Source organism: Callorhinchus milii, unplaced genomic scaffold (genome assembly GCF_018977255.1).
Source record: "Callorhinchus milii isolate IMCB2004 unplaced genomic scaffold, IMCB_Cmil_1.0 Scaffold1, whole genome shotgun sequence".
NCBI classification, from domain to species: Eukaryota; Metazoa; Chordata; class Chondrichthyes; order Chimaeriformes; family Callorhinchidae; genus Callorhinchus; species Callorhinchus milii.
Window position 1 is genome coordinate 112,461,624 of NW_024704742.1, and position 72,089 is coordinate 112,533,712.

Below are 72,089 nucleotides of genomic sequence, written 5' to 3' on the forward strand. Positions count from 1 at the left end.
TTTCACGTCAGGAGGACGTCCCAAAGCGCTTCACAGAACACACTGTAAAGTGAATTGACTGTATATTTGTGGGCAAACGCGGCAGCCAATTGCGCACAGCAATGTCCCACAAACAGTATATGACCACAATAATAATAATAATAATACATGACCACAGCAGACACAACATCGCTGGTTTCAGCTGATCATGGTTTCCTCCTGCACTGTCCCAAATACACTTTTGGAGTCGGATTTCTCCAGTTCTCGGTGAATTCCACTATCAAAGGTGTACCTTGTGTGTGTGTGTGTGTGTGTTTGGGGGGAGGAGGGGGGGGTTCAATATAAAAAAAAGTCAAGTGCAACTGGATCCAAGATCAGCCGCCACCTCTGCTCATTATAAAGGAAAGGGACTTATTCCCGATATATATATATATACATATACGCACACACACACACACACACACCACCAGGAGTGGGAGCAGGAAAATTCCTTCAACTCCTGGGGTATCTATCGCGGAATACGAACGAAGGAGAAACCTCCCCCGATGCCGACAACTGCTGAGCGTTGCGATCTTTCCTAATGTACATTCCCCCCCCAACCCCCCCACCAAAAAAAAAAGTGGGTTTTAAACGAACGAACGAGTGCGCGTTTCTCTGCTCTTTCCGTAAAACGGGGGGAAGCTTGAGGTGGGAATGGGATTGGGACGGGGCTTGAGATGCGATGAAAGAAAAAGGGGCGAAGGCCGCGGGACTCGCTCTTTGTTCTCGCCAACCCCTCCCCTCCCCTCCCCTCGACACCGGTGACCGGCCGAGCCGAGCCGAGCCGCCCTCCCTCGGCGCTTGTACTCACTGGTTAGTCGGCGGCGCGGTGAGCGGGATCTCCACCTCTTCTTCTTCGTACTCGTGACCGTCGAAGGAGTCCACCTCGTCCGGGAGTAAAGGCAGGGCGGCGGCGGCGGCGGCGGGGCGGCGGCGGCTGTTGTTGACGCCGCCGCCGCCACCGCCACAGGCACAAGGGTGGGGAAGGCCGGGGCCGCACAGGAGGAGTCGGTGTCCGGGCCTAACTCCGACACTCTGGGCAGCGGCGGCGGGTGAAAAGAAACCCTCTCTCCAGCTCCGCCGTGGTCACCGGCGGCAGCAGCAACAACGGCCGCCGACAGGCACTCGCTGCCGACTTCCGCCGCCATCACGATTTTTCAACACAACCGACACACACACACACACACACACACACACACAAAAACCCCCCTCGACAGAGCGAAACGAAGTAAATGGCGGTGGGGAGTCGTGGGGGGAAATAAAACCGCGAGCTCAGCGAGGAGCCGGGAGAGAGGAGCTCATGACTTGACGGAGCCGCTCTCTGCGGCCGGGGAGGGGGAGGGGGGGAGAGGAGGGGAGAGGGGAGGGCGCCGCAAACTTCAGTCCAATCTCTCGCTTCGATCGTTTTTTTTCCTCTCCCTCTCTCTCCTCTTCCAACTGCCGCGCGTCCGCACGCAAGCACGCGCGCGCGCGCGCACTCGCTCCTCTCTCTCTATCTCGCGCGCGCACGCTCGCGCCCCCCCGCTTCCCCGAGCGCGCATGCGCCCTCTCGCCCGCCCGGTGGTGGGGTGGTCGACTTGTCAAGACAAGCGCGCGGCGCGTGCGCTGCTTCCTCCCGCGCTCAAAGCGGCTCGAGCCGCCCAGCGAGCGGTCGCGCGCTGCCAGTCCCGGACGCACAATGGGTTCCGCCCCCCCCCCCCCCCGCACGCGCGCCTCTGCCTCGCCTGTCACTCACAAACCCCAGAGAAAGCAATAACTCTGGCATTTGATACAGCGCCTTCGTCACGCCTTCGAGACGTCTCAGAGCGCTCCGCAGGAGCATACCGTGAAATGGACCGACTGCATGTTCTGCGGGAGAATCGCGGCAGCCGATCGAAGGCAATTCCCTCTCTCCCACACCCACCCCCACCCCACCCACATCTCACCCACGGCCATCGCCGCCGGCCCCGCCCGGCTCTCGATTCCAACTGCTTTGTGGAGCAAACCCTCGGTGCTTCCCGTTCAGGCTTTGGAAATTGGTTGCGAATTCAAAGGGCATTCCCTCACTGGCCGGCAATCCGCTCAGTCAGACACAGATATGTAATTTCACTTTGTGGGACACCGCCAATGCGCAAATCGGCTGCCACATTCCCCCGTAAATGTGGGCACAGTCGAAGAGGAAGGTCTTCAGATGAACTTGAAGGAGGCAACGGGTTGAGTTGTAGGGATTGCAGGATAGAGTTCCAGAGTGTGGGGGGAGAGATGCTGAATGCCCGACCACCAATGGTGGGTTGGGAAGTGCCCGGGATGTTTACCCCTCTCTACACTTTTAACCCCTGCTGTAAGATCTTTAGGTTATTCCCCCTTTCCTGCAGACCACTGAGAACTTCCATCTATCCAAATTCCCTATCCCATTACCATACTCCTCAATTCCCTTGGCAAGACTCACAATTAGCTGTGTGTGACACTTTGAATCATCCTCCCAATGTGAAAGGTGCTATATAAATCTAAGTTATTGTTGCCTAAAACAGAATCAGGGAGAGGTAATATCAGGGTAGCTGAGAGCTCACCTGAGAAACCTGCTGCCTAGGATGGACTGTAAACGAGTTACGTACAGCACCAAAACATGTTATTCAGCCCAATCTAGCTTCTGTTAATACCCCACATCCATCTATCCAAATTCCCAACCCTATTACCATACTCCTCAATTCCCTTGTCAAGGCTCACAACTCGTTTTGAGTGACACTGTATCCTTTTCAAATTTTTAAATAAAAATAATTTATTTTTGACGCCTGTCTCAATAGTAATAAATGCAAGGCACAGATCATTTCCAGCCTGTCATTTTTTATGTTTGTGAATCTCACTAGTTCTTCGTTGTCAGCAGCCCTTCGGTACTTTAACAAGTTTCATAAGTGAATTGTAAGTATTGGCTAATGCAATAAACCTCAACATCCTCATTTATTTTTACCTCGCTCCTCATGCTAATCACCGGCAGCCTGCTGATAATATGGAAAACATTTTCAATTTATGTAAATTTGTGCTAAACGTTTGAAGTTATAAAAGACACTTTATTTGGGGACTCATATCATGCAATCACTGAACTTTAATTTCTAAGTAATATAATCAATACAAAACTGTAGAGTCTAGCATGCTATCGTCCCTAATTTAGTATTCTCTGAAAAAAGGAAACTGGGCTATTTTCAGGTAGATTGTGAAAATTACTCATAATAAGACAAACCACAAATGAATGACACAATACTAGGCTTATCTGGAAAGGTGGATATATGATTTATAAAACTATTTTTAAATTGTGTGTCAGCCTGGTTCAGTTGATAGCACTTGCACAGAAGGTTTGGGGGTAAGCACTTATGGATAAAAATCAACAGAATAAATAATAACAACAATAAATTGATCACTTCAATCCACGACTGTTTGTGGGGCACTGCTGTGTGCAATTGGCTGCCATTTGTTGCCCACAAAATATACAGTCAGTTCACTTTACAGTATATTCTGTGAAGAGCTTTGAGACGTCTTGAAGATGTGATAAGGCGCTATATCAAATGCAAGGACTATTATTATAACAATTGGGACTGATGTCCCTTGTGGATAAAGAGAGGTTGACAATGTCAGTCAGCAGAGGGCCACCAAGGTGATATGTTTGGCAACGGAATGTGAGAATAAAGCACACCCTCTGCGGCAGTCTTGGTTAGTCCAGTTCCTGAGCCAGGTGGGTCCGCAGTATTCCAGGGCACTGCTGATCATAGCACAACCAGGCTGGGTCATCGGCAGGACTTGGAAGGCAGACCAGCCACTGGAGCAGCAACTCTTCCCACTCAGCTTCCATTAACCATTCAAGCCAAAGCCCTAATGGTTAGGATATCCTAGCTGGACAAGCAACAGGAAAGCTTGCCACCCAGTACTGCCAATGGCAAGCTATGGGGTTTTAGTTGGTTTGACTCCAGCAGTACTCCAACTCACACTCTGAGGTCTCCAAGCCTTGGCTTTTGCAATTTGCACCTGATACTTTGGAATTGAAAGGATTAGTTGAGGTACAGATCAGCCATGATCTAATTAAATGGCGGAACAGGCTTAAAGGGCTGACAGGCCTCCCCCATTTCCCTTAAATAATATATATATATTATTTACGTATTACTAAGGATTGCAAAAACAGGCTAACCGTGACACCAGAATTTCCATTCTTGTGCTGGTGGGAAAAAAATTCTCATTGGAAAATATGCACTAGCAAACATAAGGCTTTATTTTGCACATTATGCTCTCAACAACAACAACAAGATTACATTTGTATAGCACCTTTCACGTCAGGCGGACGTCCCAAGGTGCTGGACAGTGTACAGCGTTCCAGACCCGAGCTGGGGTCGGATGGGGAGAAGGGAGGGGAGGGAAAGGAGGGTGGCCGATGGCAGGGTCAAAGAGGAGGGTTTTGAGGAGGGACTTGAAGGAAGCTAAGGAGGGGGTGAGGTGGAGTGATTGGGGGATGGAATTACAGAGGTTGGGGGTAGAGTGGCTGAAGACGTGGAGCAGCCAGAGTCGGCTGAGCGGAGGGAACGGGCAGGTTGGTGGGAGGTTAGAAGGTTGCAGAGGTAGGGTGGGGTGAGGCCATGGAAGGCTTTGTAGGTGAGGACCAGGATCTTGAACTGGATCCTCTGAAGGATAGGGAGTCAATGGAGTCAGGCGAGAACGGGGGAGATGGGGTCACGGGGTTTGGTGCGGGAGAGGACACGGGCTGCAGTGTTCTGGATTATCTGCAGCCTGTGGAGGGAGGAGTTGGGAAGGCCGACAAGCAGGGCATTTGCATAGTCGGGCCTGGAGGTGATGAAGGCATGAACAAGAGTTTCAGCGGCCTGAGGGGTGAGGTAGTGGCAGAGTCGGGCGATGTTACGGAGGTGAGGGAAGGCAGAGCGGGTCATGGCTTGGATGTGGGGAAGAAAAGACAGTTGAGGGTCGAACAAGACACCTAGGCTCCTGACTGGCTTGGGGAGTTGTAGTGTGCAACCATGGAGGTTGATGCTACCAGAGCCTGAGGTGCAGAGGCGCTGACGTGAGCCAATCAGGAGGGCCTCAGTCTTGTTCACATTCAACTGTAGGAAATTTGTCCTCATCCAGGACTTGATGTCCGACAGGCAGTCTGTCAGGACAGCAGTGGTCCTGGAGTTGAGGGTGGAGGCAGAAAGATAGAGTTGGGTGTCATCCACATACATGTGGAAGTTGACCCATGTCTGCGGATGATGTCACCGAGGGGGAGTATGTAGATATTAAAGAGGAGAGGGCCAAGGACAGAGCCCTGGGGGACGCCAGATGTGACAGTGCGGGGGCTGGAGGAGAAACCGTTGGAGGCAACAAAGTGGAGACAGTGAGAGAGATAGGATTCGATCCAGGCAAGGGCAGGTCCGCGAAGGTTAAGTGAAGGGGAGAGGTGCTGTATGAGGATGGAGTGGTCAACATTGTCGAAGGCGACAGAGAGGTCGAGGAGGACAAGGAGGCAGAGGGAGCCCTGATCACAGATGTTCAGAATGTCAGTATACATACAGAGAGCAAACAGTATGACATATTTTTCCATTTGTGGAAAAATGTAGGATCATAGAAGAAACAAAATAACATTACACCTATAATAGTCCAGGTTTGATTTAATTCACAATTGTGAAAGAAAAAAGTAGCTAACCTGTGGTGCTTATGAATCTCATTTCCATTTCACACTACAGTAAAACCATTTTAAAGCCATTTGATTTCCTATAACATTGTGGATAAATGCAAAGTTGGCAATAATAACATTGACTTTCATTGTAAAATAGCCAAATGTAAATGTGAAATGTAAAAGCAGGAGAATGGCTATGGCGTGATTATAGATTTCTTTATTGTTACAAAAGTCCCCCTGGTGTGACATGGTTGTAAACATGGTGAACACATGTTGAGAACAATTTACCAGCAACACAAATTCCAAGGCTAAAAAGATGACATTGAGTCTATATATTTCCCAGGGACTCAGTGGTTTTGTGTCTTTCCCTTCTGAGTCCCATGTTTTAATCCACTGTAAAATAATGGGATAAAAGCTTTCTCTTTCTGCTGACTACGGACTCTTAGATACGAACAATTTCAATTCAGTTCCAAGTGGGCATTGATCCACAACAGAAAACCGCCAACAATTTGGCAACATTAAATTATAAATCTTGCTTCAAGCTGGCTGATATGAGAAGTGGGAAATATCCCACTGGTGTAGTGGTGTTCTTCTGTGGTAAGAGTTAAAGCATATTATTATTATTAGCAGGACCATTAGTGTCTGATGCCAGGACTTCTAAATTTAATGCTGTTATTTTTATGCACATTTTTAATATGAACATTTTTGGCAGGACCAATTAATTATAAAAATATAACAAAGCCTGCTATTTTTCTGATAATTTTCAAATGTTCCCACTCCTTATTGTAGCTGAAAACGGGACAATGTTGGACAGTTAATTCCTGAACATAAATCTCTACCGAATGTCAAATTCTGTTTATAGCATCACAGTTTTCTCCCTCAATCAGATTGTATTTACCTATCATCAGATTGTGCATTCATGGCAGAATAGCCTCAGCATTACAGTGGTACACTGTAGCTGTACTATATACTAGAAAGGGCATAGTCATTGCTCTGAGTCAGCCACACCCTGTATGCTTGTCGGGATCTGCTAATAGAATAGCATTAGGCATGGCCTGACAGGATGTTGCCTACACACCTTTATTGGCCAGGGGATGGACTGTGTGTGAGAGAAAGCGAATAACAATACATATATACTGTGTACTATTAGATCGATATGCAGTTAATTCACTTTACAGTATATTCTATGATTGCTTTGAGACATCTGGAAGACGTGATAAGGCGCTATATCAAATGCAAATATCATTATTATTTCACTACGAAAATGCTAACATTATAATAATAATCCTTGCATTTGATATTGCGTTTTATCATGTTTTCGAGACGTCTCAAAGCGCTGCATAGAATATAATGTAAAGTGAATTGACTGCATATTTTGTGGGCGAAATGCAGCAATCAATTGTGCACAGCAGTGTCCCACAAACAGTCGGAGATTGAAGTGACCAATTTTTTTTTGAAGGAATTATTACCCCCGGAAAAGCGATCCGCCAATTGACTAACAACCAGACACGGTTGCTGTTTAGGTAAACAGGCCATTAAAGACCATTACATAATATTGGGTTGTGTAATGGCTTTCATTTTGAGAACTGGGTTCACATCCAGCCCAAACTGTTGGGATGAAAGTTTTCTCTTCCAATGGCTGTAAGAATCCTGACTGGTCTAAATCCAGTTCTAAATAGGTTCACAGTAAAACAATTCATTTACTACTAAATTTGTAATCTCAAACAGAGGATGGTGATCTAACAGGTGGAATACAGGATGTCCTTCTGACGTTAGTGTATATTAGAGGGCGTTTTGCTCAGTGGTCATAACAGCTGGCTGTGAGTTCTTAATGTTGATGACGGGTGTCCAAAAAACAAAACGTTCTATTTCCTAGGGTTAAAATATATTTTTTTAAAAAAACAGAACTGTTGGGAATCCACTGCGGGTCAATCAGCATCTGAAAGAGGAAAATATATTAATGTTTCAGGTAATTCCTTTAACTGTTAACGTTTCCTTTATTTATCTTTCTTGGTTTGGTAATTGCAGTATTCACAAAAATGAGTTTTGTTAAAAGAAAAGGTAATATTAAACATAACTTCATAACAATTACAGCTAAAGTATACATTAAATTGATCTCCATTTTCCCTGCTCAGTGCTCACTACTATATTTGTAAAACACTTTAAGACTTTATTTCTATGTGAAAGTTGTTATACAAATGCAAGTTGTTATGTATCTTTATCACAGTGAACTAATCGTATGTCAGTTATATAAACTAAAGAATACACACAGCAATGTCCCACAAACAGCCAAGATGTACGTAACTCATATAATAATAATAATAATCCTTGCATTTGATATAGCGCTTTTCACGTCGGGAGGACGTCCCAAAGCGCCTCACAGAACACACTGTAAAGTGAATTGACTGTATATTTGTGGGCGAACGAGGCAGCAGTGTCCCACAAACAGTCGTAGATTGAAAATGACCAATTTATTATTGTTTCTTGGTTTTTGGAGGGATTATTATTAGGCGTGTGGAGTAAGGAAACTTGCCCAAGGTTTCGCCCTGCCTGGAATTGAACTCAGGTCTCTCGCTTGCAAAGTGAGTGCTCTAACCACTGAGCTACAGGACTCCACATTAGATTAGATAACATCTCCATATAACAGTGATATAAAAATGACAAAATGTTAACCACTAACCATTTGGAACTGGACCTTTTTAATTCAAATTACTGACTTAAAGCTCTGTTATAATCAACAATCTTTATACAATAACAGAACTGGGGAATAATATAATTTCTTCAGAATGTGTTTCACCTGCATGGTAATAGTCAGAATACTACCCATGTCCCTTAAAATCTCAGCATTCAATTTGTAATTCATCAAGAATAGTTGTTGAGAATTTATATATCTTGAATTTAAATGTTTTTATCAACCATGGAACTAGGAAAAGTCCAGAATTCTGTTACCCAGTCTGTAACTAACCATTAAGTTAGTTAACTTGACTGATAACATTAAGACTAGATTGTAGCATTCAGCAAACTTTATCTGACAGTCAAACTTTGATAATACAGCACTCACTATCAAATGCAGATTGAATCAATCTAGTCTACTGAATGTGGCATAACATTTCCTTTGTGGCATAGCATTTCCTTTGCTTTTATTTGTATCATGGTTTAAGGGCAAATCATAAAATTGGGTCTCCAGCTGATAAAATATAGAGCTTCCTTTTTCTGATTTTTTAAAAATAATGTAAAGTTTTTTATGAACTTTGTTTTAGAGTCAGTGGGGTCTGGCATGCCCACTATATTTATTATCTTTAGCAAGTTTTTTTTTATCAGACTTTTAACTCACTATTCCTGGCTCAGTCCGTAGAACTCCCACCTCTGGGTCAGAATGATGTGGTTTCAAGCCCAATATCAGGAATTGATCTCATAGTCCAAAACTCAGTCCAAACTCAGTCATACTCCATATTAGTACCGATAGAGGGCTGTATTATCAGAGGTGCTGTCCTTCGGATGATATATTAAGGTTCTGCCTGCCTGTTCTTCAGGTGAATCTCATGGCACAATTCAAAAAGATAAGGAAGATTTCTAGCCAGATGTCATGGGCTGCTGGGTTTTCCTGCAAAACCAGTGACTGCAATTGACATTAATTATTGTGGACTGCTTTGAAATGTTATAGGTGCTATAAAAAAGTTCATTCCACTCTCTCTGTCCTTCTCTAACAATCTCTAACTTCTAACTCCTCTGCTCCTCCCTACCTTTGCAACCTACTAAAATGTTACCAAGCTACCTGCTCCTGTGGGCACTAGCCTGCTTTATGTCCCCCCCAACCCCTGCCTGCCTCACCATTGGCGGTCAAGCCTTCAGTCTTCCTGCCCCTATCCTCTGGAACTCCATCCCGGAGTCCTTCCACCTCACCCCCTCCATTGCCTCCTATGAGGCCCGTCTCAAGACCTTCCTCTTTGATCATGCTTCCAGTTATCCTCCCTTCTTCACTCCCCTGTCCCTCCATCTCTCTTGATTCTAACCCTTGACTGTCTAGCACCTTGGGACATACTCCCGACATGAGGGCACTATATAAATGCAATTTGTTGTTGTTTCTTTTTTATATTCTATCAAAGCTTTGTATTTCCAACAAATTAGTTTAATTTTCTATCTAATTTTGTGTCTTCTTGATAATTTCCAGATTGCAGCCAGGGAAGGTCAGGAGAGTACTCCAATGCAATACACTCCTCCCATTTGACACTCTAGTAGTCTTTCAACATCTATCTCCTTTTGAAACACTTCAGTTTGCTTGTGTAGATATGAACTTTTGTGAAGGTATATTCCACATTCTTACAGTCTTTAGTGTGAAGAATGGTTTTCTCTTTTCAGTTTTAACTGATAAGTTTTAATTATAACATCATGTCTTCTTGTTGTTGATTTCTCTAAGATAGGGAAGGATCATTCCCTCTCTACACTGTTACTTCCTTTTGACATTAAGTATCTCAATAAGATTACTTCTTAATCTCCTTAATCAAGGGAACTAAAATTTACCAAGCAGCTTATCATAACTTTGTTAAATATTGCTTAAAATGTTTTTGATTTTTTGATTATTTCACAAATGGTGGTACTTTTATGTACTAGATATATGACCATTTTATAAGTATGACTTTAAGTCAAATTATCCACATACTGGTAGGCAAGTCAATGACTCAATTTTAAGATCATTACTAGACGGTAAAAGGAGAGACTAGAATAATTGTTTCTTCATGGGTTATAATGAAAATTTACATTTCTATAGCGCCTTTCACATCTGGGGGATGTCCGAAAGTTTTAACAGTACTGGCTGTGTCCCTGAGCTGGATGTGGGAGTCGAAGGGCGAAGAGGGAAACGAGGGAAAAGTATGATCAAAGCATACAATGCCCTGAAGAAACATAGCAGAAGCTACAACACCGTGCCATCTAAAAGGGAATTAGTGAATTCTTTGCAAAGAAAACATTGAAAGATGTGAGGAAAGTTGCAGGGTGTGGGCTAAATGGATTGCTCTTTCAGAGAGATAGCACAGGCACTGTAGATTAAATTCTCCCGCTATGTTGTAAATAATACAAGTAAATGGGAATCATAGAATCCACAGTTCTATGATTCCCATTTATGCCACTTATGGGACAATGTTAAACTGATATAATCTGAAAATTGTAGAGAGACAATTTCCTTTTGCTTGTTTCACTCTTCCCCAAATTTCCCTGTTGAATCTCTATTGAAAGTCAATCTAAGTACTGTGAAGGAAATGTTATGGAGTATATATAATTTGAATGTAGTCTAAACATTTAGATTAATTAAATAAAATGGAACGGTGAATTTATCCACGTTAAAGCTAGGAAGTGGAGGAATTGTAATGTTATGGGTATTTATGATTTAGAAAGCAGGACCAAACTTCAGCTAAAGATCTTGAAATCATTCTCAATGAGCCTATTTTACATGACACAGAAGGAGCCTTTTATGGATCAGTGTAACAGTAACATTGAGTTAACCTGATGAATTGCTGAAAACATAATTCTGCATTCTCAAAGAAGCACTGTGCTGGCAAAGCTTTTCTCATTTATTTATAGACACCAAACACAATGACATCAGATTAAAATGCATAATTTTCTATCACTTTCCCATGATATCATTGTAGCAAAAGTAAAGTGTGACATTTTCCCATCTCCTGAACAATAAAACTTCGGCCAAACTTAGTTTCATGAAGACCGGATTTAATTTCCCCTATTCCAAAGAAAGTCATGGTGAGGTACATGTTCCACTGATTCTAATCCAAATGATCATTTTTTATACATTTAGTGATTATTGGCAGGATATCTGACTCCTAATGGGATCATAGTTCAGTCTTGCTCACACAATCTTGACACATCTACTTTTCTCCACAGATGTCACTGGATAGCATTCAACAGTGGAAACCCTGATTCATTCTTCCTGAGTTGCTGAGGTCAAATTACATTGTCCTGGTGCTGTTCTGATTAAAATCAAGTAACTTGTCTTAGACTGAGGTTGAATATGGAGTCTTTGAGTCTGTGTGGCTTAGTATTGCACTAAACAATGCATTTGTGGAGTCCTGTAGCTCAGTGGTTAGAGCACTCACCTTTGCAAGTGAGACATCTGGGTTCAATTCCTGGCGTCAACTATAGTTTGTGCTCGAGAATTCCACATTCCAACTGCCCTCTCTTTAAAAAATTATTTTCTAGGTTCCACTTTAATTTTTCTGTGATCATCTTAAATGCGTGTTCTCTCATAACTAGCTCATTGACCAGCAGAAATGATTTATAAATATGTATCCTATCATAGCACCCACCCTTCATAGCTTTAGATAATAATATTCCTTGCATTTGATATAGATGCCTCCATTGGTTACTCCCTTAATTTTCTTAGCCCTAGTGAAAAAAATCTCTTCTCAAGTCTCGCTTCGTATCTGAAACCTCTCATTCCTGCTAACAACCTAGTAAATCTACACTGGAATCCTGTAGCTCAGTGGTTAGAGCACTCGCTTTGCAAGTGAGAGACCTGAGTTCAATTCCAGGCAGGTCAGGGCGAAACCTTGGGCAAGTTTCCTTACTCCACACAGAGCCTAATAATAATCCCTCCAAAAAAAACAATAATAAATTGGTCATTTTCAATCCACGACTGTTTATGGGACGCTGCTGTGCGCAATTGACTGCCGCGTTCGCCCACAAATATACAGTCAATTCACTTTACAGTATATTCTGTGAAGCGCTTTGAGACGTCTAGAAGACGTGAAAAGCGCTATATCAAATGCAAGGATTATTATTATTATTGTTCTTTACCAATTGAGCAATCAATAATCTAAGGTATCCCTTTAAGACATTTTTGTAAAATCTTCACAGGCTAATTTACTAATGGAGACACTTTATTGGTGTCAGCCTAATTCAGTTGGTAGCAATCTCACCCCCGAGACAGGTCAGAAGGTGGTGGGTTCAAGCTCCAGTTCAGAATTTTGAGCTCATAGTCTGGGCTGTCATTCCAATGCGGTGCTGGGGAAGCATTATATCAAATGTAAGGATTATTATTATCTTTAAGGTGTAAAATAATGATATTATTATTAATTACTGAAAATGATGCATGGCTTTTCTCCCCATCTCCTGAACAATAGAATGTTCCAAAAACAATTCAATGAAGGTAGTCATGTTACCCTTCCCCCCCGCCTCCCCCACTAGAAGGTAGTGTAATATTTTGTGATCTTCATTATTATCGAATGAAGTTGCATTATCTTCAAGGTGTAAAATTAATAATTGCTGAATCAGATTTCTCTATTGCAATCATATTAGCATCAGTTAAAACCCTGACTTGTTAAGTGATGGTGAATCATATTGTTAGGCTACTCTAATGCGATCTCCTTGAGGCAATATGGGATCTGACTGCATGTGTGTCCTTCTGTCACAACATAATGACTGAATGCTCCACAAGAAAGAAATATACAAAAGGTAGATCTCTGAAAAATTCACTGACAGATAAATAGAAAATATAGGAGCACTAAGTAATCATTCTTCACATTTTACAGAAGCAGATTCATTTTTGTCAGGCAAGTCAGTTTCCTTTTATGTCAGTAAACATCTCTTTTTATATAATATATGTGATTCTGTCAATAATTTCACTACAAAATATTATCTATGGTATAATTAGCAAATATATCATTATGATTTCTGTACTGAAAATACTTTACCGGAAGAAAATCATTTCTCTAATACTTCAACAATTCAATTTGTTTGACAATTTTCAAAATACCTAAGTTTTCTGTAGTCCATTGAAAGCACTTCTGGTATACATGAATTGGTAAAATAATGTACACATGAAATTTGACTTATTCCAAGGATATTTCCTTTGCAATTTGAAATGTTACCTGGAATGTACTTTGTACACTGAACATTTTTGTTAAAAAAAATCTTCCTGGTGAAGATTAGACACTCACGTTTTAAGGTAATAATAATCCTTGCATTTAATGTAGTGTTTTTCACTTAGGAGGATGTCTCAAAGCACTGAACAGGATTTTCTGTGGTAATACCTATGCATTTTGTAGGCACACATAACAGCCAATTTGTGTACAGCAATGTCCTACAAAAAAACATGAAGTGAACAATCAATTTTATCTGTGTCCAGGACACAGGGAGAATCTCCCTTTTCTTGTTGAATAGTGCCCAGGGATCTTTAATGTCTACCTGAACATGCAGATGGACCTCAGTTTAACATCTCACCTGAAGGGTGCCACCTCCAAAAATGCAGTGCTTCCTTCAGCACTGCACTGGAGGATCAGCTGAGACTGTTTCAATATGGGACTTGAATACACAACCTTCTAACTCAGTATTGAGTGTTACCAACTGAGCCAGGCTGACAAGTAGGTACCCTTTCTTCTCCACCTTTCCTAATACACGTACAATTCATATTTGAGGATTAGAGTGAGCAGCCTGTTCCTGAATCGCAGTCAATACTGTTATGAACTGGCTGCTTGGCCAGATATGAAAGAACAGTGCCATGATGATGATTCCTCATATTTTCTCTCTTTTCCTTTGGGGAAGCACCTGGCCTCCACTCAGTTCTTCCTACTTTGTCCAGTGTTGTTTTTCCTCCCTGGTGACCTGCACTGAAGAATGTTGTTTGAAACTCTCCAAAGAGCATTCATTGCAAAATGCAGAGCAGTTATGCATTTTGATTTTAACTTTTTAAACATTTTATTTATATATTATGCTGTCAGTTTGACTCAGTCATTTACAATCTTGCCTCTGGATTAAAGGTTGTAGTTTATACGCCTCATGTTGGATCTTGAGCTTCTAGTCGAGGTTGACACTTCAGTGCTTGGGGAGTGCTGCATTGTTTGAACCTTATCCTTTGAATACAGTGTTAAAGTACTGTCTGCCTATTCAGGTAGCTGTTACATGGCACTATTTGAAAAGAGAAAGGAGTTTCACCTGGTGTCTTGGCCTACACTTCTCCAGATAAATTGATCATTCGCTTTATCAAATGCAAGGATTATTATTATTATTATTAATGACTGCTTGTGCAGTCATCACTGTACACCAAATGGCTGCCACATTTGCCTCCAAGTAGGCATTGACTACATTTGACAGGAACTTGTAATAGGCATTGCAGCAAATGCAGAGTATTGTTTGGGGATTCAAATTTATGGTTTCATCAACACAATTCTTTTAATAATCTAATTCTTTAACACATGTACTTCATGGATGAGACAGAACTTGCCAAGGGGAAAGCTGAAAGAGATTTAGGGATGGTAGTGACTCATCGCTCACTATATTAAAACAGTGTGAGGCAGGAATAAACCAGGCAAACAGCAGGCTGGGCTGCATTGGTAAATCAGTTAAATTCAGATCTCCAGACGTCATACTCAAGCTATGTTGTGCTCTGGTCAGGCCGCACCTAGAGTAATGCATACTTGGTCACCGTGACATCAGTGAGCTACCCAGGCCCTAGAGGCAGTGCAGATGAGAGCAACAAGGATGATCCCCAATGTTAGACAAATGAATGATGAGTAACAATTGGACAACAACAACAAATTACATTTATATAGCTCCTTTCACATCAGGGAGGATGTCCTAAGGTGCTGGACAGTCGAGGGTTTGTAACCAAACTGGAGAGTGGATTGTTGAGGGTGGGGGTCACGGTAGTAGTTGGGAAGATAACCCAAGGTACAGTCAAAAAGTAAGGTCTTGAGATGGACATTGAAAGAGGTGAGGACAGGGGCGAGACAAAGAGATTTGGGATTGAACTCTAGATAAAATTCTAGACCACCGATGGTCGGGCAAGGCAGGGGTGTGAAGCAGGCCAGTACCTGACAAGTGGAGACCAGTGAGTGTTCTTCAGTCTTGAGAGAAGATATCTCAGGGGGACCGTGTAGAGCTGTATCAAAATGTAAATAGGATTGAAAAAATAAAACAAGATCTTGATGTTAGAATGCACCAAGACAGTAGAATGAGAGGACATGGTTTTACAATTGTCAAGAGCAATTTCAGGACAGATACCAAGAAGTTTTTTTTTTACCCAGTGGGTTATTAATGGCCAGAACAGGTTGCTAGGAAGATTGGTTTAGGCTAGGACACCTTACTTCCATGCCTATGTAGCACAATAATTAATCATCGTTGTGGTTCAGCCAATTTTGAATAGTACAGTGGTTCCTATGCAGAAATAAAAGAAGTTTTTGCAACAACAATGGTACCAAAGGAGATCTCAGTGTCATGATAGGAAAGAACAATAGGAATTCCAAATACTATAATAGCAGTTAAAGTATTAATTGACAATGATGAATTTCATGTCATTGCGAATATCACCCTCATTTTGTGCAGAAAGATTTTAATTTTCACCTCTTCACAGCACACAGAACAAAAGACAGAAATTATCACTAATGGTAAATAATAATAGTAGATGATCCATCAATATATTCCAGCCATATAATGAACGTTTCAAACTCACTGCATCCGTAGAGAACATAATCGTTCTTCACAGTCATAATATCTGACATGTAATAGTACCTTAATTGAATTAGTGATATAAACAACTAATAGGATTTTTTTCTGGTTAGACCAATAATAATAATCCTTGCATTTGATATAGCGCTTTTCACGTCGGGAGGACATCCCAAAGCGCTTTACAGAACACACTGTAAAGTGAATTGACTGTATATTTGTGGGCGAACGCGGCAGCCAATTGCGCACAGCAATGTCCCACAAACAGTCGTAGATTGAAAATGACCAATTTATTATTTATTTATTTTTTTGGAGGGATTATTATTAGGCGTGTGGAGTAAGGAAACTTGCCCAAGGTTTCGCCCTGACCTGCCTGGAATTGAACTCAGGTCTCTCAATGAAATAAACCAGATAAAGACATGATAAAAAAGTTCAATAGAATTGTCTCCATGTCTTCATATTCTGCACTGGAAAGAGATCTAGGGGGTATTACTGAAAACAAAATAAAATAATTAAAATAATAATAATAGTTGCATTTGATATAGTGCTTTATCAAGTCATGATAAAAAATATTGGGTTCAACACACAACCTTAACAATAAAATAATAATATTTTTTCCTTTTGATATCGTGGCTTTTCCAGTCCCAAAGGGCTTCATAGGATGTATTTCAAAGTGTAGCAACTGTATTGTGCAGTCATACACATCACTAATTTGTATGCAGCAATGTTCCACAAACAGTCATGAAGTGAATGATCAATTTTATCTGGAGATTTTTTGGGTGGGATAACGGGATAAACTCACTTCTCTTTTCAAGTAGCGCTATGTGATCTTTAATTTCCACCTCAGCAGGCAGATAGGATCTCGGTTCAATGCCTCATGCAAAAGTCAGCACCTCCAATGATGCAACACTCCTCATAACTATTCCAGCAACAAGAGTACTATCCAAGTGAGCCAGGTTGGCACCTCCTTAACCAATCCATGCAATACAAATTACAATTCTGGCCTAGGTGAATTGGGTATGTTTCTTATATAACAAAAGTTAATTTAAGCCTTTCAAACTAAATTAGTGTTGTGAAACAAGTGCAATTCATTTTATATTATATTTATGTATCAAATAAACATGAAATACACAGTATAAGTCTTGTAATACCATTTGCTTCATGGCATGAATGCCTGATAAATGCAGTTTAATACAGATAATTGCAAGGTGTAACATATAGGAAATAAGAAAAGGAAACAGAAATACTCTGTGGATGGAATAGAACTGGTCAAGGGGGAACCTGAAAGAGGTCTGGGGGTGTTGGTTGACTCACTATGTCAAAACAGTGTGAGACAGCAATAAACAAGGCAAACAGGATGCTGAGCTATATTGCTAAATCAGTTCAGTTTCGATTCCCAGACATCATACTCAGGCTGTTTGGTGCTCTTGTCAGGCTACACCCAGAGTACTGAATACAGTTCTGATACCGTGATATAAGGGAGCTTACCCAGACCCCCTGGAAGGCAGTGTAGATTAGATTTTATTGAAGTACATGTGATCCTAAATAGATAAACTAATAATATCTTTAACATAATCACAAACTCTACAAGGGGGCACAAACTCAAGTTCAGAAGGAAGGTGAACAAACAGTTTAGATTCAACTATGTTGGGCATGTAGAGGTCAATATATGGAATGGACTACCCAGAGAAGGAGTGGAGGCAGATTGTTTCAACAATTCAAGAGAGAAATTAGATAGCTATTTGGCTGATAAAATCTATCCTTTTACTTTATTACCAGCCAGATCCCAGACCACAATGATTCTTTCTAGTCCTGCACATTCTTATCTGCCTAAGCGATAACCTTAGTCTTTGTAGGAAAATAATATCTCAATTGGGCTCCAAGGAAATCTCAGCAATGTACAGTAGTCATGATGATGATGTTAATTTCACATAATAGTTTCTCAGAATTAGAAATCACAACTGTTTGTAAGACAAAGACTTGCAGGAAAGAATCCACACTGTGGTTCACAGGTTCACATTGTTCACTGTTAGTTCTTCCCAAATGAAGATTTGATTTTTTTTTCATAAATATGTTTTGTGTAATGAGATACATTTCTTGTTTTTGAAATTTTGATGAAAAATGCATTTCAGAAGGTCATTCTCTGTCACTAAGCTGACATTCTCACACTAAGTGTGAGGTGCCCACAGTTGCATTGCTGGAGGCAATGCAGATGTCTGCTGTCACAGTCATTCACTCAACCAGAATTCAGAATGAAATCCTGGAAGGGCATTAATACATACATGTATATTCCTTTCCCAACAGATTGGTTAGAAAGGTAAAATTAATTCATAAAATATCTAAATGGAAAAACACCTGACAAAATCAATCAATGAATTAAAATGGAAATTCTTTTGATTTCATTGTGTTCCTCAATGATCAAAAATGTAGTATTTTGAATTTAATTCAATTTGTTTCTTTTTTGGAGTAACAATTACCTGGTGATAAAAATTAAAGCAAGTCCTTAACATCCTTATTGGATTGTTCATTTAAAGCAAACTCAGGAGTTAATTCTCTTCTATTCATTCCAGGTACTAAATTCTTCAATCCATCTTTCTGATCTGATACATTTGATTTGTTTGTCTTTGAGCTTTCAAATGTAACAATTTTAAATGTACCATTTAATTCTAAATGTTGATATTTTTATGAGGACAGATTTGCTAAATCTACAAAACAGAATGGAACTTAACACACATCAACAAATATGTCATTTGGAGCATGATGTACAGAATAACAATCAATCCTGTCGATTGACTCCACAAATGTTATTAGCTCCTCAGAACTTCTTTCTATCATCTCATTTGTCCCCACATCAACTTACCTCATCAGTCCTACATCGCCCACCTTTACCTCATTCCCACACTACTCACTTGTGTGCTTCGTCATTGAGGGTGAATATATTTGATGTATTGATTTATTTGATTTAAACTGGCAATGGAGGTTGGTGCACCAATAACAATTTCCATTTTGCAAATTAAATTGTAGGATTCTCTACAAAGTTGATAACATTTTTGGAAAAAATCTGATCCCAAAAGCTTACAGAGACTGTTTGCCATGATTTTAGTTTCCAATTTTTTGATGCTGCCTTTTGGAGGTTTACTCAACTGAGAAATGGTCCAAAAGCAAAAGATCATCCACAATTACAAACCCATTTTACATGATTTCATGCACATGCAATTGCAAAATACAATTGTCTTTAGCAATATTTAGGTTTAAATAAGACAGAAACCATTCAAGTAGAAGTCGCCACATAACCAAATACACATGTGAACAAACAGATGAAACGTCTATTCATCTAGCAAAATGCTAATTTGTTCATAAACATATAAAATTCAAAACCTATAAATGAACAATTATGTAATACTAATAGAATAATAATCCTTGCACTTGATATAGCGCTTTTCACATCTTCTAGATGTCTCAAAGCGTTTCACAGAATAGACTGTAAAGTGAATTGACTGTATATTTGTGGGCAAAATGTGGCAGCCAATTGCGCACAGCAGTGTCCTACAGTACCCTTAAACCTTGGATTCTTCCCCTCCCCTACAATGTTAATAAAAGAAAGTACAAGTACATACGAAGCTATGCATGTTTAACTGAATCAGTTATTTACTATAGAAGGTGCTCATTGCCTGTTCACTCAGTTTGTATTACTATGTAGTGGAGACCTGTAGCTCAGTGGTTAGAGCGCTCACCTCACAAGTGAGACACCCGGATTCGATTCCCGGCAGGGCGAAACGTTGGGCAAGTTTCTTTACTCCACATGCCTCTGTTTACTTAGCAGTAAATAGGAACCCAGTCATTAGCGGGGTAATAATTGCTTCAAAAGAAAAAAAAGTCACTCAATTCACCACTGTTTGTGGGACACTGCTGAGCGCAATTGGCTGCCGCGTTTCACCCACAAAATATACAGTCAATTCACTTTACAGTGTATTCTGTGAAGTGCTTTGAGATGTCTCGAAGACACGATAAGGCGCTATATCAAATGCAAGGATTATTATTATTATTCTGTCACCACTGAACTCCTCATTCCTCTTAGCTCCCACCTCAGCGTGGTGCTAAATGCCTTGAGACATCCTCCGAACATAAAAAGTGCTACCTAAGTGTATATTGTGTTGTACTAATTCAAGTTACTTACTCTCTCAGATCACATGGCGCTGGCTCAAAGAACATGATAAAAAATGTTTTATTAGAATTGTTATCCTCTTTAAAATCAGTGCGTTACACATCAAGTGGTACACTCAATTATTTTAAAACTCCTAAATACTTCTGAGTGAAAATAATAAGAGTTTGGCTACAAAATACACAATCAAAATAGACACTTCATAATAAATCCTGTAAAGTGCGTTGAAACATCCACTCCTCCTGAAAGTCGCTAAATCAAATACAAAGATTATTATTATTGAATGTGTTTGTGTTCGTGCTGAAGGTAGCTGTTGTGGAAATTAGAAATATATATCAAATCAAACTCAGGATCCGTTTTAGTTGGGTTTTATTTTTCTACCCCATTTCTCATCATGGATCTGTGTTCTTTCTGACGTATGTTTTTTGTGCCAGCCAACTGGTCCTAACAGAATAGGCAAGAGACTAGTTTTTCTCAGGCCACTAACCATCTGGTAGGTAATTCATGTGGCCGATTCTTGCTTCAGATACTATCACCTGCTCACTGCCTTCTCTGTCAGCTTCATCAGACATTGGGAATCCACAGCCCAAATAATCTCTATTTGAACTAGTATCATACAATTCAGTGATGCAACTGGTCAATTTGGTAAAAAATCATACAGACCAACATCAATACTAAAGTGATGCTGACTTAAAGGGGCACTATCATTACGAATAAAGGCTTTTCGTCAACTGTTTTCGTTCATTTTAAAATGTAAAAGATCCAGGAGAATTGTGGACATTGCAGTTAAGGTGATTTCATCCATAAATAATGCCATAATAAATTTTCATATTGATGACATTGAGATTATTCAATAAACAACTTGCTGCTCTAATGGGAAGATGGTACAATTGGTATACTAGAAGCATGACCTTTGTAACCTCCCAACTAGACTAATGCACTCCTTGGAGTCACCCTAGTCCTACCATCCACAGGCTCCAGCTGATATAAAACGCCATTGCCCATATTCTCACCATCTCCAAATTCCTCATGCACAGGCACCCTGGGCTCCCTGTCTCCCACCAGATTGATTTCAAGGGTATCATCCTCACCTATAAATCCCTTCATGCCGCGCCCTTATTGTGCCAACAGTGGTTGCTGACCCATCAGCAACTATACTCCTATCCTTTCTCTCCAGCCTTCCATCTGACCTCTCTATCTGTCTTTCAATTTTTTCAATTCAGTAATTAAAGCTTTTTTTTACATTTACATTTACTTTTACATTTGTAAAGCACCTTTCACATCGGGAGGATGTCCCAAGGCGCTGGACAGACAGAGTTACAGACCCGAGCTGAGAGGCGGGGTTGGGGAGGGCGGAGGGCAGGGGGGNAAGCAGGAGATCGAAACCACGGTCAAAGAGGAGGGTCTTGAAGGTGGCGAGGGAGGGGACGAGGCAGAGGGATTTCAAGGGTATCAGAGTGTTCCAGAGTGTGGGGACAGAGCGGGTGAAGGCCCGACTGCCAATAGTGGGGTGAGCGAAGTGGGGGACATGAAGCAGACTGGAGTCCGCTAAGCAGAAGGGGCAAGCAGGATGTTAGGGGGTTAGGAGATTGCAGAGGTAGGGGAGAGCAAGACCATGGAAGGCTTTGAAGGTGACAACCAGGATCTTGAACTGTCTCCTCTGTGTGATGGGAAGCCATGGGGTTGGGTAAGGATGGGGTTGATAGGGTCGCAGAGCCTAGTGCAGGAGAGGACACGGTCTGCAGACTTCTGGATGAACTGCAGCCTGTGGAGGGAGGAGTTGGGGAGGCCGACAAACAATAAGTTTGCATAGTCGAGCGGTGTGAGACAGTGGCGGAGCCGGGCGATGTTGCGGAGGTGGGGGAAGGCAGAGCGGGTCATGACGCAGATGTGGGCTAGAAAGGATAGTTGAGGGTCAAACAAGACACCAAGGTTCTGGACTGGCTTAGCAAGGTGGAGTGTGCAACCATGGATGGTGATGCTGTCAGCGTCTGAGGTGAGGAGGTGCTGATGGGAGCCAATCAGGAGGGCCTCGGTCTTGTTGATGTCCAACTGAAGAAAGTTAGCTCTCATCCTAGACTCCCGGAGTCAAGGGTGAAACCAGAGAGGTAGAGTTGGGTGTCATCTGCATACATGTGGAAGTTCACCGCATGTCTGCGGATGATGTCACCAAGAGGGAGCATATAGATATTGAAGAGGAGGGGACCAAGGACAGAGCCCTGAGGAACGGCGCACAAGACAGTGCGGGGGTTAGAGGAGAAACTGTTTGTGGAGATAAAGTGGAGGCGGTGTGAGAGGTACGATCTGAACCAGTCAAGGACAAAGCCGTGAAGGTTGAGGTGAGAGGAGAGGTGGTGGAGGAGGATAGAGTGATCAATGGTGTCGAAAGCAGCAGAGAGGTCAAGGAGGACGAGGAGACAGAGGGACAGAATATCATTTGTCACTTTGACCAGGGTCATTTCCAAGGTCATTCCAGGACCTTGGAGAGGAAGGGGAGGTTGGAGATGGGGTAGTAGTTAGGGAGAAGAGAAGGGTCCAGGGAGGGTATTTAAGGGTAGGAGTAATGACTGCATTTTTTAATGGGGTGGGAACAGTACCAGAGGACAGGGAGAGGTTTATGATGTCAGTGAGTAGAGGGGCAAGGAGGTGGAGCTGGGAGGTACGGAGAGGGGTAGGGGTGGGGTCGAGAGAGCAGGTGGTTAGTTTCATACAGGTTATGGAGGTGATGAGAGAGGGGAAAACTGTTTAAAAGTATGGAGAGAGGGATGGGTAGGGGTCAGGATGGGAGGAAGAGATGGGGAGGGGATAGCAGATGCAGTCGCAGAGGCAGCTGAGCAGATTCCCTCAACTTTGGATTTGAGGAAGTCCAGCATCACATTTTTTTTGCAACAATCTAATATGCATTATTTCCTATAAGGAAAGAGTGTTGCAAAAAAAATATTAATTGTTTGTTTAACAAAAACTGGATGATTTTTTTTGGTGGGAGGCGGGTGGGATCACCAGCGAGGTTACAGAAGCTCACTACCTCTTTCCCGTCAGGACCAGTACCGCACACAGACACACACTCAGAGACCCAGAGAGAAACACACATACAGACCCAGAAAGAGACACAGACCCAGAGAGAGAGACACACACACACACAGACCCAGAGAGGAATACACACACACACAGACCCAGAAAGACACACACACAGAGACACACAGACACAGAGAGACACACACAATCAGAGATACAGAGAGAGATACACACAGACACTAAAACACAGAGAGAGACTCAGTGACACAGACAATCACAACAGCGGGGCCTCCGAATGTAGCCCATTTGCGCCACCGTTCGCATGCGCGGCCGGAGCCGCTACGCCCACAGTGACGTCAAATAAAGATCGTGAGCGGCCCGCGGGCCATAAGCTACATTTATGGGGGTTTGTAGCGGGGGTGGGGCAGGGGTCATTGTTGCGGGAAGGGTGTATTGGCCCAGGTCATTGGTGATGATAGACTAGCTAGTCTGGCTTGTTGACAGGACTAAGAAGGGGAGACAATCACTGGGGGCAGGGATGCTTCCTCTGTGCCTCTTGTTAACTCTGCAAGTCAAAGCTCTGATGGTACGATGATCCTCGCTGGCCGAGCGAAGGGAAGCTTGCCAGACAGTGCTCTCAATGGCAATTCATGCGATTTTACCTGTTAAACTTCCACAGAGCCCCGATACAGTCTCTGTGACTACCCACACCTATAACCCTCCAGAACAGGGTCAGCAGGGTGTGTTCCTCCCGGGAGAGAATGTGCATTCCATTCCAGGCGCAAATAAAGTTTTCTTTTATCAAACCCACAAACATTCTGCTGCAATAACACTTTTGATGCAGTTTTCCTGGCTCCTTGAGGATAGATTACCGTAAATAATATTTCTTAAATTTGATATTCTTAAATCATGTCATTGAGACATCTCAAAGCACTTCACTTCGAAGCACTTAAAAATTTATTGTAAAGTGTAGTGATTGTGTAGGCAAACATGGCAACCAATTTACACACAGCAGGTCCCACAAACAGTCTTGAAATGAATGAGCATGTTGCTAAAGCACCAATATGAGATTATTGAACACCACTGAGAGCCATCTTTTCTAACGTGTTCAGTTACCTTGTTTTATAACTGTAATGAACTGCTGCCTTTCCATCATCATTCTGTTATCCTTAAGCAATAAGGGCCACATTGTTTGTGTCATAGATGTCCTCTGGGAGAACATCAGTTCTATTTTGTATCAATCAAATGCAGACATTCATGTTTCCCTCAGCTGGATGGTTGCCTTTTCTTTATCCATCCTAGGCATGGAAAACTGTCAGTAAAATGTGCTCAAGAGGATGGAATATCTTGCTGAGAATCACTCCACAACTTACACTACACTAGAGAACATGTGAGTTTCTTTGCCCGTGAGTCAAGGGTAGGATTTGAAACCAGTTTGCACTGAAATGCCGTGTTCAACAGTTAGGAAACCTTAACAAAGACTACATTAGAACTATGAATTTAATTCTTTATTGGATGGACCTAAATGAAAATATTGTGCCCAACTAATTTTAAAAAACAATTGGAGTGAAAATGTGATGTGTGACGTGCTAACCGGCTCTAATGATAATTGTCTAATCAATGAAAATTGTGTTCTGAACCATTTCATCACTATGATTTGGGCTGAAGTTGGCCTAAGACTACAGGCTCCATTGTTATTCTTACTCATAGAACACAACGCTTCACTGCCACTGCACAAGAAACCAGCCTAACAACTCAATCTGATGAGTTTTACTGCTATTGCTAGTCTGGCATTTGGACTGGCTTGGATATTATGTGCCAATGAGAGGCCTCAGAATAATGGAGATGCATTCCGTCAGAAATAGGGATGTATAGTGGGTTACATATATTCTTTTGTAACTTTAGTTCAAATCCAGTTCAGGTTGATTCCATTTATTATCAGCAAAAATCCTACATGAAATAACTTGGGTACTTTCAATCCCATTTCTATTGGCTGTGCGTTCATGGTGTTTACAACATTGTTTGTTTCACCACTAAGTCTCAGCTCGGGATGACGAGTATAGGAAATGGAGAATGTCACACTGGTGTAATAAATGCTGTTCTTCTGTGTTGTTGGTATAGGGTACGTTAATAATCCTTATAATAATAATATAAAAATAATCCTTACATTGATATAGCGCCTTCTCACGTCATTGAGACATCTCAAAGTGTTTCACAAAATATATTGTAAAGTGGATTAACTGTATTTTATAATTATAATTAATCCTTGCACTTACACTTGATGTAATGCTTTCTGCAGCGCTTTACAGGATTCACTGTAAAATTTAATGACCGTGTATTTTGCAGTCAAATGTGCCAATCAAGCCCAGTCTTGCCTTCACTCAATGTCCACACAGATTAACTTTCCATCGGGGGGCTGGAGGGGGGTCGGAGGGATTCTGTACACTGTAACCAGAAGTGAGAATCATATCTGATATTCCCCACCTCACAACATCAGTGCTGAAACCAAACTGTAGTGACCAAACTACTAAGAACGAATAATTCAGTGTGGTCTCAATCCATAGGAGGCTTCAAAGCTTCTAAGTTATTGTCTGTAGGGCTGCACTTATCCCTTCTGAGTAGACTCCCTTTTTTACACAATGATATTGCAACCCTCTTTCCCTTCCCCCACATACATTAAATCTATTTGTACTCAATTTTGAACAGCTGTCATACAAGGATGGACCCCTGTGATCTTGAGTCCGGGATGTTGTAAGTGCTCAATGAACCAAAACAGGGAAGTCACTGGGATGAAATGATTAATGATACTTCCTGTTGCAAAAGGAAGGCAGGAAGATAGATTTGTTGTTAAATGTTGAACTATTATATCAGTTTAACCCATGTTCAAACTAAGTAGCAGTAACACAATCTTATACATCCAAATTCCAGAACAGAAATCAGGAAATGAAGCTTCAACAAACACCAACAACTTATACAGTGCCCTTCACGCAAATAGCAACTCAGAACTCAGATCACTTAACCGTGGTATAGTTTCACCCTGATCTAGAAAGAGAGGGGAGGTGAACAAAGGCATGGTCCAAGAGGAAAATCCTTAGGTGAGATTTGAAGGTGGGCAGTGGGGGCAAGATGGAAGGATTGAGGCAGAAAGTCCCATAAATTCGGGACATAGTGGCTGAAAGTATGGATGCTAATGATGGAGCGGAGGATTCCAGCTTCTGCCATTTTTTATTTTGTAAAGTACTTTTTTTGGTGTAGTGTAGGTCATAGAGTGGTCTCTGTGATGTTCTTGTTTAATATTTGTTTTCCAGGGATGATCTGCTGCGTAGGAGTGAAATCCTAGCTCACTCCAGATAAAAGTAAACATTTTACTGATTGTTTTACCAACCAGGCTAGACATGATGCCCCCAGGTTGATCAGTAAAGCATTCATTTTAGAAACTATTCACTTGCCTAGGTGAGCTGTCATCTAATGGCTGATAATTAACATTGGCAAAGTTAAGAAATACCGTAAACATTACTCCATTGTTACAATAAATAATTCTTTTTTTGATATAATGCCTTTCATGTTGGGAGATAATGGTTTGGCACAACATGTTGGCATACCAGTATACTGCAGCAACATGTAACAACATGCCGTTAAATTAGATAAGAGAACAATGAAGAAATGAAGGGGGCCATGCATACATCTGTTGAAGTGAACAGCTCAATCGTGCTGATTTGAACATTATAGGTACTACAGTATATAAAATTATTGGCAATGTCTTATTATTATAGTGGTGGATAGACTGTCTGAATGTTTGCTAATTGCCTTTGGGATCACACAGTGAAAGTTTGCAGAACTTTCCAAGATTAAAGAGTTCACGAAATGCTAGACTGAGTCTAATAGGTCAAATGCCCTTTATCTGTCATGCTTTTCCTCTTTAGTATTTCATGCATGGCAGTTTCCTGGTTGGAGGAAGGGTGATGCATTCTAATCTGTAGACTTTGGAGACTATAAAATCCTCATGTTCTTGAGCCTTAAAACTTAGGGATGCAGGGATACTTCCCACTGAGCTCCTGTTAATCCTCCAAGCCAAAGCCCCAACAGGTAGGGTGGTCCTAGCTGGACATGCAATGGAAAGCTTGCCAGACAGTGCTCTCAATGGCAAGCTTTGTGATTCTAGCTGGTTGAACTCAAGCAGTAACTCAACGCACACTATGGAGTTCCCTAACATTTGCTCTTGTCAACCTGCATCTAAAAATCTCAGGCATTAGTTAAGCAGGGAGAATGCGCATTCCATTTCAGAAACAAAGACATTTTCATGTGTAGGTGGCATACAAATGTGGAACTCTCAGTCTGGTTTAGATATTCTTAAGCATGATGCTGGGTTTCTGCATGTGTCAAACACATGACTAATGAAAAAAAAGGTCACATTTAACCTTGTGCGTATTTTTGGAAAATTCTTAAATTCTTGATTTGGAAGCCAATTTTGAAAAACCACTTCTAAATTATGACTGAATTTAAAATTTTCAAAAATTCTATGCAATCTTAAATTTTAAGTGAAAAATCCTCTGGCTGACACCATAGAAAGCTTCAGGCCTTAGGAACTTGACTTGATCACTTGATCACTACTGATCACTACTAGAAACCTCTCCTACCAGGTTTCCCTGTCTCCTCAGATGACTCAGTAAGACTGGCAAGTTTGCCTTCCAAAAGGAAGATCTGAGTTGAATGTTGGTTTGAACAGGAAGTCAAATTCAGGTACGAGTTGTGAACATGTGTTTACACTTTGATTTGAAACACTAAGTATGGAAAAGCAGCTACTATTAATAATCCAAGTGCAAAAAAAATCAGTTATCATTGCAGTAAATTTATATTCTAATGAATTATTTCTGACTTCTGGCACGTGCTCCGAGATGCTACCCATGTGAAGGGCACTGTATAAGTGCAAGTTGTTGTTCACTTTTGGTCAGCCAGGTGTTTAACACACGTGGAAACAGTCATCACCATACTTAAGAGTATCTAAATCAATCTTCTGTGCATCCTATCTATACATGGAAATGCCAGAGATAGATTGTCAGAATGGAATGCACACTCACCCGTAGGAGAGATGCACCCTGCTTTCCTAATTCCAGAAAGTCTTAGGCTCAGGTTGGCAAGAGCTTAGGCTTGGACCCCAGAGTGTCCATTGGGGTCCTGTTGGAGCAAAACCACAGGGTTAGACTTGTTCACTTTAAAAGGTTGGCATTACTTTAACAGTGTCACGAAATGTGACTTTACTGCTCTATCATGTGTGCATGATGTCATCTCCTTTCTTCTGGAGATGATGTGCTGATGGGTCAGTGAATCATTCACTGAGCTCTGAGAATCAATGCAACAATAATGCGAACTCCATACTGTAATGCTGTGTGACTTGCTTTTTAGCCCTTAATTTATTCATGAGTTCTTAAAATTTCCTGTCACTTTGAGTTTAGTTAATGGGAAAGAACAGTTTAAATAATAGACAAATCTTAACACTTTGAGTACTAGATTTCTTTCAAAGCTGGTGGTACGTTATCTAAAACCTGCAAATCTTATAGCAACATGTTAAATACGATCACAAAGTTTGTGTACCATTACTGGTTATATATTATTAATCAACTGGTTGCTGAAGATGTGGAAGCTAAGAGGTGGAACTGTATTGCGCAATTGATATACTATAATTATCTGGAAAACAAAATAGCAGAAAAAGCAGACTGAAGAAAAAAAACACCTCTCTGGATGGGTCTGATTATTTTAATGCAGCTTTGCCTTTGTCATAGAAAACTGTAAAGCACTGTTGTTTTATTTAGTGCAGTGTTAGTAAATTGGAATATTTGTTGCAATATAAGTAATAATTGTAATTCAATTCTAAGACCTTAGATTTCTAATAGCAGCAACTTTAGTAGCCTCTCGTGGGCACAGCTGATGTGTTCTGTGTTCAGAAGGCAATGAACATCTTTTATGAATAATATGATCTTATTTCCATGAGAAATACTGACTACATTTAGGATTTTGCTTCTCATGAATTATGGTTAACCTCATCACAAGTGGAAAGAAAATTGCAGAGAATTCAATATTCTATTTCTGACACTAGTGGTTCTTATTTGGTTCAATTCAAGCATTCCATATTTTATGAAACAGTTTCCCCTATCTTAAGGTCAAATAGCAAGAGGAAGTGGTTTGATAACTGTCATCTTGTGATGTTATTCATACACGAATCCTTACCAAGCAGAAAGATATAAACAATAAAGTTACTTTGAGCAAAACTTCAACGCATTCTGATGTAGGTCAGTGGTTAGTTATGCTTCCATTTTATATAACAATAATACTTGGATTTGATATAGCACCTTATTATGCCATCAAGACATCTCACAGCACCTTAGCAGTGACTGGGATCTATAGGCAAATGCATCAACCTATTTTCACTCAGTGAAATCCTACAAATAACCATGAATTGAGTGACCAAGTTATCTGGAGGATTATTGTTAAGCTTACGAGGAGAAACTATCTAGTTTCTGATTTCCAGTTTCTAGTGATTGTACCGGGATCTTTAATCTCTACCTTAACAAGCACCTCCAACTGTTGCATGAGATCTTAAATTGAAGTCACATTTTGAGCTCATAGTCCAGGCTGACATCCCAATGCAATGCACACTCACCCAGTTTGAAACATGATCTCAAGTAAACAATAAGATTTGAACTCACAATTTTCTGCCCAAGGCAATAGTGCTACTGACTAAACCAAGCTGACACCTGACTAAACCAAACTACTGTTTACAAACCAACTAGTTATAACTGAAGGGGAAAGTATCATGCATTATTTAAAATCCCGCTTATAATCAAGGAGGATGTGGAAAACTTCAGAAACTATTTATTGCATAATGATGCTTTAAAACCACGGCATAAACATGAAGTCATTCGGTTTAACATAAGATATTTCAGGATAGTAATTTATGATTAAAATATATTTGAAAGCTTCAATTAAACTAGGGCAAAGGTATATTTTGACCCAGCGCCTTGGGATGTCTTCCTGACGTGAAAGATGCTCTACAAATGTAATTTTGTATTGTATTGTAAACTAAAGCAAAGATTGTAATGTCATACAAAACAGGCAAATTGAGAGAAACACTGAATGTTTTTTAATGCTTCAGACAGACCCAGATAACAGGCTGCAGTGGTAAGCCACTTCCACAACCTCTGCTACAGTGAAGTTTGAAATTTCCTTTTCACTGAGTTTTACTTAATCAGATCAGGTTAGAGTAACGATAATTTTTATCAAGTAGATTGTTGGCCAGGACACCGGGACAAACTTCCTTCTCTTTTTGTATAGTGCCATGGGATATTTAATGTTCAGGCAGACAGAACCTCAGTTTATTGTCCATTTGAAGGAAGGCACTCAAACTGCATTGGAGTGTCAGTCCGGACCAATGGTGGCCAACCTGTGATCCGCAGGGCGGAAGCTATTTTGTTGACCATAAAGATTGACCACTACTGGTCTAGACTATGTGATGACATGGGACTTAAACCCGCAACCTTCTGACTCAGAGACAAGAGTGCTACCTTGAGCTAGGCACAAGCATAAAGTAAGAGTTTCCATAGGAATTAATGGATTGTTTATTTCATGAAGAAAATGTGCTTGGTAAATATTTGGCCAGTTGATTACAAACACGCAGCATGCTCACAAGAACATTTTGGACACAGAAAGCCCTTCGGCTCATTTGATCAAGTCCTTTCTGAATGCTTACTTTTTGCCATTACAACATGAAACTACTTCATAAATGACTCCAGGACCATGACTTCAATTACCCCTGCTTAAAACATATTCTTGTGGTTGGTTATCCTTGTAGCGAATATCCACTTCCTGGTCTCTGTCCTAAAGTTGGCCTTGACAACCCTTAAATCAGTGACGTCTTGTTCTATTGCCTGAAAGTATTATTCTACGTTTACTTTCTTTATCCCTTTTAATATCTTGTATGATAAAAATCATATCCAAATGCAGACGGATGTGGTTTGATTACATCATTGGGAGGACAAATGGGGTTTAATATGTAGAAATGTGAAATGGAACTGAACTACAAAGGATGCAGGCAGCCCGAAGTTTGTACTACTTAGGCGATTATACAGATCAGACTTATGCAAGGCTTACTGTACTTAGTGCAGAAGCTTACCTTAGCATACCCAGGGTGTTGCTTGTTTTTGCAACAGTTCAAAAGAGTACATTGTGTAAAAGACTGAGTAATCGGTAAAATCAGTTTGGCCATAGAGTCAGCCTGACAGGGTTGTTATGAAGCAGAAAAAANGAACCCCCAGGGTAGCAAGAAGCTGCAGCCTGTTGTACCATAGGTGCCTCGTTACATTATGCATTATAATTATTATCATATCATATTCTTTAAAAATAAAAGAGTGGTTGAAAAAATGTCTGTGCTTTATTATTGTCTACTTCAAGTTTTATTTTTTGATGCTGAACCCAAGTCATTCCAAAAGCTAGTCTGAGTAGAGCACAGCCTTATTTTGAGTGTCGCACTGATCTAGATTCTGTGAGAACTTGTGTATCCAGGCATGCTGGCTTTCATCTGACAGCAGAATGGCCTGCCTGTCTTCTGTACAGATGCACAGGCATTCCCTGTAGCATAGAGAGAATGAGAAGACAGCAAATTCTAGTTCGATGAAAACTCAAAAAATCTTTGAGTCTTGGTTTGGTGGTGTTCCTGTCTGCCACATATTCAAAGATCTCCATGATCTCCTAACCACCTACCAACCTGTCCGCTCCTTAGACTTAGTGGACCCTGGCCTGCTTCACGTCCCTCACCTTGACTGCCCCACCATTGGCAGGCGGTGCTTCAGCCCCTCTGCCCCCACCCTCTGGAACTCTATCCCACAATCCCTCTGCCTCGTCACCTCCCCATCCTCCTTCAAGATCCCTCTCAAGACCCTCCTCTTCGACCGTACCTTCAATCACCCTCCTACTCCTACCCTTCCCACCCTCCTCCTCTCCTGATCCAAACCACCAGCTCAGGTGCAAATGGTCCAGCGCCTGGGGACGTCCTCCTAACGTGAAAGGTGCTATACAAATTCAATTTGTTGTTGTTGTTGTTGTTATTCCCTATTGTAATTCCTTGACATGATTTGCAGAGCTTAATAATAATAATAATAATAATCCTTGCATTTAATATAGCGCTTTTCACGTCGGGAGGACGTCCCAAAGCGCTTCACAGAATACACTGTAAAGTGAACTGACTGTATATTTGTGGGCAAACGCGGCAGCCAATTGCGCACAGCAATGTCCCACAAACAGTTGTAGATTGAAAATGACCAATTTTATTATTGTTTTTGGTTTTGGAGGGATTATCATTAGGCGTGTGGAGTAAGGAAACTTGCCCAAGGTTTCGCCTGCCTGGAATTAAACTCAGGTCTCTCGCTTGCAAAGCGAGTGCTCTAACCACTGAGCTACAGGACTCCACTTGTATAATACACATGCACTTGCACCACAACTTGCAAATTAGACCCCAATTATATATTATAGAGTACTGGCACATTGTGGAAATCCTTAAAAAACAACACTTTTATTTTGAAGGAATGGCTCTTATCCTAAACCTGTTACTATGAAGTACAGTATTACTTCTGTACTTTAATAAAAGGTTGGCTCAGAATATAACAACAACTTGCATTTATATAGCATCCTTCACGCTGGATAGCGTCTTGGAGCACTTAATAGTGGCGGAGCCCGATGCTGAGTCAGCGGGAGGGACAAGGTGACCATAGTCTCAGTCAAAGAAGAAGGTCTTCAAGCGTGACCTGAAAATGGGAGAGAAAGGACAAGGCGAAGGAATTCAGGGAGAGAGTTCCACAGCTTTGGGCCATAGTGGCCGAAAGCACACCTCCGATGGTGGGGCGGAAGGTTTGGGGACAAGGAGGAGGCTGGAGCCAGTTGAGCGGCGGCAGCGGAGGTAGTAATGTAGGTTGGAGAGATAGGGGGTTACCAGGATGTGAAGGGATTTAAACATAAGAGTGAGGATCTTGAAATCAATTCACTCTGTGACAAACAGCCAATGGAGTTTGACAAGGACTAGGATAACAGAGGGACGGAATTTGGTGCACGTGAGATTGTGGGCGTCGGAGTTTTGATTTAATTGAATTTTATGAATAGTGGAACAGGGGAGATCAGCGAGGAGGGCATTTAAGTAGTCGAGGCAGGAGGTGACGAAGACATGGACGAGGGTTTTGGCAGCTTTTGGAGTGAAGTACAGATGGAGGCCGAGCAATATGGCGGAGGTGGAGGAAAGCGATCCTGGCCAGGGACTGGATTTGGGGTACAAAGGATAGCTGTCGGTTACACCTGACACCTAAGTTGCGCACGGTTTCAGTGAGTCTTTGGGAGAGATCCCATCAATGGGAAAATCAGGGACATTGTGTATTTAAATTGCATGATTCACAAAGGACTTGCAAAAAGCGAATCCTGGATATGTTTCCTTTGATTCTCTGGGGCTCTGCTTTGACACAAATTTCACAAGATCACAAAAGTTCATGGAAATCAAAACGAAGATCAGTGTTTGAGTGAAATTCCAGAGGGTCATCCATGTCATATCTGCAATTTGCTATTTATAAGTCTTTTTGCACATCTCATAAATTAGACCCCATTGTTAATTTTGTAATGCAGAAATGGTGGAGTAAAAATTTAGATAGTTTTAGAGATTCATACAATTACAATACAATTAAGATTTATAAAGCATATTTCACATTGGGAGGACATTTCAAAGCAATTAAAATATGTCTGGACACCCAAGTTGGGGATGGAAGTCAAAGGACTTGGGTAGGGGAAAGATGAGGGGAAAGGCGAAGGAAGAGAAAGTACGGTCAAATACTTATGTCTTGAGGTTGACATTTTCAACATTGTAGCATTCCCCACCACTGCACTGGAGTGTTGGTCTAGAACATGAGCTCAAGCCCTGATGGGATTGAACTCATAACCTTCAGACCCAGAAAGGAGTTTGCTACCAACTCAATTGAGCTGAAATCAGTCACACAATATATGAGCAATAAATCAAGAATATTTTACTAAAATTGATGAGATGAGAGTGGAGAATGACCCATTCAGGTATTTACCAAGGATCAGGAGAAAATTCAGATATTTACAGATTTTAATTAGTTGCATTTTAATGGAGCAGATAATGATTATTTTAACATCAAACCACCAGCCTTTTGTAAAGAACAATAAAATAACACAACAACAACAAGAATTTGTATTTATATTGTGTCCTTCATGCACGGCAGCATCCAAAGCACTTGAAAGTTGGAATATAAAGTATTTTATGCTTTTCCATAAATAATTAGTTCCGTAAAAACTCTTGTATTAAAAATGACAGCTGCATTTTGTAACATGAAAACACACTACTCCTCTCATGAGATATTTTCGTCCCTTGGCCATGAATCATTACTCATTGAAGCAGTCCATCCAGCTTTAAATGACATTAGCAGCAAATGAAGGAAAGTTAAGATGACAGTCAGTTCCCAGTGGATGGGTGAGTGGTGTCCGTGGAGAGCGTAAAAATCCTTTCTTAGTGTTTGGAAAGTGGCTTTTCACAAATTTCTACCCAAAATAGGATTGCAGTACATATCTATGCATGAGTTATATAAATCCACAATGATCTTGGACCAAGCCTTAAATCTCAGATTAGATTACAATCAGCAAAAGCACATTGTCAGCATAGTACTAGATGCACCAGAAGCAGCTACATATAGCTACAGAATCTGATTGGTTTGATAAACCGCACCTCAACTCTATGGGAAAAAGGCTTACAGAAATTTACATCTGACAATTTATAATAAGAATATTCCTTGCATTTTGATAAAACCTTTATAAAAATCAAAACATTTCAAATCGCTTCACATGCAATTAATACCAAAAGTAGTGGCTATATTTGCAGCAAATGTGGCAGCCAATTTTTTCACAGCAATGAACCATGAATTTAATGATAAATTTATCTGGATAATTGTTGATTAGGACACCAGGAGAAACTCCCTTCCCTTTTCAAATAGTAACGTGGATTCTTTAATGTCCACCTGAACAGGCAGACAGAACCTTGGTTTAATGTCTCATCCAAAGGACATCACCTCTAACAGTACGGCACTCCCTCAGTATTGCACTAAAGGACCAGCTTGCAAATAAAGTAGTCTGGGAGTATACCTAGCAGAATCTTGTTAGGATCAATTTGTTTGAGTGAGTGGTAGTGTGTGGGGCCATTTAATTCGGAAGAGTATCTGATGAGGGGTCATGGACCCGAAACATTGATTCACTTTCCTTTCCATAGATGCTGCCTGACCTGCTGAGTGTTTCCAACGACTTCTGGTTTTGTTTCTTATGAAGATGGGTTTGGTCAACAATGATAACGATCAGTAATGATGTGCCTTCGAGATATCTCAAAGCACTTCACAGAATATACTGTAAAGTGAACTGATTGTATGTTTTGTGGACAAGACATGTCAGCCAATTGTGCACAGCAGTGTCCTACCAACATTGGTGGATTGAGTGACCACATTTTTTTATAGTGATTATTACTCAGGAAAAGCGATCCGCCAATCAACTAACAAGTTGGTACCTACTTATTGCTCAGTAAACAGGTGTGTGGAGTAAGGAAACTTGCCTAAGGTTTCATCCTGCCTGGAATCGAACCCAGGTCATCTCGCTTGCGAGGCGAGTGCTTTAACCACTGAGTCACAGGACTCCACTCCAAATCTTCTGACAGTAAAGCTGTAAGGAGACATATTTTGATCTAACCACTTAAAACTAGTTAGAGTGCAAAAAACATCTTTTCTTCCAGCTCAAGTTCCCCTTTATGGTGTACTTGTTGTCATTAGTGCTATCTTCTTGGCAGTTGAAATGTTCCAAAACAAAGTGAATCATGCATAGTGTCAAATATGCACAAGTCTTGTATCAAGCTGCGACGGTTTTCATCCCTTAATATATACCTACATTATGTAAAGCCTACGGTATAGATTCTTCTCTGCAAGTTCCCTTTCTGAGTTAAACAACAACAACTTGCACTTATATAGTGCCCTATATAAATGCAAGTTGTTGTAATGTTTTAGTAACTGTATATTTTGTAGGCAACGTGGCAACCACTTTTACATTCTGCATTGTTGCATAAACAGCCATGAATTGAATGACCAATGACCAGGACACTGGAAGAAACTCCCTTTTTTTTGAATACTGCCATAGGATCTTTAATGTCCATCTGAACAGACAGCCAGGACTTTGGTTTAACATCTGATCCGAAGGACAGCACCTCCAACAATGCAGCATACCGCAGCAAAGCATTAAATTTGAACTGTCAGAAATGGTTGTTTTGCTAAAATGATTAGCACATTGTAAGTTTGCACCAAGAACTGCATAAAGAGGCAGACTTCTCAGTGATCAGGTAGAATTTCATTATGCTTAATATATATATTATATCTAAGCACTTTGAGATGTCGCGAAGACTTGATAAGGTGCTATATCAATTGCAAGGATTATTATTATATATTCTTGAAAGAGTTGTTTGCTGCAATGAATACTGGAGAGTATGAATCAGGTTCAGTGTATTCCTTAGCAGGAAATCACATTAGAAATATCGTAGATCATTGGGATTTCTGCTCCAGAAGAAGAAAGGATCAGAGTGGGGTTGAATTACTTTCCTGTAAAGCTGAGATGCATGTTATCAAAGACCTCCAAATTGTGTAACTTAGATTCTTTATCAAGGAATCCCTTGAAAAATGTTGCAATGTAGATCCTGTATTTTATTCCTGTCATCGCTGTCAAATGGAATCTCCTCCAAGACAATTATTTTACCACCTGCAAATATCCTATATAGATTTCTAGATAGCACTGAAGAGACACGAAGAAGGTACCATTAATTCTATATGAGGATTTTTCAAAATATTTTATTGCACAAAACATGTTTCAGACACTTACATCTCTTACGAACATAAAACTGATTGACAGAATCACTAGAATATAAAAATAGTTTCATTCATCAGACAAATTAACATTCACTAAAGGTCATGATGAAACATGTATTCAGATAAATAAAGTTAAACAATTATTTTTGTGCTCAACAATTCTTCACCTCTTTACAAATGTAATTTTTTGTTGTTCAATGAAGTAAAAACTGTCCTTTTTTAAAAAATCTAGCTCCACTACTACACTCTTAATTATGTAAATAGATTGTCTCTTACAACTTAGTGCCATCCCATGTACAGTAGGTGATGTGATCACATTACTGTTAGATTTTTTTATTGATGATCAAGGCTAGGTCCCGCAAGCCGAATTCGACCAAAACGCATTCCACGGATTGGTGAGTCAGGAAGTAGAACCCATTTGTTTAAGATCATCGCTAAAAACATGAGTTATTTTTATTCAAAGGGTTATTAGGACCTAGAATTCCCTGCCGAAAATTATGAGTGAAACAGAATGCACAACAGCTATCAAAAGGGAATTTTAAAAAAATTAAAAAAAGAAAAAATAGAAAAAAATATGGGGAAAGGGCAGAGATAGTTGACTAAACAGATTTCTTTTACCATCTGGGAATAATTATTATCATTACAAATAATTATATTAATAATCCTTGCATTTGATACAGCTCTTTCACCTCAGAGGGCGATGTCTCAAAGTGCTTCATAGGATTTAACTGTAAAATGTAGCTGAATGGCCTTCTTCTATGCTGTAACATTCAAGGATTCTCTGGTGGAACTTAAATCCTGTTGCATTTTAGTGGGATTTCTGGCATATCTCCAATCCTAGTCTTGTCAAAGTCTTCAGACTAAGAGGTCAGATCCCCAAAGGACTTTATTTATGGATCACTGCAGTTAGTCTACAAATTAATAGAGCTAGTGCATGCATGCATTAAACTGAAGCCTGGCTTTTGAATATAGTATTAATAAACAGTATGTGTGCATAGATCCTCTGCTGAGACTTTCTGCACTGATGTGATGGGAATACTGTAAATTTGAAATTTCGCACAGTAAATTTGTATTCTTGGGGCCCTGTCCCTGTACATATACAGCAAAAATAAATTGACTGCTAAAATTTGATTTACAGTACCTGTCAATATCACTACACTCACAGGCAGAAAATTCCTCTCTACTAGGCACTTCTCTCACTGGACTTGATGCTCCTGACTGCTGTGGTGATATTTTGACATCTTTGCTATCATTCAACTCCCTGCTGTTAATAACTCAGTCTTTGATGTGCTTTCTCCCCTGCGCACAGCTGCACTTGTTGGTGTTCAACAAGGGACTGGAATTGAGATCAGAAGATATTTCTTTGTACAGAGTCTTGTGAAAATGCTACCTGTACATGGAAATGTTACCATGTCTGAAATGGAATACGCACTCTCTCCCCATGGGACACACCCTACTTCCCTAATTGCGGACGGTATTAGGGGCAGGTTGGCAGGAGCCAAGGCTTAGGTACCCCAGAGTGTGCTTTGAGATACTGCGGGAATTTAATCAGCTCAAACTGAATAGCTTGCCATTCAAATCACTGTCTGGCGAGCTTCCCATTGCTTGTCCAGCTAGGACCACCCTACCACTTAAGAGATTTGGCTTGTAGGGTTAACAGGAACAGAGTGGAAAGAATCCCTGCCCTTAGAGAGATATGAGAAAATCCAAGGAAATAGGATTAAAAGATCTGCTATGCATCTAACGAACTGGTGGAACAGGCACAATGGGCGGAATGGTCTTCTCTTGTTCCTCCAGTGAATCATTTCCTTATGGTGTCAAGTCCATCAAACTGTATGTTATTGCACCACCTTCACTTGTTTGCAAACACATAATACAGTGATAGAAATCGTGATAGGATAATTCATTGTCTCATTGTGCTTGACATCTCGACAACGAAATGATGCACATGATCTGTAAGTTATTTTTAAACTCTTGTTATAAAGTGTAAGCATCTTATGCACCTCTTTGAGATACTGTTGGAACTTAACCGGCTCAAGCTGAATAGCTTGCCATTCAAAGGCATCAATCGGCCACCTCTGCCTTCTCTGCACCCTCTTCTTACTTGTCCTTCGTCTCTTTGAGCTCCATCTTTTTGCCAGGATTTATCTTTCGTCCCACCATATACATAAAGCTACCTCATCAGACTACAAGCTCCTGATGACCTAATTAATCCTTTTTGGCCTTAGGACTGTCTATATTATTATCAATCTTTCCCTATTGCCAGGAACTGTTTCTCCCTCTATCAAAGTGATTGTCAGGGTTCCCTTTCTTAAACGTCCCACCCTTCACCTCTCAGATTTCCCTAACATCAATCTTCCTTTCTTTACTAAAGGCCCTATTGGTGTAGTTGTACCCAGCTAAGGCTCATCTCTCTCAGCATTCCCTGGTGGAGTTCCTTTCATTCGGCTTCTGATGTGTCCATAGCATTGAGACTCAACTGGATAAAGACACCATTGTGTACACCTGCCTCTCTTTACCCAGAATCTCTCTTGTAATACTCATTGCTGCCTTCAGTGTTATTGAGTACCTCCTTTGTTTCTTCTCCATGGTACTGTACTCTTGTGATTCCACCTGTCCCATTGCCAGCATTGCATCTCCTCCAACCATTTTCTCTCACATACCTGATGCCATCTGGTCCTCTGATCTATCCTTGGTTATCACTTATTCCTCCTCTTCATTCTGCCCACAGCAACATCATCCCAAATATAGAGCTAGAATCCATTTGCCCAAATGATCCTTGCCTTTCCTATGGTATCTGTTACATTGGATCTTCCAAAGTCCTTCATTGTAATTGCTGTCAAGTGTAGTGACTGAGTACTTGTACAAAAGCAAGGTAGCCAATTTCTGTACAGCAAGGTCCCACACAACCATGAAGTGAATGATCAGTTTATCTGGAGGGTACAATTTGTTAGAAAAAGTGAGACTTGTAATTACAAGGTTCTGTTGTATATGTTAAATAACATTTAGCTGGAATATTAAACTGCTCCAAGCTCCAAACACAGGTTCAAACAATTTCTGATTGTGTTAATGCTAATCGAATGTTAATTGTGCTAATGTATTTGATTAACGCACAGGAGCTCAGTTTTCATTTTCTTTGATATGTAATCCACTATAGGTATTTATATAGCAAAAGTTCCTTTCAGTGGGTGTAGTCAGAATATCATGTCTGTGTACAAATTGCTTAATAATAATAATCCTTGCATTTGATTTAGCTTTCGCCAACAAAATATACAATCAATTCACTTTACAGTATATTCTGTGAAGCCCTTTGAGACATCTCAATGACACAATAAGACGCTATATCAAATGTAAGGATTATTATCATTATTATTATCAGATGGATGTCAGCACTGCAGGCACTGTGCAATGTGAGACACAATGATATCTCAGGAAAAAAGTAATTAAATTAAGTGAACCAGAAATAAACTGTAATAATATTTAACCATCAAAAATATAGAGCTGTTCTTAACTTTTGTACAAATGAGGACTTACATGAAGACTTACATACAGTTAAAGATACAGAAATGGTAAGTGACTACTTTCACACTTGTGATAATAATAATAATAATAATCCTTGCATTTGATATAACGCTTTTCACGTCTTCTAGATGTCTCAAAGCGCTTCACAGATTGTAAAGTGAATTGACTCTATACTTGTGGGTGTGTGTCTAATTTATTTGAAATGACTTTGGGCAACCTTATGGAATTGATATACAATGTCTATTTGTCCTACTTTCTATTATAAGATGCTCACAGACTGACCATGTAAACCTGCTCACTCCAGATGTGGCATAATTATTAGTATTAAAATGGGAGAATTAACTTGGGTTGAACAGGAATGGATTAAGTAAGATAACAAATCCTTAGCCATTGTTTGCTTTTTCCTAAGAAAAGAAAGCTTCAGAAATACATTAACGTTTACATTTTAAACTAACAGAATACTTATATATATATTATTATAAAAGAATACTTTTAGTTATACTCTTGAGGTGGTGGAACTGGCCTTTGTTTTGGATGCAGATGTACTATCTTTATTGCAGCTATGTTGAATGGAATTTGTTGTAACCATCTCAGTATGTATAATATGGCAAAATATTGAGAACATTTTATAATGCATTTATTACTTCACTGCAAAACCACAGGCGTGAACTTAAAACCACATCCATTGCAGTTGCCCACATAAGTAAAAAAATTAAATGCATTAGATGATGGCTGAATCCAGCTGTCCATTTACAATAATTTTTTAGCACTTTAACAACAACAACAACAAGATTACATTTGTATGGCGCCTTTCACGTCGGGAGGACATCCCAAGGTTAACAAAGTAAATGGGATATTAAACTGAATTACAAAGGGTGGGTGGATTGAAAAGTCATGCACAATACAATTCATTTTTAGTTAAGCCCAAATTCTTAATTCTTAAATAGCCATCTGGCTATTGACCGAAAGTTTACTCTGGCACAGTCTTCTTGAGAAGTAACAATATAAGTCTCAATATGTCTTAATATATCTAGAACTCCCTCTCTCTACCTCATCATCCCACCCCTCTCTATCTACCGTTAAATTCTGTCTTAAAGTCTTCAACTGCACCTATAGTCACTTCCCCCTCTATTGCTCGGCATCCGACCATGTCATTGTAAATCTCTTTGAGATGGTGTCCTGCATGAAGGGAACTATATAAATGTAAGTTGTTCTGTAATAATAATCCTTGGAGAGTATATTTTGTGGACAATCTCAGCCAATTTGTGCACAGCAATGTTACACAAATAGCCATGAAGTGAGGGATTTATTTATTTTGGAGGATTGTTGGCCGGGAGAAACTCCCTTCTCTTTTTGAATAGGGCCATGCGATCTTTGCTGTTCATCTGGTCAGATGGGACCTAGGTTTAACATCTCATCTGAAAGACAACACCTCTGTCAATGCAGTGTTCCTCCAGTATTGCACTGGAATGCCAGCCTTAGACGAGGAGGTCAAAGTCCTGACAGGGAGCTTCAACTTGCAATTTTCTGTCCAGGCAGATGAAACCTCGGTTTAACATCTCATCTGAAGGACAGCACCTCTGACAATGCAACAGCACCCCACCACTACATTGGAGTGTCAGCTTAAATAATGTGATTCCATATCCTGATGTGGGGCTTGAATATTTAGCCTTTCACAAAATAATGTAACCTATAAAATGAAATTATGAAGCAAAGTCGAAAAATAATGCAACTCATTTATTTTCCTCAGAAGAACTATTCAGTGAAACAAGTTCTGCTCTGAATATTCAGCCCTTTTCAATTTTAAATACCATCTAGAGACACACACAGAATTTAGATTTTCTCAAATCTTCCAACAGCAAAACATATTGGAAATATGAATCTGAATCATAAAATGAATATCTGTAAGATGACATACTGAGCACAACCAAGGATGTTTAGTGAGTCTGAGGGTAAGGATTATTTAAAATCTATCACACAATTGTTTCTGCAGGAGTAGGGTCAACTAATTGAATTATTCCATGCATTAAACCTGTCACAATAGAATCCTTTGTTAACTAGGGCTGTTATCACTGGCTTCCTTCAGTTTTATTTATCACAGCATTGCGATGGTGCTGAGGTAATTCTAATTTACTGTCAATTGGTTGCAGCTTTTCCTCTAGGGTACCCACATGTCAATGAATCACAGACATCAGTCTGCTTTCTTGTTGGAGAAGCCAGTGTACTGTTTGATTTGACCGTCTTGTTACCAGGCAGATTCTTCCACAAAAAGATCTGCTAAACATGGGCAGAAAAAAGGAGAGTTCTGGAATTCTGTAACATGAATATAATTGGCATGAACAAATCTGGACAGTGGTGCCGGAATTTCACTGTGGATTATGAGTGTTAGGCTCTGAAAGGTTTCAAATATTATAATAGCACCATAGCCAACCAAGCTGTTGACAGATTGAGACAGGCCTCATTAACAAGCACAATTGCTTTTATATATATATATATATATATATATATATAATGTGTATGTGCACATTTCATTGGGAAATGATAATGCACAAATAGATTATATTTGTGAGACCAGGAGAATGAGGCGAGAAAGGGTCCCTCGGAAAAGAGAGTGCACATTCCATTTCAGACACAAGGAAACTTCCTTGTGTAGATGACATATATGCGTGGAACTGGTTTGGATATTCTTAAGCATGGTGATGGGTTTCTGCATTTGTCAGACACACTGCTCACCAAAAAAAAGCAAGGGAAGCTAAGGAAGTTTAGTGTATTCATAATACAGGACATGGCACAACTCATCATGATCTCTCAGCCCAATTATTCAGTGCTGCTAACACACATTACTGACGCCATGCAAGACCATTATCTGGTTGCAGGTCACATACTCATTGAGGTCTATCGTGGTAGCCCCTGCAAAGTGTCCATTTTGTAGGTGAGATGAATAATCAAATAAATGAAGACAAGTGCAAAGGTGAGATCAATACAATGCTGTGGACAGTATCCCTTTGAAACAGAGCTGCACCATTGCATGTGTTCCCAGAGATAGGAGCTATCACAATCCTGAAATGTATAAATGTGCGTGTTTCTTCTCTCAGGAAGAAGACGGTTTGGAGGGGCTTATGGAGGGCTCTGCTTTGACCCTCCATTGACAACAGTCCTTTTTTTATCACCCACGAGTTCATAAGCAGTTTGAAGCTGGAGGGATCCTGTCACTAATGAGTATTGCGTGTCAGCTTGGCTCAGTTGGCAGCATTCTCGCCTCTGAATCAGAAGGTTGTGAGTTCAAGCCCCACGTTGGACTTGAATTCACATAGTCTAAGCTGACACTCCAATTTACTGCTGGGGGTCTGCTCATTGTCAGAGGTGCTGTCCTGTTCAGGTCGGTGTTAAAGATCCCATGGTGCTGTTTGACAAGAGAAGGGAGTTAACCCACAACCTTTTGACTCAGAGGCAAGAGTGCTACCAAATGAGCCAGGCTGACACACAGTACTTAAGTGACTTATAAGGAGCCATATCAAATACAAGGTTTATTAGAATGATGTGCATGTAGCCATAGGTTGAAGGAAGCTACACCAAAGGCTATAGGATGCATTGCACCACACAGACCAAGGCAGCTCAGAGGGTAAGCTGAATGTGGTAGAGCACTTAACATTCCAGAGGTTAGGATGGAAGAGGGGAGGAATTGTCACTGCAAAGAGGAACCTCCTGAAAGGATGTTTTCAGACATTTAATTATTTAAGCACAAACCTGCAGTCCTCAGACATTTTCTCTGTTTTGGCTTTGTAATTTCTGTGATCTCCACTGCTTTCAGAACCATAATTTATGCTGTTACAAACAGCTGTATATAATTATCTATATATATATAGTGTTATTGTCACTCTCAAATTGATGCGATTTCCTAGATTAAGTAAATCATCCCAGAACAGGAGAAAAATGAAGGCCCGCCATGGCAAAGATATTTCTGCCAAACATCCGTGTAAACAATCTGCAGGAATTTGGTGTGTAAATTTACACGCCCATTGTAGTGCACTCCATGAACAATGTATCTTCACATTTGCTATGTTTTGCACAGAATTTCGACCTATTGTCTACAGGCAAAGATTGATCACTGTTCTCCACAGCCATATCATTGTAAATTTACCACAGTTTGACAGTATGATGAATAGTGTATTTAATCCCATGCTATTAATACAATTAATCAAATTTATCTCACTGGCATCGACAGCTTAGCTTCAGCGATTCACTTGTGTGCTGTTTATGACTACCAGACTGAGTCATCATGTGATATGTTTGGTTAACCACTGTTTCAATGTTGCATCCGCTTCATGTGCCAAATATATACTGTATATATAGGGCACTGATGACATTTTAGACTGTTTCACAAGACAGTTTTTAAAATCTTGCTGTTTTGCCTGAAAGGATGATGTTATTGATGCGTGTTAATGTCACCTATTGCATTTTGCAATATGTTCTCTGAGAATACATTTAGCTTCAGAGAACATGGAAGTTTCATTGGCAAAGTTGGTCTTGGCCACTAACGTGTTTGATGCTTACACCACTGCCTTTCCTCTCCCAATCTAGTGAAGAATAAATTGCCCCATAAAATGTGAAAGAAAACTTCACAGTGGTCTAGTCTCTCGAGGCTTTTGTGGCAACCGGTTAACCTTTACAATGTTTTTTTAGCGGAAGCAATTGGCACTGTTCAACATTTTGCTTTGCATTGAGGTAACACTACAGATTCACATTGGTGTAACATTTCATCTTTGCATTGGTGTAACATTTCAGTTTTGCTTTTGCAACTGCCATTGTTGAAACCATATTGATATCTTCCTGTCATATTCACCAGTTTTCCTTACATTAAATTGTGCTGCAGACATTGCATCAATTCAAAGCAGTCCAACAGTTGGGTTTATATAATAATAATAATTTTAATTATATACCATCATAGGCTCGATGGGGTGAAAAAACTCTTTCTGTGTTGTAATCCCTGTGGCTATGATTTCATGAGTTGATGCAAAGTAGTCTATTAATTATTCAGTAAAATAAAGCTAATCTTGCACCAGGCTAATCATAATAATAATAATCCTTGCATTTGATATAGAGCCTTATCATGTCGTTGAGACGTCTCAAAGCGCTTCACAGGATATACTGTAAAGTGAAATGACTGTGTATTTTGTAGATGAAATACATCAGGTTTTCTTTACAAACATTTGCAGATCAGAAAAATAAACTGATGCCAAAATTTCTTTCGTCTCTGCATATTGTGAATATTGTAATCCTGGAAAAATGTTTCAGGATATTTACTCAGGGAACAAAGTATTGCTGTTCTGCTTTTAACGCCTTCCACACAAGTCCTGACAAGAGATTGCAAATGTTTTCTTATCTACATCCCACAGTGACCTGATTGCTTCATACATACCCTATTTTCAATAGTGGCTTGTGCCTTTGTATAAGATTTTACTTATTTATCCTTTGAAGCATTCTGCACTGCACCATTTAACCTGTCATTCAACTACTGCTCTTTTCTGATGCTATGACCAAATGTAATTCCAGCTACAATATGAGCAGATGTATATGGTGCATGAATGACAGCTTTTAAGTTGTCAATAAGTGATTCATCGTGTATCAACTTCCAAATGATTTAGATTCTGCAGGATATGGAGGCTGTGTCTTGCAGCTATGAACTGGCAGCTTAACTTATGAAACAAGAATGGATGAAAGTCCCCAGCTAATACTAGCGTTGTAGGCCCAGAGTTTTATTTATTTATATATGCGATACATTCCTCTCCCTCTGAATACCCGCTGCCATATTCAACAATGTGCAAAATGGCACAATTGTACTAGATTCCACATGAATCTAGCACAATTATGCTAACATCAGGTACTGTATACCCACTAACCCCCACCCCCGCCTTCTCATTGCAGCAGCTTGGGTGCCCAGTCAGTGGTGTAGATCGCTTTGAGATGTTCTCCCAACAAGTAAGGCACTATGTAAGTGTAAATTGTTGTTGTTCTACAGATATCAGTCTAGCTCCATTGGTAACACTTCCACCTCTGAGACAGAAGGTTTTCTGTTCCAGCCCCCTGTCAAGGCTTGGTGTTTACAGGTTCTGGCTTCAATATACTCCGCTTCATTGAGTGACGGCAGAGTGTTTCTTTTGCAACAGCAAATATAGGTCATTTCATCCCTAAGATTTTCCCATTAAATCACGTAGGCTTCAGTCAGCACTTGTAACATCCTGGATTCAAGATTTCAAAGAATTCAATGAGCCCTGGCCTTCAAATGTGGAAAGTGGCCTCTCTGGCTGTATTCTGCCCAGTTAACTTAAGACAGTATTTCCTGAATACAAATTTACATTAATATAGCTCCTTTCATGCTGAGAGGATGTTCCAAGGTGCTAAACGGTACTTGTTTGCCACCTGAGCTGGAGTTGGGAGCTGAGGAGCAGGTGTGGGGAGGGAAAAGATGACAGAAGTGGAAGAGGTGGGCCTTGAGATGAACCTTGAAAAAGGTGAGGGATGGAGTGGGTCAGAGAGACTCTGGGATGGAATTCCAGTGAGTGGATGCTGTTAGGATAAAAGCCCACTCACTGATGGAGAGGGCCAGATAAAGCAGAGGACATGAAGCAGGCTGTATCCACTGCCAAGTGAGCATAGGTATAAGACCTGAACATTTGTCGATTTGGCACTTGAAAATTACCCTTGGCTGCCACGTATCTCCCACAAAATACAGTCAATCCACTTTACAGAATTTCCTGTGATGAGCTTTGATATGTCTCAATGAAGTGATCAGGTGCTATATCAAATGCAATGATGATTATTAATATTAATTATTATTGTTATTATCCTAAGGTAGGAATCCAAGATGTCAGCATCCAGGACTTTTCAGGAGAGTTTGGACACTAACAAGTATTCAGCAGTTGGGTGGAGGTATTTAAAAATATTTTAGCCCCATATTTTAGCAAATTAACAACAACAATAAATTTGATTTGTATAGCGCCTTTCACATCAAGAAGATATCCCAAAGCACTGGACAGTCAGGGATCCACACCCAAGATGATGTTTGGGATCAGGCGGGAGACATGAAGCAGACTGGAGCATGCTGAGCGGATATTAAATATGAATTAAATATGAATATTGCCATTTTTACCGCATTTTTATTCACTAGGAATACCATAAAACAACTGAGGGAAGCATCATAACAAATCAATACACGGCCTGTCTCCCTTCCTATAATAATAATGCTTACATTTGATGTAGCACCTTTCACGTCACAAGGATGGCTCAAAGCACTTCACAGGATTCATTGTAAAGTGATGAATGTGTATTTTGTAGGCAAATTCAGCAGACAATTTGCACACAGCAATATCGCACTAACAGCCATGATGTGAAACCAATTTTATTTGGGGAATTATTGACCAGGACAGCGAGAGAAGTTCCTATTTATGAATAATGCCATTAAAATTTTAACATCCTCCTGAACAGGTAGATGGAACTTCAGTTTAATATCTCATTCAAAGGAATGTACCTCAGAAAATGCAGGAATCCCCCGCAACATATTTGATTGCTACCCTGGAACTATGAATTCAAAGTCCCAATATGAGGCTTGAACCAACAACTGTCTGACTCAGAGGCAAGAGTGCTATTAACTGAGACAGGTTGACATCTTCTTGATTTGGTGTTTGATGAATTCAGTGATCTGAAATCTGCAATAAAAATGTTTTTGCTGAAAATATCTGGAATAAAAATAAAGGTCTGTCAGAAAAGCTCTTGTCAGAACCAACAGTAGACTCAGAAGACGCTGTGTTGCCTCCCACTCTAGGGAATAAGACATCTGCCACATTGTATTTGCTGTGACTATGATTTGTTTGGTGTCCTATAGCTCAGTCGCCTCGAGTGTTTTAAGCAATAATAATAATAATCCTTTGCTTTGATATAGTGCCTCATCACATCTTTGAGTCGTTTCAAAGTGCTTCACAGGATATACTGCAAAGTGGATTGATTTTGTATTTTGTGGGCAAATGTAATTTTTGCATTTTGGCTTATCTTTCAAGATAATTTATGCCACCTTTATTTTTCTCTGTATTTCAATAGAGCATTTGAGATTTTTCACAAAAATGTGCCAAGGTTTTCAATGGCTTGGCTGCTAAGGAAGATTTGTTTCCCAGTAAGCATGGTTGAATGCTTTTCACACTGATTGATTGACTAATACAAATAACTCTGCTTCACTGAAACCCGTCTCCTGTGTGTTTTCTGTTGGATATCATTTTTCACCGTTTATTACCACTACTGTGATCAATCATATTCACTTGCATAGGTCAAGAGGCTTGTTTTCATTTGTCAAACCAGAAAATAGGAATGATTTTTAATAACATCCAATTGGGTGTCTTAACTTACTTTTGGTAGTACATTTAGATGGAATACACAATTCTAACTGTTTAACATAGGTAAATGTCTAAATTACCTTAACAGCATGAAAGTCTATGCATCTGCTGTCTTGCCATTTGGGATCAGTTCTCAGTGCTGATAAAATAAATTTTAAAAATTAGCACTTAAAATTTTACACTATTTTTCAAATCAAATTTAAAAAAAAGTTCATATCCATTCTCTTTCTCAGTAAAAGTTCTGAAATGAATTGGGAACATTGATCTAAAATGCCACCGCATTCAGATTTACAAATAGCCACATTGTTGGCAAGCCACAAGTCACAACTCTTCCTGGAAACAGAAAGTGTGTGGTGCTGACCCGTGAGAACTTCTCTCTGACATGATCTACTGATACCAATTCCTGCTTGTAAGCAGTGTGGCACACATCAGTTACCCTCAGGAGTCACTACATGCAACTATGAGTTGCTGTTTGCAAATTGGTTTGTGAGTATTGCATATTCTGGAATATGCAATGATAAGCCAGGCCCGGAACCTTGGTGTTTTGTTTGACTACCCCACATCCATGCCATGACCTGCTCTGCCTTCCCCCACCTCTGCAACATTGCCCGGTTCCACCACTGTCTTACTCCTCAGGCCGCTGAAACTCTCATCCACACATCTAGGCTTGACCGCCAACTCGCTGGCCTTCCCAACTCTTCCCTCCACAAGCTGCAGATCATCCAGAATTGGCCCACAAATATACAGTCACCTTACAGTTTTTTCTGTGAAGCGCTTTGAGATGTCTGGAAGACGTGAAAAGCACTAAATCAAATGCAAGGATTATTAGGATTATTATTAAATCTGCAGTTTGTGTCCTCTCCTGCACCAGGCTCCGTGACCCCATGACTCCCTCCCTTTCCCCCGGCTCCACTGGCTCCCCATACCCCAGAGGAAAGAGTTCAAAATCCTTGTTCTCACCTTCAAAGCCCTCCACATCCTTGCCCCTCCTTACCTTTGCGACCTGCTGACCCCATATCAACCTGTCCACTGTAGGGAGCTGTAGAGAGATCAGGAACCCTGCTTGTTTTTTCTCCCCTTCATGCTTGTGGGAGACTGAGTTAACCAAGTTAACCACCCATTGCAGCCCCAGAGTGACTGCCTCTTATTGCTAAGCCACTGCTGTGAGGTGCAAAAACAGTTTCTCTGCTTTGTAAAAGCCTAATCAACATAGAATGATAGAATATTATAGCACACATACACCTGATGTAAAATATGCTGTATAAATGTAATTTGTATTGTGAATATGAAGGGATAGCACAAAGTTGTAGAAAGACTAGTCTCCTCGAGAAGCTTTATCTGGGAATATAGAAAACCATTAGAAAACATTTTAAATAATAAAATAACTGTTTCTAAATTGTATTTGAATTATTTTCAGTCTAATATGTTGATAATATTAACCTAAAGATTGTTTAAAGTTTTAATTGAGGAATGATTTAAAATATAATTAAGGATAACTGACATTTGTTCAGGATAGCTGCTCTCTGGTGGTTGCTCCTAAAATCATTTCAAATAATTCTTGTGATGGAAATGTAGAACTGCACCACTTTATCGTACACAAGTGTCATACCATAACATACATAAAGGGATACGCCTTTGATATAAGCCATCCAGCCTAACTAGTCCATGACGGTGTTTATACTCAACACAAGCCCCCATTCATCCTATGTTTCAAAGAAAAGGTGCTATATAAAATGCAAGGATCATTATTATTATTATTTCCCTCATTCATATCCCTCTATTCCCTTTTCCTTCATGTACGCATCATATTTTCTCTTAAATCATGAATTTCTGGAGTTCTGACCTCATATGATTTGGTAAGTCAACTGATACCCAAGGTCTCTGGAATACATGAACCCAATCACACCACCCGTTCGGGTCCTAATCTCTGACTGTTCAGTGCCTTGGGACGTCCTCCTGACATGAAACAACAACAACAACTTGGATTTATATAGCGCCCTCCACGCCGGACGTCTCAGAGAGCTTCACAGTAACGGATCCTGGGGCCGAGCCAGGGGGAGGAAGGTGACCAAAGGCATGTTCAAAAAAAAAGGTCTTCAGCAGAGACCTGAAAATAGGAAGAGAGAGAGCGAGGCGAAGGGAGTGAGGAAGAGAGTTCCAGAGCCTCGGGGCATAGTGGCTGAAGGCACGGCCGCCGAGGGTGGAGTGAAGGACTCTGGGGACGAGGAGGAGGCCAGACCCAGAGGAACGGAGGCAACGGGTACTGTTTTGAGGAGAGAGGAGGTCAGAAAGGTAGGGGGGTGCAGAGGAGTGGAGGGATTTGAATACAAGGGTGAGGATCTTGAAGTTGATCCTCTCTGGGGCAGGCAGCCAGTGCAGTCTGGCAAGGACTGGGGTGATCGGGGAGTGGAGTTTGGTGCGGGTGAGAATGCCGGTGGCAGAGTTTTGAATAATCTGGATTTTATGGATGGTAGTGGATGGGAGGTCGGCAAGGAGGGTGTTAGAATAGTCCAGCCGAGAGGTGACAAAGGCATGGACCAGGGTTTCAGCAGCTTTAGAGAGTTTTAGGGAGAGGTCGGGTAGGTGGAGGAGGTGAGAACCGTGAGATTTTAGACGTTGACGAGAGCCAAAGAGTATGGCTTCCGTGTTGTCAACGTTCAGCTGAAGGAAATTTGCGCTCATCTAGCCCCTGAGATCTGACAGGCAGGCTGACAGAACATCAGGGGATTGGGGGTCGCAAAGAGAGGTAGAAAAATAGAGTTGGGTGTCATTCGCATACATGTGGAAATGTACCCCATATCTGCGGATGACATCCCCAAGAGGGAGCATGTAGATCAGAAAGAGGAGGGGCCAAGGATGGATCCTTGGGGTACCCCACAGGTGACCAGGTGAGAGCGGGAGGAGAAGCCGTTTGTGCAGATGTACTGCTGGCGGTTTGTGAGGTAGAACTCGAACCAGGCGAGTGTGGTCCCACTGAGGTGGATGACGGAGGAAAGACGGTGGAGGAGGATGGCGTGATCGACTGTGCCGAACGCGGCAGAGAGGTCCAGGAGGACAAGGAGGCAGAGGGAGCCCTGGTCACAGATAGAGAGGATGTAATTTGTGACTTTCACAAGCGCAGTCTCTGTACTGTGGGCGGAAACCGGACTGGAGGGGTTCAAAGAGCGAGTGGAAGGAGAGGTGTGCGCGAAGTTGGCAGATTGGCAACGACGCGTTCTAGGACTTTTGCAGGTGGATAATGCTGCCTGGCGGATGTTATGCATTTCAGATGAAAAGAAGTCCATGACCTCCTTGCATTTGGCATTTGATATGAAGATTGAGGAGGCCTGAGGGGGGGCACGGAGGAGGTAGTGGGTGGTGAAAAAAAGGATTTTAGGGTTGTGTTTAGCCTCCAAGATGATGTTGGAGTAGAAGGCCATTTTTGCACGTGTCAAAGAACAACGGTAGCTGTGGAGATGCTTGAGTCACAGTTGGCGGTGAACTGTCAGGCCAGTTTTCCGCTATCTGCGCTTGAGCAGCCGGGTTTAGGTTTTTTGGTGGCGGAGATGGTTGCTGTACCAGGGGGAATCGGGTGGGTTTAAGATGGTCCTGGATTTCAGGGGGACGAGGGAGTTGAAGGTGGAGGAGAGGTGATCATGGAGCAGCTGGATGGCTGCTTCAGGGTCTCCACGGGTGGAAGGCCAGAGGGATAGGATGTTTGATGATGTGAGGGTCTCAGGGGGTAGCCTTTTCGAAGGGAGGTAGAGGCTGATTGAGGGCCTGGTGGAGGCGAGAGGGATGTGAGAGGTAAAGGAGATGAGGAAGTGGTCTGAGATGGCCTTGTCCACTCTGCTGAGGTCGGAAATGTCAAGGCCTTGAGGGCAGTGAAGTTGGCAGAATTAGATCAAGGCATGTTTAGGTGAGGTTGAAATCATCCATTATGAGCAGGCGCTCGGAGCAGAGGGACAGGGAAGAGAGAAGAGTAGAGATGTCTATGTGGAAGGAGGCGGGGGGCTTAGGGGGGTGGTAGACAAGGAGGATTTTCAATGGGAGAGAGGAGGGGAAGCAGCCAGAGGCGTAGGGGGTAAGACTAAGGGAGGCGTTGGAAATGAAGGCCACTCTGCTGCCACGTTGGTTTGGACAGGGGGTGTGGTGGAAGGTGTAGTCTGGAGGGGACACTAGGGGGACGGGGTCATTGGGGGAGAGCCAGGTTTCGGTGAGCCCAAGAATGTCAAGGTGCTCGTCCAGGATGAGGTCATGGATGGTGAGGGCTTTGTTTGAGAGGGAATGGACATTTTGGAGGGATATGCAGATAGGTTTGCTGGAGGGAGGGGAGGGAGGAGAGAGTGATGTGGAGAGGATTTTCAGGTGTACAGGAGAGATGGTTGTGGAGAGTGGTGTGAGTGGAGAGTTTGGGAGGGTACGTATGAGGGAGAGGGAAGTTGTGTTTGCCTTAAGGAGGCGGTTTGAGTGGAGGGAGTGAATGACTGGACACATGGGGTTGCTGCTCTGGGACAGCCAGTGCCGGGAGCCATGATGGGTCCGGCGAAGGATGCCCAGGCTGGAGCAGAGGGAAGTGGTGATGGGGTTGAGGAGAGAGAGAAGGCGGGGAGGGCAGTGGGAGAGAAGGACTGAGGGGGAGTAGCAGATAGAGGTAGGTGGGAGGAGAGACATTTAGAGTGGAGGGGGAGGCTCGTGTCAGGGCGGCAGCCAAAATGCGCACGCAGAGACCGGGAGCGAGTGATCAGCGGGACAGCATCAGCCCTCAGGCTGTGTGGTCATGGCTGGGATGGCAGTGGCAGCGGTTGCCAGTCCATTGTTGTTGTTGTTATTGCTGGTTTTTAGTTGTGACGTCACGCCGACGTCACTTTGTGTATCGCGACCCTCCCCTCACCTACCTCGCCCCGCGCTCTCCTGACTCCGCTCCCGACTGAGTGGCTCCTCACCTGGCTGGGCTTTATACCCGCAGTTAGGGCTCGGCTCTGCCTCGCGCTCTCCTGACTCCGCTCCCGATAAGGCACTTACAAATGTAATTTTGTATTGTATTGTATTTGCTTTTACTTCTTCTATACAGTACTTTGCATTTCTGTCTTGAACCTAGTCCACCTTGTTTGGTTGATAACTGTGTGAGAAGGTTGTACATCAAGCCCAACATCAGGAGTTTGAGTACATAGTCTGGGCTGATGCTACAGTGGATGTTGGGGGTGGGGGGAATTGTTGTATTGTCAGAGATTCTATCCTTTGAATAAAGCATTAACCAATGTCCATCTGCCTATTCAGGTGGATGTTAAAGAACCTGTAACTCAAAAAGAGAAGGATGTTTTTTCCCGTGTCTGACCCAAGTATTTTTTCCCATGTCTGGCCCAGATAATTTGATCATTCATTTCCTGGCAATTTATAAATAAAGACATTATAAATTGGCTGCCACTTTTGCCTACACATACACACACTACATTTAACAGCAATCACTATTATAGGCTTTGTATCATAACATAACATAACATAACATAACATAACATAACATAACATAACATAACATAACATAACATAACATGTAGGAGCAGGAGTAGGCCATTCGGCCCTTTGAGCATGTCCCGCCATTCAATCATGGCTGATCTTCTCATCTAACTCCAGCTAATAACCTGAAATGCAAATGCAATTGCAAACATTATTATTTAACTTTTTATTATTATTTATTTATTATTATTTTGTGTCCTATATTCTTACACTACATACATTTGTGGATAATGCTTAATGGACTAATTAAAAAGCCCCTTGTCTTGAAATGAAATATAAATGAAGTTTTTGAGATTCAGAAAATGTATCAAGGAATGTATCATTCCCACGTGCCAATAGATTATCTAGCACCATTTAAATTAAGCAACTAAAGGATGTTTCCCATTATAAGTTCACTTTATTAAGCCTCATAAATGTAATAAAATAATAAAAAATAACATATACTTGTGCACCAGACCTTTGACCTTCAGAGAATCATCCCTATTATTTCTTACCATGTAGACAGCTTGCTACTTCTTGGGAATATTTTATTTTGCAATTGAGATTGACTGGATAACTGGTATGAGACTGTAAAAAGTTGATGGCTATGACCTTCTTTGGTATTTAAGCAAAGGTTATACTTGTACTTATCCTTGTATCTTATCTTAAATGCCTTGTACTTACCCTTTAACCTTTATTTGATAACATTTGTGGTTATCCTCAAGTGTCCTTAATTATCACCGGTGTCAATTTGCCACCAGCATTAATTAAAAGTCACTGTTAGTGGTGTTTATTCAGAACCTGATATTCCTTGCTTCACACTGAACCTTTGTTTAAAATTGATTTTACAGCTGAGGTCCTTTGGGGAAGCACCTCTCCTTACTGACTCTTCCAATATTCTGCACAAATTTGGAAACCCACTGTTAAAGCAATTATGGCTTCCTTCTCTCTGGAACTCTTGCCCCAAATCTCCTCCCCACACCTACCTTAACATAACATAACATAACCTGTAGGAGCAAGAGTAGGCCATTCAGCCCTTTGAGCCTGCCCCGCCATTCAATCATGGCTGAGTGGAGTCCTGTAGCTCAGTGGTTAGAGCACTCGCTTTGCAAGCGAGAGACCTGGGTTCAATTCCAGGCAGGGCAAAACCTTGGGCAAGTTTCCTTACTCCACATGCCTAATAATAATCTCTCGAAAACCAAAAACAATAATAAATTGGTCATTTTCAATCTACGAATGTTTGTGGGACATTGCTGTGCGCAATTGGCAGCCGCGTTCGCCCACAAATATGCAGTCAATTCACTTTACAGTATGTTCTGTGAAGCGCTTTGGGACGTCCTCCCGACGTGAAAAGCGCTATATCAAATGCAAGGATTATTATTATTATTATCTTCTAATCTAACTCCAGCTAATTCCTTGGAACTCCTTTTCTGTTTTCAAAATCTGTTAAAAGAAATCTACCAAAGGTTTGACCACACCTCTAAACATCGTCATGGACTGTTTGGGCAGAATAGTTTGTTTCTGGGCCATACCAATCTAAGGACAACACAATACAAACTTACATTTATATAGCGCCTTTCAGATCGGGAGGAAATCAGTGATCTTCTACAAGAGTGTTACGCATTGGGAGTTAAGTTAACAGGGCAAATTGTAAAAGCAATTTATCAGCTTAATCTCAAACTTGAGTTATGCTTCTGCATGTAAAGCACTCCAAAGTGTGTTACTCCATAATAACACACAAGGAAGGGCATGTGCGGCAGCGGATATGCAGCATGTGATGTGAAACAACAACAACAAAATTACATTCATAGAGCGCCTTTCACGTTGGGAGGATGTCCCAAGGTGCTGGACAGTCAGGGGTCAGGACCCGAGCATGGGGGAGGGATGGGGTAGGGGTAAGGGAAGGCAGAGAGTTGGGAGGGCGACCGAAGGCACGATCAAGAGGAAGGAATTGAGACCGGCCTTGAAGGAGGCAAGGGAGGAAGCAAGGTGAAGGGACTGTGGGATGGAGTTCCAGAGTGTGGGGGCAGAGAGGCTGAAAGCTCGGTCACCGATAGTAGGGCGGGAGACATAGAGCTGGCTGGAGCCCGCTGAACGAAGAGAGTGAGCAGGTTGGTAGGGAGTCAGCAAGTCAGAGAATTACGAGGGGGCAAGACCATGGATGGCCTTGAAAGTGAGGACGAAGATCTTGAATTCGATCCTCTGGGGGATGGGAAGCTAGTGGAGTCGGGTGAGGGTGGGAGCGATGGGGTCGCAGAGCCTGGTGCGCGAGAGTACACGATCTGCAGAGTTTTGGATGCTCTGCAGCTTGTGAAGGGAAGAGTTGGGAAGGCCGATGAGGAGGGAATTTCCATAATCGAGCCTTGATGTGACGAATGCATGGGTGAGGGTTTCGGCAGCCTGAGGGGCGAGGCAGTGCGGGAATCTGGCAATGTTGTGGAGGTGATGGTAGGCAGTGCCGGTCATGGCGTGGATGTGGGAGAGAAAGGACAATTCAGAGTCAAACGAGACACCCAGGTTCCTGACTGGCTTAGTGAGGTTGAGTGTGCAGCCATGGAGGCTGATGCTGCCAGCACCCGAGGTCCGGAGGCGCTGGTACGAGCCAATCAAAAGGGCCTTGGTTTTGCTGATGTTCAGTTGGAGAAAGTTGTCCCTCGTCCAGGACTTGATGTCGGACAGGCAGTCGGTCAGGACGCTAGTAGTCCTGGAGTTAAGGGTGGAGGCAGAGAGGTATACATGTGGAAATTTACCCCATGTCTATGGATGATGTCACCAAGGGGGAACATGTGGAGGGTGAAGAGGAGGGGACTGAGGACAGAGCCCTGAGGAACACCACACGAGATGGTGTGGGGGCTGGAGGAGATTATTATAAAGCCATTATTTGGTCATGAAATGTGGTACAATTCATGATTTTCTCATATTAGCACTTCGATTAGGGAAAATCTTGAATTGGGGCATGGGGAGCATGGATTTCTATGATGGGGCAGGGTAGTTGGCATATTTGCCCTTGAAACAACATTCATTTCATTTCTAATTACATTTGTAAGGTACTTTGATACTTTTATTTGTACATGAAATATGCTATGTTATTAGCAGATGCAAGTTATTGTCAGTATTATGAATTTGAATGACAAATCTTTGCTAATATAGAAAATATTTATTGATGATATTAAAATAAACTGTCTTATAGTTTAAAACGTTATAGAAATTGTACATTGAGGAAAATGGTTCAGCTCAGTGTACTGGTAATGTAGTGAATCCCACAAGGGGGCAATGTGACACAAGGAAACTGAAACAACTCAGTTGTATATTCTGGCTGTTTTGTAGACCTACTGAGCCATAAGATCACAGAAGGTCCTTTGACTAATTTGATCGCGTGTGTGCACTATAAACACTGTTTGGGTCAAATGGCCTGTGTCTGTGCTGAACCAATGTAATTCTACGTCATACTTCTAGAATACCCACCCTACTATCGGCACATTGTCAACTTAGCCTCAGGGTCAGAAGATTGTAGGTTCAAATTGAGCTCATAGTACAGACTCGCCCTCCCATGCTGTACTGGGACAATGTACTTTGTCAGATGGTGTTAAACTAAGCTATTTAATTGGAATTCTGTTATTAATTCAAGGTAAAACCAGATCAGAAATTGTTCTTCTGGTTGATTTGTAGTTTGGGAAAATGTTCTTGTGTTTTATTGTACTTTTAGATATGTTCCCATTCTATTTCTCTACATCGTAGCCTTGCCGGACCATAAACCTCCTGTAGTCTGGACCGTAGGCAGTTAAGTGACCAGGGCTCTCGCTGCCTCCTAATTCTTCTTGATTTCTTGGCCGTCTTCAACACTATTGATCATGCTGTCCTTCTCCATTGCCTCTCTTAACTCCATCTTCATGATTCTCTCCTGTCCACTCCTGGTTTCACTCTTACCTATCCCAAAGTCTCCACTTTATCTCTACTCCTGCACCGTCACATGCAGTGTTCCTCAGGGGTCTATCCTTGATCTTCTCCTTTTTAACATTTTCATGTTCCCGATCGGTCATGCCATATGTGGATGACACCCATCTCTCTCTCAGACGCTGAAGCTGACAGTGGTGCCAACTATTTGGATGTGTACCACCTCACAGAACCTGTACGGAAAGAACCTCAGTGTCTTGTTCGAATCTCAATTGTCTTTTAAATCTCACATCGGTGCTCTGACCTCTTCAGGTATCCGCCACCTACGTAATATTTTCCATCTCTGCCATTACCTCTCTCCTTGGATCGCTGGGACTCTAATCCACGCATTGGTCATGCTTAGGCTAGATTACACCAACTCTGTGCTCACTGGACTACCTGGTTCTTTCCCTCACAAGCAGCAGACTATCCAGAACTCTGTAGCTCGTGTTGTCTCCTGCACTAGGCTCCATGAGCTTATCACCTTCGTCAATGCCCAGCTCCCCGGCTCCCCATTGCTCTGCAGTTTGAGTTCAAGATCCTTGTCCTAATCTTTAAGTCCCACCATGGTCTTGCCACACTCTATCTCTGCGATCCCCTCAAACCATACTAACACAATCACTATTTTTGCTCAGCTTGCACCGACCTGCTTCACGTACCCACCATTTCAGTATATCTGCTCCCACTCTCTGGAACTGCACCCTGGAGTCCCTAGGCTCCTTCAAGGGATGCCTCAAAACTGCACGTTTGACCATTCCCTCTCCGCCCCACCCCCACACCCCCAGCTAGGATGCAAACCCTAGACTGTTCATCGTCTTAGGACAGCCTCCCAACATGAAAGGCGCTATATAAACGTAAATGTGTATTGTATTGTAAGTGAGATATTTGTAATGTTATTTTTTTGTTAGCCACCAGGAGGCACTAAACATTAGCCATACCATTACAGTCTTCTCTCTCTGATCCCTCTAACACATCAATGCAGCTAAAATCAGAAACAGCACTGGAAGAAGCTGCATCATCTCCACTCTGTCAAGCAATAGTGCTGCAAATCACCACTCCAGGTCAGCGCTTGCTATACTGGTATTGTTTGTAATATTAAAAATTAAGAACAAGTTTGGAAATATTATGTATAGGATAAAGTTGGTGGTATTTCATAACACATTTGATATGATAATTATTCATTCTGCATTCACCTACAAATACACAGTGACAACACTGTACAATAAATCCTATGCAGCTCTTTGAGACATCCTCCTGATGGGAAAGGGTACCATAACAAATGCAAAAATGTTTATTTTTTTAAACCCACATATCACACAGTCACTATCCTACACACTGTGTGTTACTGATACAATCTCATACATAAAGTGTTATAATCACAATCCTGCACGCTGCCTATTACAGTCATATTACCACATTCTGTATTATGGACATACACATCAGGTATTATATTCACAATCCCTCTCACTGTGTTACAGTCATAATCATGGCCACCTCAGTAGTTATTTTCCTCATAATATTCTAAGTGCACATAACCAAAGATTTATACATCTCCAAGAAGGAACAAGAAACACAATATGTGGAGCTAATCTATAAAAGGAGCAATCTTGTTGTTTTAAAAAATAAGAATCTGAAACTGCGACAAGAGATCACTTTGTTCCACTGGAAGAATACATCAAAGGCATCCCCTGAACATTGCAGTCAAAAGTGAAAGAAGAGGAAAATAGTACGGAGGATGAGGAAGGAGGTTTTCATCAATTTAATTCAGGAGATTGGAGCAAAGCAATTTCCCAGTCGATACTCAGCTATTACAATTGTGCCAATACGAGACATAATTAAATAATAATAATCCTTGCATTTGATATAGCGCCTTATCACATCTTCGAGGTGTCTCAAAGCGCTTCACAGAATATACTGTAAAGTGAATTAACTGTATAATTTGTGGGTGAAATGAGGCAGCTAATTGCGCGCAGCAGTGTCTCACAAATAGTTGTGGATTGAGTGACCAATTATTTTTTTTGAAGAAATTATTATCACCGGAAAAACAATCCGCCAATCGACTAACAACCGAGTTCCAACCTACTGCTAGGTAAACAGAGGTAATTGTAATTCTCCTCGGAGGAATGCTGTATATCCTGAGTGATGAACTAATCTGTTCAACAAGTATTGAAAACAGCAGGATTCAGCATGCAATGTATGGACTGATATTTGTTTGAATATTATCATTTTCATTAAATCTTTAGTATGATTGCATTGCATTTTCTTTGTTGAGATATTATTAAGACAAAACAAAGATATGGTTTATTAACAGGGATAAAATATGTCAACAACATATCAAGTTATATCAACTTCATTTAATAATAATAATAATCCTTGCATTTGATATAGTGCCTTATCATGTCTTTGAAACGTCTCAAAGCACTTCACAGAATATACTGTAAAGTGAATTGACTGCATATTTTGTGGGTGAATCACGGCAGCCAATGGATTGAAATAATCATTTAGATCTTAAGAGAAGACAGTTCTGACGAAGGGTCATGGACCTGAAACATTGACTCACTTTCCTTTCCCCATAGATGCTGCCTGACCTACTGAGTGTTCCCAGTGACTTCTGTTTTTGATTTAGATCTTAAGATGTGTCTTGTGTAAGCAGCTCAAAGATTTCTGAATATGAATGTCATCCTGGTTACATACTCAATCAATTAATGTTCTGGGAAGTAGGTGTTTTTTTTAGTTGAGGCTGGGACTAACCGAAGAGCAAGAGCACAAGAAGCTTGGGGAGTTCTATGGTGCCAAGTAATTGCACCACTCATAAAGCACAATGTAGGCTCACATGCGCAAGAATTTATATAACATAAACTACTCTGCGGAATGAGCCGAATCCAAGATAATTAACATCTACGTCTGGCAATCAGGCAATAGGTGGCACTTGCAGCAAAGTGATCAAATTCTCTGATGAGTCCTGCTGGAAGTCTGGTACAGTGCAAGTGGGGTATGGAGGAGTCACTTGCCTCTGTCAGTAGAACCCTACAAGTAATCTCTTTCTAGCACTAGATTCTCATAGGTGCCTGTTCTCTGTTTCCTCTTATCATCGAGTGCCATATTTCATAATAATAATAATATTCCTTGCATTTGATATAGCGCCTTATCATGTTGTTGAGACATCTCAAAGCTCTTCACTGTATTTTACACAGTATTTAGTGGCTACTGAGCTTAATACCAAAGATCACATCATTGCATTCTCTCCTCTGTGCTAGTATTTTAGTCAAATGTCCTTATGTGAATGACAAACAACATCAGTTACTACATTTCAGTAGAAAAATCCTGTGAAGCACTTTGAGACATTTTGATGATGTAATGAGTTGCTATATTAAATGCAAGGGTTATGATTATATTCACAATGAGTCAGGGCAGGACGAAATGTTAGGCAAGTTTCTTTACTCCACAACCCTCTGTTCACCTAGCAGTAAGTAGGAACCTGGTTGTTAATCGATTTGCGGATCACTTTTCTTGGGGTAATAACCCCTTCCCCCAAAAATGTGGTCACCTAATCCACAAATGTTTGTGGGACACTGCTTTGCACAATTGGTTGTCGTGTTTCACCCACAAAATACACAGTCAATTCACTTTACAGTATATTCTGTGAAGCTCTTTGAGACGTCTCAAAGACATGATAGGGCACAATATCCTGCCAGGGATATACAACAACAACAACTTCCATTTATATAGCGCCCTCCACACAGGGTAGCATCTCAGTGGAGCCTGGCCAGAACTGGTGAGCTGTGGGTATGGAGTTTGGTTCGGGTCAGTATGTGGGCAGCAGAGTTCTGAATGAGCTGGATCTTTCAGGAGACCAACGAACAGTGCATTTGAGTAATCTAAGTGGGAGGTGACAAACGCATGCATGAGGGTTTCGGCTGCATTTGGGCTAAGGTACGGTTGGAAGCGGGCAATGTGGCAGAGGTGGAAGAAGGCAGTCCTGGTCAGGGACTGGATGTGGAGGAGGAAGGACAGTTGGGGGTCGAGCTGGATGATGTAGCCAGACAAGCTGATAGAACATTGGCAGACTTGGAGTTGGTACAGGAGAAGGCTGTGTGTCATCCACATACATGTGAAAGTTTATCCATGTCTGTGGACGACATCGCCCAGAGGGAGTATTTAGATAAAGAAAAGTAGAGGGGTAACCCGCAGGTGACCGGGCGAAGGCAGGAGGAGAAACCATTTGCTGAAGTGAAATGGAGGCAGTTGGTTAAATAGGACTTGAACCATGCGAGTGCAGTCCCACTAAGGTGAATGAGGGAGGAGAGGCAGTGGAGGAGGATGGCATGGTTGACTGTGTCGAACGCAGCAGAGAGATCCAGGAGGACGAGGAGGCAGAGGGAGCCCTGGTCACAGATAGAGAGAATGTTGTTTATGACTTTGACAAACACTGTCTCTGTGCTGTGGGCAGGGAGAGGTTACGGATGAGGGAGGGGGAAGGCTCTTTACCTTTCGGTGGCGGTTGGTGCGGAGAGATTGAGCAATAGGACAGTTGGGGTGGCTGCTCTGGGACAATCAACACAGCCATGATGGGCCTGGTGGAGGATGCCCAGGCTGGAGCAGAGGGAGGTAATGGTGGGGTCCAGGAGAGAGAGAAGGCGAGGAGGGCAGTGGGAGAGAGGGACAGAGCGGGAGTAGCGGAGTGTGGGAGCAGGAACATTTTCAATGGGAGCGGTTCGGGTTAGGGTAGCAGCCAAAACGCACATGCAGAGACAAGGAGCGAGCGATCAATGGGGCAGCATCAGCCCACAGGCTATGGAAGACAGAGCAGTGGGATAGGGGTGAGGAGGTGGAATGGCGGTCGTGGCTTACGTGCCAGAGACTGGGAAAGAAAGGGAGGACAAGGTAGAAAATATAACAAAATTATATTAAATGCAAAGATTATCATTATATTCACAATGGGTCCGTCACATTTTCCTTTTCCTCGATCTCTCATCCTCAGAGGGGTCAAATATACAGCAATTTACAACTGGAGTAATTGCTATAAACTCCACGCCACAAACAGGGCAACCTGTGGTAACCGAATTGTGTCACACAGACTTGCAGAACTCTCGTTCCAACACGGCCTGAAGTAGATCACAGAGTTCCCGTAGCTCAACAGAACACCACCTCTGGTTACCTGCAGGATTCTCTGCGACTCCAAGGCGCTGTACAGTTGGGTCAGGACCCGAGCGGGGGGGAAATGGTCAGGGTGAGGGGAGGGAAGTGAGGGAGCGAGGAGGGGGTAGAGAGTCGAGAGGGGAGCTGACTTACTTAGCTGTTGAACCGCTCAGGATTGGTCCGAGTAAAAGATGCCAATACTGCTGTCATTCCTATTGATGTTCTTTTTTGACAAAGATGCACATATGCTAATAGCAGACCACCTAGGATTACAATAAAAGAAAACCATTTATGTTCTTTCTAGAGATGAAGATCATTTCTCAAATGTTGGCAAAAGAATACCCCCTGCAACTTAACAATAAAACTGATCTGTCTGAACTCAGTACTCAACATTTCAGTCAAGGGTTTGCTGGAAGTTCATTGCAGGGTGGAACCTTTTGCTAAGCTTAATGTGATGCATGACAGCAGCAGTGTTTTTCTTCATAGCAATACCATTGAAAAACAAACCAAGCAATCGAGGCAACAATCAATCACTCGGATATGGTTCTCACCAAATCTGTTGCAAAGTGCTGCTTTCATTGTAGCATTGTACAAATCTGTAGTAATTACATCCAGTTTCCTAATTCTTGAATAGTATTGTAGTAAGACATATACAACTGATTCTTATCTACGTACCAATGGGTTCCAACTAACAAATAATATGGAAATGAACCACATTCCAAACTGTATTAAAATCAGTTTTAATACATTTATATTTCACAAATATATTTGTAATACATATAAAAAGCAAAAGAATATTGGGATTGCACTCACAAATAGCACAGAAAGTTCTGGTTTACAGATGTCTCATTTTCAAGCCCTATTTATTTTTCTGTATGTAACATACGGTGACAAATGGTTAATATTTCTGAGAGGTCAAACACCTCTGTCTGAGGGCCGAGGAGAGCAAGTGTTACTCCAGTATTCAAAAAAAGTAGTGAGCAATGACTAGTTAAACATTAGTAATGGAGAAAAACCTATGAAAGTTAGCGTCTATAAGATTCTATAAATGGCTATTGAAAGAAAAGGAGAATAAGGAGCAACTAACAATAGAAACAATATGCCGCAACAAATTTGCTGGATTCATTGAGGAGCTTACGCCAATTTACTTTGGCTTCCAGAAGGCATTTGATAACATTCCATATTTTAAACTTTTAAAGAACATAAAGCTCTTTTGAATTCATTAATACTTAATTAGCTTGCTGTATTAAAAAGTCATTTAGCAATGAGAAGCATACACACATCTGTCAAGGTAATATGAAATTAATAGGAAATACATTTGTTGCTGAAAATTGCTAAATTAAAAACCTATTCCTGCATTGGGCAACCCAGTGTCAATCACTATTTGAAATGTGATAGGAAATTGTTCAGTATTCTGACCAACAATCCTCCAGATAAATTTGTCACGCACTTCATTGTTGTTTGAGGGATATTGTTGTGTGCAAATTGGCTGCCATGTTTATCTATAAATGCACAGTCAATACGCTTTACATAAATTCTCTGAAATGCTTTGATATGGTTTGATATTCTAAGTACTGTATCAAATGCAAAGATTATTAATAAAGGATTGAATATCTTCTTCACAAATCTATACCTGGTGGCATTGAAGGAAAAAAAGTTTCCTAACTCAGAAAAACACCGCAGAATGAACTAAAGAAACCTCTGGATTGTAAGATGTTCCACATCTTCGTTACTCTTTAATCTTTAAGATATGAAGTCCACAACCTTTCTCATTGCGTAATTCACTGATTTCACCCCTATGATTCTTTATAACACTCACCATTTGTCAAAGGAAACAAGTTGTAGGGACAGCAGACTAGTATTTTGCAATGAGAAGCATATTTATTCCATTTATCTTAAAAGGAAACCTTTTTGTTCCTTAATAGTTTCAATGGAATAAAACATCAATTGTTGTTGACTAACATCTGGCTACATGACACATCACATATGGTGACAAATCAGCAGTCGGGGATCACAGATGAATCCCATCATCGCAGCTAGCTTTTGTTCATCTGCGCAGTGTTCTGAGCCAAAAGTACTAACCATCTGAAGGATGTTCTCCACTGAGAACCTTATTGGGACATCTCTGGGAGATAAGATCACAGCATTTGTACACAGATGAAGTATAGCTGGTGTTATTTTTGGTGCAGTCACAAATAATCTTGGCTGGCACATCACTGTGTCACTTCAAGACTATGGAACCCACAGTCACATGTGCTGCATTCTCGAAGCAAGTTCGGATTATTTTGAAAGCTCTGTTTGCTACATCAAGAGAAAACTCATACAAAAAAGATGATGCATTAAAAGACAATTTGCTGACTTGTATTTTATTGAAATTTCACCTCCTGCAGTTTTAAACATTTTGATTGTGCAAAACAGTCCCTAAATAACTTGAGACAGCTGACTGAATTTCATGTTTTATTGTTAAAAGTGACAGTTGTATGTTAAAAGTTCCTACTCCAGAAATTGCCTTCTCTTTTGGTCAAATAGCTAACAGTACTCTAGACCTTTTTCATACCTAACCTCCTTCCTCCCACAAGCATCCTCTATTTCACCCATTCCAACTGTGTCATCGATAAACAATAGACAGTTTTGTTGATTTTTTTTATTGATACACTGTATTTTGAATGACACATGCCAAGGTACTTTCTATACGAATACCTTCTATATCAATATTCCAATATTTACATTTGGTAGAGCACCTTTCATATCAGGAAGATATCTGAAAGCACTTCACAGGATATACTGCTATGCGAAGTGACTGTATGTCGTGGGTGAATGTGGCAGCCGATTTGCGCACAGCAAAATCCCATAAGCAACTTTAAAACTTTAAAGTGATCGGTCAATTTTACTTGGGGGATTGTTGGTCAGGACACTGAGTGAAATGCCCTCCTCTTTTCGAAGAGTACCATGGCATCTTTAAACTCTACCTGTACAGGAAGATGGGACCTCAGTTTAAGATCTCGTCTTAAGGACAATACCTCTATCAATACAGCACCTCCTCCTTGTATTGCATTGCATTGTCAGTATAGACTATATGATTTCTATGTTCTGACGTGGGATTTGAACCCACAACTTTCTGACTCAGAAGCTCGCAAATGAGCTAACCTGACATACAACAGCTAAAGGGTAACATTTCAACCATTGTATGTAAGTCTGGCTCAGCTGGTAGTACTCCATTTACCTAATGTGACAGTAAATTACAGAAACTAAATGTTGTGTTGAATAGCCGACATGCAAATGGCACCAAATTTACATGTGAAATGGGAATGAAAGATTAGGTTGGAGGACAAGAGACTAAAGAAATGATCAGAAAGAAGCTATTTACAACAACAACAAGATTTCATTTATAGAGCGCCTTTCACGTCTGGAGGATATCCCAAGGCGCTGGACAGTTGGGTCGGGACCCGAGCAGGGGGGAAATGGTCCGGGTGAGGGGAGGGAAGGGAGGGAGCGAGGAGGGGGTAGAGAGTCGAGAGGGGAGCTGAAGGCACGGTCGAAGAGAAAAGTTAAATGACTACAGTATATAAACAGTAAACATGTTTCATACATCTCAAAACGGGGAAGTGCATGCACAACGAAACAGGAAGTGATGTCAATGGCAACCTAATGATTCCGAAGGCAACTATTTTGTGCATAAAATGTCTTGCTCATGGCCAGCTGTGCATATATATTGTGAATGGGACCCATAATGGACCTAATAATAATCCCTCCAAAAAAACAAAACAATAATAAATTGGTCATTTTCAATCCATGACTGTTTGTGGGACATTGCTGTGTGCAATTGGCTGCTGCATTCGCCCACAAATATACAGTCAATTCACTTTACAGTATATTCTGTGAAGTGCTTTGGGACGTCTAGAAGACATGAAAAGCGCTATATCAAATGCAAGGATTATTATTATTATTATTATTATTATTATTACGTTGTTTTGGAATTTATACTATAGTGAAATGCATTGTAATGGCCCTGCACTCTATTTAGGACAATATTTTTTGTTTAAAAAACAGGTATTATATAGTAGAAGAAAAGCATTAAAGATAAATATTGCGAATTTGCAATGTGCAAATTAACATTTGTGATCAATTTAGTGACCACATTATAACTAACACACTGGTTGGTTTCTGGAAGTAAACCCCCATCCCTCCTGACACTCTTTTATTAGTCGCATACATTAAGCCACATTTTGGGTTGCTGGTTACAGGGATATCAGCTTTACCTAGAGGAAGGAATGCAAGATGTGCAAATGGGACAAATCACACTGACTCAGGGAAATTCCACTACAACACAATCTGCTATTGGAGCAGAGTTCCCATGGCTTGATGAGAATTGTAATGAATTCAAAGAAATACAGTATTATTAGTTGCCAATAGCTGTGTTTAAACAGCTTGTGAGTACAAAGCTTCAGATGCCAAAAATTGCACTTCCTTATATTGTTTAGTTGCTAAACACGATTTTACTGCTTATTTTTTCACAGAATGGAGAGAAAGAAGCCCTCCAGCTTGTTTAAGCTCAGAGTAATGATAAATGACAAACATTAACCCATTACCTTTTTATTCAGATGAACTTTTGATAGAACAAGCTCAGTAATAAATCAATGAAGCTGGAATGCTTAATGAACCTTCATACACTAAATGAAAAGGGAATCTAAAGCAAATGACAAATAGTTTTAATGTATTGAAGGGCTTCAAGGCTTTCTTAGGTTGTGTTTAGCATCTCAATGGATGCCATAAAGTATGAAATTCCCATTTGAATTTGGCAGCTGTCTTCCTCTCAATGTTGAACAGCCCGAAACTCTGGAACACTCATCCTCTGTTCTTGCCCATTCCTTCCCTATCTTCAGATCGTGACTCATGACCTTCCTCTTCCACCATGCCTACAGTCACCTCCATCCTCGGTGTTATGCTCTGCCACTGTCAAGTGCTCTGTGATGCTATCCTGCGTGAGGGTCACTCCTCTCCAACCTCACAAACTTGAGTCCAATCTCAAACCTGCCTTTCCTGGTCAGTGTTTTGGAACGTGTCGTTGCAAATCAACTTCGCTCACACCTCTCCCTCTACTCCCTATTCGAACCCCTACAGTCCAATTTTCGCTCTGTCCACAGCACAGAGACAGCACTTGTCAAAGTAACAAATGACATCCTCATTTGACATCCTGTGACCAGAGCTCTCTCTGCTTCCTTGTTCTCCTGGACCTTTCCGCCGCATTCAACACAGTTGATCATGCCATCCTCCTACTCCGCTCTACTCCCTCATCTAACTTAGTGGGACTGCACTCGCATATTTCGAGTCCCACTTAACAGACTGACAACAATACATCTCGGCAAGTGGTTTTTCCTCCCGACCCCGCCTAGTCACTTGCTGGTTACGCCTATGCTCCATCCTTGTCCCCCTTCTTTTCCTTATCTACATGCTCCCTCTCGGCGATGTCATCCGCAGACATGAGGTCAACTTCCACATGAATGCGGTTGACACCCAAATCTACTTCTCCTCATCCAGCTGCAACTCCCAGTCCACTCATGACCTGTCTGTTTGTCTGATGGACATCAAGGCCTGGATGAGCGCAAATTTCCTGTAGCTGAATGTCGGCAAGACCGAAGCCATCCTCTTTAGTTCCCGTCAACATCTTCTCTCCTGTGGATCTGAACCTCAATCTCCCCAGGCTCTCCTTCAGACTCACCAAACCCATGTACAACTTAAGCTTCAGGTTTAATCCCCATCTTTCCTTTCTACCCCACATCCGTTCCCTGACCAGGAGCACCTTTTTCCACGTCAGTCACATAGCCAGCCTCCGTCCATATTTCACACCAAAGCAGCCGAAACCCTCGTCCATGCCTTCATCACTTCTGGGCTGGACTATTTCAATGCCCTCCTTGCTGGTCTCCATCATACACAAAATTCAACTATTTCAAAACTCCGCCACCTGGATACTCAGCCACACAAAACTCTGTACCCTATCACACCAGTCCTTGCCAGGCTCCACTTGGCTCCCAATTACTGAACAGATCGATTTCAAGATCCCCTCACTCGTTTTCAAATCCCTTCATGCTCTCGCACCTCCTTACCTATTGACCTGCTTACCCCCTACTCCACAACATGCTACCTCCGCTCACCTGGTTCTGTCCTCCTGTTTGTCCCTCGTCCCCTCCTCTCCACCATCCGTGCCTTCAGTCACTCTGCCCCAAAACTCTGGAGCTCTCTCACTTAATCCACCGCCTTGCCCCCTCCATCCCACTTTCAAATTACGCCTAAAGACCTTCCTTTTTAATCGTGCTTAAGGTCACCTACTCCCCTGGCTCGTTGTCAGACTTGTGAAGGGCGCTAAATAAATGCAAAGGGCAATTGCATGAAGAAGCAGAAGAGGAAAATGTAAACTTACAAGGTTATCTGAAACTTTCTGGCAGCTCATTACAGCAAGCTTTTGCACTTAGCCTATGAACAGGAAGTTACTCATCACTGAGGACTGAAATTCTATCTAGTATTAGCCTGAAAGACTATTTTGCTTAAACAACAACAACAAAATTGCATTTGTAAAGCACCTTTCATGTCGAGAGAACGTCCCAAGGTGCTGGACAGACAGAGGTTCAGACTCGAGCTGGGAGTCGGGGTCAGAGAGGGTGGTGGTAAGCAGGGAGATCAAAAGCACGGTCAAAAAGGAGGGTCTTGAGATGGGTCTTGAAGGTGGCAAGGGAGGGGATGAGGTGGAGGGACTGTGGGATGGAGTTCCAGAGTGTAGGGGCAGAGTGGAGGAACACCCACCCATCAATAGTGGGGCGAGCGAGGCGGGGACGTGAAGCAGGCCAGAGCCCGCTGAGTGGAGAGAATGAGCATTAAAAATGTAGGTTGGCACTTAAAATCTCTTTAAGAATTATGCAAAAATATCTTTCAAATCAAGACTCAATTTAAGAGTTTTCTGCACAATCTTAAGTTTTGAGACAATGAACTTAAACCTAAGGCAACGAGAAATTTCTGAATCACAGTTCAAGCAGTAGCCAAAGTAAATTAAAAGGAAACACATCACACACACGACAAGTAATGACACGGATCATTACATTATAATCCAAGTGATTTTTTCTGTTCAGGTCTCCGCTGAGATTTACGACTCTTCCAGGGCCCTGTCTCTCTCTGACATGAAGCTCATTTCTTTAAATGTTCTATTTCCCTCAGTAATACCTCATTTGCATTTGTGAGAAGGGAAAAAAGACTTGAACACTTTCTGGATGAGTTCACATGCAACCTTGGCAATTATTAACAGTATGTGTTTGATTGACTGGGAAACATCTGCACTGTCCAATGTAGATGAGCACAAGGCAAAAAATAAAGATGTTAATACAAGGTGTAAAACACAATTTTGAGAAAAAGTGGTGCGAAAAGACCATTTTCTGACCGTAAGTAAATTTAGAGACCTGGCTGGGTGGTGGTTCCCATAGTCTCACCCATAGGATCACTCTGTTCAAATTAAAATTGAACATTGCACAGAATTTTTAAAAATGTTAGCTTCAATCTTATTTTGGAAGCTATTTTTCATGGGCTTCCAAATCACGATTGAATTTAAGAATTTTAAAAAATTTTGCTCCATCTTAAATTTTAAAGCAAAGTCATATTTTTAAAGTGTTTCCAAACCAGACAGTGTTCCACATATGTATGCCATCTATGTACAACAACAACAATGACATTACATTTATTGAAATTTTCCCATGTCTGGAATGGAATGTACACTCTCTCCCTGAAGGGACACACCTTGTTTACCTGAATCTGGAGTATTGGATGCAGGTTGGTAAGAACTAAGGCTTGGGGACCTTGGTTCTTGGGGAGAGGGTGTTACTGAGAATAGGCTTTTTCTTGAGTTTAACCAGTTAAAACCACCTAGGTTGCCATTGCGAGCACTTTCTGGCAAGAATCTATTGTCAGCAATGCCCTGGAGTGGTATGCACACCACATAATCTTGGCTTAATTCTGGCATTCTGTGACCAAGCACATCACCTTGAAGTGAGCTCAGATCCCAGATCACATGATAGTATGGTCACAAACCAGATTATGCCTTCCAGCATCTGTCATCCCAAGCCTCAGAATTTTCTTATCAGCTATTCAATGGACGTCTGCTTTAGCATGGTAGAAGGGCTGTATCGACAAAACAGCTTGTGAGATGCCAGCCACTTTGATGTTCTAGAGGTCCACATCTAGTCCACATCTGGGAATGGGTGAGGGGGAGAGGGTAAAGAGAAAAAAACACCAGCTATAGAACACAATTCTACAACATGCAATCAAATTCTCCTATACCCACAATCTTTTGGATGGATTTCATCCACCATTAGTGTTCATTGAGACCCACTTCCAATGTAAGTGCATTTGACCATGTTCCATAACTAATCAAATGTGCAGCTTTA